At 39.3% G+C, this 72,089-nt stretch overlaps 2 protein-coding genes across 6 annotated transcripts; one reads left to right on the forward strand and one right to left on the reverse strand.

Moving 5' to 3' along the window:
* Window positions 1–2,517: 2,517 nt before the first annotated feature.
* Window positions 2,518–27,010, reverse strand: LOC133621864 (cell adhesion molecule CEACAM5-like). The gene is made up of 9 exons (XM_061984274.1): window positions 26,927–27,010; window positions 21,093–21,431; window positions 12,699–12,908; window positions 12,291–12,617; window positions 9,879–10,103; window positions 6,731–7,015; window positions 4,752–5,075; window positions 4,594–4,684; window positions 2,518–4,373 (listed from the first exon to the last, which is right to left on the reverse strand). The coding sequence occupies exons 1-9, from the start codon at window positions 26,970–26,972 to the stop codon at window positions 4,112–4,114; spliced, it is 2,109 nt and encodes a 702-aa protein (XP_061840258.1). The 5' UTR covers window positions 26,973–27,010; the 3' UTR covers window positions 2,518–4,111.
* Window positions 27,011–50,099: 23,089 nt separating this feature from the next.
* LOC133621862 (B-cell receptor CD22-like) lies at window positions 50,100–66,795 on the forward strand. 5 transcript variants are annotated; one of them, XM_061984266.2, is made up of 11 exons: window positions 50,100–50,134; window positions 55,630–55,968; window positions 58,770–58,988; window positions 59,070–59,396; window positions 61,588–61,812; window positions 64,891–65,175; window positions 65,240–65,500; window positions 65,691–65,837; window positions 65,871–66,008; window positions 66,076–66,166; window positions 66,388–66,795. In XM_061984266.2, exons 1-11 carry the CDS (start codon window positions 50,128–50,130, stop codon window positions 66,722–66,724), a joined length of 2,376 nt encoding a protein of 791 aa, XP_061840250.1. In that variant the 5' UTR covers window positions 50,100–50,127; the 3' UTR covers window positions 66,725–66,795. The 5 variants fall into 5 exon arrangements, with proteins under 5 accessions (XP_061840250.1, XP_061840251.1, XP_061840252.1 ...); XM_061984267.1 differs by having other exon boundaries at window positions 65,691–66,008; window positions 66,388–66,442; window positions 66,508–66,711; XM_061984268.1 differs by having other exon boundaries at window positions 65,691–66,008; window positions 66,388–66,442; window positions 66,511–66,711.
* The last annotated feature ends 5,294 nt before the right edge of the window (window positions 66,796–72,089 follow it).

Here is a 72,089-nt window from a genome sequence, read left to right on the forward strand (position 1 = left end):
AGGGGAACATTATCACCAGACCTATGTAAGCGTCAATATATACCTTGATGTTGCAGAAAAAAGACCATATATTTTTTTTAACCGATTTCCGAACTCTAAATGGGTGAATTTTGGCGAATTAAACGCCTTTCTATTATTCGCCCTCGGAACGATGACGTCACAACGTGACGTCACATCGGGAAGCAATGCGCCATTTTCTCAAACACATTACAAACACCGAGTCAAATCAGCTCTGTTATTTTCCATTTTTTTCGACTGTTTTCCGTACCTTGGAGACATCATGCCTCGTCGGTGTGTTGTCGGAGGGTGTAACAACACGAACAGGGACGGATTCAAGTTGCACCAGTGGCCCAAAGATGCGAAAGTGGCAAGAAATTGGACGTTTGTTCCGCACACTTTACCGACGAAAGCTATGCTACGACAGAGATGGCAAGAATGTGTGGATATCCTGCGACACTCAAAGCAGATGCATTTCCAACGATAAAGTCAAAGAAATCTGCCGCCAGACCCCCATTGAATCTGCCGGAGTGTGTGAGCTATTCAGGGACAAAGGGCCTCGGTAGCACGGCAAGCAATGGCGGCAGTTTGTTCCCGCAGACGAGCGAGCTAAACCCCCTGGATGTCTTGGCTCACACCGTCCCTTATGCCACCGAAGATGATCAAGAGAAGAATATCGACCCTAGCTTCCCTGGCCTGCTGACATCAACTCCAAAACCGGACGGATCAGCTTTCAGGAAAAGAGCACGGATGAGGGTATGTCTACAGAATATATTAATTGATGAAAACTGGGCTGTCTGCACTCTCAAAGTGCATGTTGTTGCCAAATGTATTTCATATGCTGTAAACCTAGTTCATAGTTGTTAGTTTCCTTTAATGCCAAACAAACACATACCAATCGTTGGTTAGAAGGCGATCGCCGAATTCGTCCTCGCTTTCTCCCGTGTCGCTGGCTGTCGTGTCGTTTTCGTCGGTTTCGCTTGCATTCGGTTCAAACCGATATGGCTCAATAGCTCCAGTTTCTTCTTCAATTTCGTTTTCGCTACCTGCCTCCACACTACAACCATCCGTTTCAATACATGCGTAATCTGTTGAATCGCTTAAGCCGCTGAAATCCGAGTCTGAATCCGAGCTAATGTTGCTATAGCTTGCTGTTCTATCCGCCATGTTTGTTTGTGTTGGAATCACTGTGTGACGTCACAGGAAAATGGACGGGTGTTTATAACGATGGTTAAAATCAGGCACTTTGAAGCTTTTTTTTAGGGATATTGCGTGATGGGTAAAATTTTGAAAAACACTTCGAAAAATAAAATAAGCCACTGGGAACTGATTTTGAATGGTTTTAACCATTCTGAAATTGTGATAATGTTCCCCTTTAACTTAACGTAACTGTTGGGAACAAGCAGGCCATCTTTTAAATACCTACAGGAGCTATCTAAGGGCATCTTTCCTTATTGGAATAATCCCCTAACAAATTTTGGGACCTGGGTTAGATGAAATGAGGCCCAATATTTAAAGAAATGTACACACTACAATTTACAGATACTTCATATTCCCCCCTTCGAGGCAGTTTAACGCCTCGATAAAAAGACTGGCCCAATCAAATGTTTCTGCACAGAAATGTAAAAGTCCTGACTCGCTGTCACAACGTTTGCCTTTGTCCAATCCTAAATCAAATTGATTTTGGTCTTCAATTTGGAATTTGCTATTTGTCTAATGCCCTATTTTAGATCCGAGTTCATACTATTTCAGGTTACTTTTAAAGCAGCAAAGTCTAATATGAATAAGTCTAATTCGGCTAACCTAACCGCACCCGTACGTAGGTCTTCTTCTGGCCACACGTCCCTTTAAAGAAGCAATCAATCTTCGTCCATGGACACTATACCCCTGTTTCCCCAAGATAACGCTGAATTTGGGTGTAGCCTTCAGTGGACCGACAGGTCAGCTATGATTTTCTAATCCATCTTTATTGTATTGCCATTTATTTTCTATTTATTGATACATTTTTGTTATTCCTATCTATTTGCTCATTTAAAATGTTTCTGGTGAGGTGTTTATCTCAGTAAATGCAGAGACGGAAAACAGTTAATTTCTCTTTAATGCGAGGTCAGGTATAAAAGGCAGCAAGAACTAAAGGCGATGGTGTCGAAAAGGGTGGCACACCATGAAAACAAAACACAATCTACTAGGCCGGGCTAGGACAAACCGGGCACACCTGACTGCAGAAAAGGTGTTGAAGCAGGCGGAGGGGGGGATTCCTTCTGACCACATGGAGAGCTGGGGATTACAAGGAGAGAACCTGGCGACTGCTAGCAAAATGCACTCGGCTAATATATTATGCAGACTAATCAATGTCAGGTGTGTCCAGTTCTTCTGCCAGCCGCACACCAAACTGTGGAAGATACAGAAATAGAAGAGAAAGGCAGCACAACAGAGTCTGCAGAGACATTATTTTGTCAGTTGGTTTTCATTCCTATTAACTTACAGTGTTGGGACTAATGCTTTACAAAGTAACGGTAACTAGTAGTCTAACGCGTTATCTTTTATATTCAGTAACTCAGTTACCGTTACTACATGATGTGTTACTGCGTTATTTTATGTTATTTTTATATGGTATCGGCTAAAAACTGAGAAGATCTGAGTGTGTTTAATTGGAGAGCTGCGGTGTCGTCCTTCTGAATCTTCCTGTCTCACAAGAGGCGCGCTGTGTGTGCGTGTGTGGGGCGGGGGGCGTGTCTGTGTTTACTAACAAGACATCAATGCTGAGCCGAAGCTGAGTTTCTTTACATGGAGATATTCTCACTATTTTTCTTTTGTCGAGCACAAAAAAAATAACATTTTAGTTAAATGTAAGTTGTGTCTTGGATCAAAGATCCCATCTACTGCCCAAAACTGCAATTCAAATCTGCTGAAACACCTACAAAAGCAACATGCTTCGACAAAGCTAGTAAGGAGAGACACACTTCACCTCCTCCACCACCTCAGCAACAGCGGTTGGATTTTAACAGAGGGACTGCTAGCTAGGACAACATTGATAGAGCCATTGCAGCGTATGTGCTAGAAGACATGCGGGCTATTTCTACAGTGGAGTCACCCGCTTTCAGGCAGCTAATTAGCATGATAGCAGGCGTCAAACGGCAAATGGCACGAAAACATTTTCCAAGTTCCTGGACACAGTGGACAGTGAGTACATCAACATGGAAATCAACCTAAAGAAGACACTCCCAACTCTGCCTCTGCTCATCATTCAGCACTGAAGGTACACACACTCTGTCAATTCTCTTATATACTCTTTTAATTTTAGACTTCTAGAGTGTTTGATTATCACATCACTCTAAATGTATAGACTTTAAAGTTCACAAACATAAAGAGGGATCCTAGTGGGCCAGGCCAATCTTTCCTTTTCTCTAAACTAAAACTGGGGAAATGCGTAGAGTGTTCTGGGCTTCAGTACAGTGTTGATGTCCTGAAGACATGATTTTATTTCACAATTCTTTGAGAGAAAAAAAGCCTGGTTAGGCGTGTGTATAGCAGTATGTGTGCTGTATATAGTCACATGACATATAATCATGTCATGTGTGTCTTCCTTGGGTGAAGCCAGGTTCACAGCAATGTTGTGACATGTTGTTATTATGCGGTTTGTTACTTATGTATGTTATGTTGCAGCTATTTAAAATAGTTTTGTCAATTTGTTCTGGCCCAAAATAAATTGGCCCTTTGAAACATATCTCTGTCTTTGTGTGTTGTATGTAGACCACATTGCTTAGCAGAGTTCAGTGATGCAAATGCATGTCAAGTTGATCAACATATTGTATTATTCTCCAGTGCAATAACAGTACTGAAATGAAGGCTAAAAGGGCATTAATGGGAGCCTTAAAAAAAAGAAGTAACTAAATAGTTACTTTTCACAGTAACGCATTACTTTTTGGTGTAAGTAATTGAGTTAGTAACTGAGTTACTTTTGAAATAAAGTAACTAGTAACTAACTAGATACTGGTTTTCAGTAACTAACCCAACACTGTTAACTTATATTTTGTATATTTATTGATTTGAATTCATTCTTCTTTTAATTAGTCTCTCTGTGTTCCTTTGTCCGTGCATGAGTGATGTATTTCTATTCTTGCCTCTTCCTGTTAGACATTTCAGTGCGGGAAGTGAAAATATGAATATTAAAACAACTTGGTTGTTCATGGTCAAGATGTCCGTCACAGCGCGTCTTCTGCATCAATGTTCTCATAGTCGCCTTGATCCAGCTGCTGACAAGAGGACACACGATGACAGTGAGACTGCATTCATGACACCAGAACCAACAACATGTCACCTCTGCAGGCTCAACGAGCTCATTTGGATCTGCGGTGGACGAGGGAGACGTTGTCCTGCGATTGTAAAAAAAAAAAAAAGATCTACTGAGCTCGTCCAGGAAGTACAAGTAAACACCTTTAACATCATGTTCATTTTAACAAAAACATGATCCGTTTTTACAAAATAACATTTCACACAAACATTGTGGGTTAATTGTGTTACAATGTTTAATCATATTAATGATGATGGATTCATCTGCATTAAAGCATTCATTTTGACAGTCCTACTTTTTACCTGAAGTGCAGAGTCAGGATGATCAGGATGCCCACGAACACAACAGCAGAACAGAACAGCCTGATGATGTTTATCGTTCTAAAGGACTTTCCTACACATGGACATACAGTAGATGTCTTCAGGAGACACAGATGTGTTTTGGACATGAGGAGTCTTACCATTCACGCTCACGTGCACACCAATGATGTGGCGCCCCCTGCTGTTGTTGGCCTCACAGTAGTAATCATGGCCACCCTGCTCTGTGATGTTCCTGATGGCGAGCGTCTGACCTGGACTGATGTCTTTGATGGTCAGCGTCTGACCTGGACTGATGTCTTTGATGGTCAGCGTCTGACCTGATGCCAGAGGAGACGACATGTTCTCCTTGTACCAGGTGTAGCTAGCGGCCGGGTTAGCATCGCTGCTGCAGATCAGATTCACCAGACTGCCAGCCGACAACTTGTTGGACTGAACTACAAACACGTACGGACGCTTTGGAGCATCTGAAGAACAACATACAGGACTGTCTCAGAAAATTGGAATATTGTGATAAAGTCCTTTTTTTTTGTAATGCAACTAAAAACATGGAAATGTCATACATTCTGGATTAATTACACATCAACTGAACTATTGCAAGCCTTTTATTATTTTAATATTGCTGATTATGGCATACACCTTAAGAAAACTCAAAAATCCCATCTCAAAAAATTAGAATATTTCCTCAGACCAAGTAAAAAATAAAGATTTAAAACGGCAAAACAAAATCAAACATTTGAAAAATGTAAAATTAATGCACTCAGTACTTGGTTGGGAATCCTTTTGCACGGATTACTGCATCAATGCGGCGTGGCATGGAGGCAATCAGCCTGTGGCATTGCTGAGGTGTTATGGATGCCCAGGATGCTTCAATAGCAGCCTTTAGCTCATTTGCATTATTGGGTCTGGTGTCTTTCAGCTTCTTCTTCACAATACCCCACAAATTCTCTATGGGGTTCAGGTCAGGGGAGTTGGCAGGCCAATCGAGGACAGTAATGCCATGGTCAGTACACCAGTTACTGGTGGTTTTGGCTCTGCTGGATCAACAGATTTTCAACAGATGGAAGCATGTAGCCGTATTCCCATGGTCAAGCCACTCCTGAACTCAAGACCACGGAAGAAGCATCTGACTTGGGCTATGGAAAAGAAGCACTGGACAGTTGCAGAGTGGTCCAGAGTCCTGTTTTCAGACGAAAGCAAGTTTTGTATTTCATTTGGAAGTCAAGGCGCTAGAGTCTGGAGGAAGGCTGGAGAGGAGCAAAATCCAAGTTGCTTGAAATCCAGTGTGAAGTTCCCACAGTCAGCAATGGTTTTGGGGAGCCATGTCAGCTGCTGGTGTTGGTCCACTGTGTTTCATCAAGTCCAGAGTCAATGCAGCTGTGTACCAAGAGATTTTAGAGCACTACATGCTTCCATCTGTTGAAAAGCTCTATGGAGATGATGATTTTATTTTCCAGCATGATCCAGCAGTGCCAAAACTAGACTGGTGTACTGACCATGGCATTACTGTCCTCGATTGGCCTGCCAACTCCCCTGACCTGAACCCCATAGAGAATTTGTGGGGTATTGTGAAGAAGAAGCTGAAAGACACCAGACCCAATAATGCAAATGAGCTAAAGGCCGCTATTGAAGCATCCTGGGCATCCATAACACCTCAGCAATGCCACAGGCTGATTGTCTCCATGCCACGCCGCATTGATGCAGTAATCCGTGCAAAAGGATTCCCAACCAAGTACTGAGTGCATTAATTGACATTTTCAAATGTTTGATTTTGTTTTGCTGTTATAAATCTTTATTTTTTACTTGGTCTGAGGAAATATTCTAATTTTTTGAGATGGGATTTTTGAGTTTTCTTAAGCTGTATGCCATAATCAGCAATATTAAAATTATAAAAGGCTTGCAATATTTCAGTTGATGTGTAATGAATCCAGAATGTATGATATTTCCATGTTTTTAGTTGCATTACAGAAAATAAAGGACTTTATCACAATATTCTAATTTTCTGAGACAGTCCAGGAACTCTGGATCATTCATGGAAACTGTCATGAAATAAGATGATCCTCTTAACATACATTGTCCTCATCAGTGTCACCACATGTCTTAAGGACATAGATGTACTCACATTGGACATCAATGAAGACGGGTTCTGATGTCTTCTTCCCCAGCTGGTCCTCCACAGTACACCAATACTCTGCTGAGTCTGAAGAGTTGATGGACGGGAGGACCAGTTGTCGATCTTTACTGAGGACTTCATCATCTGAAGACACATTCTTCTTCTTGTACCAGCAGTAATCAACTGTTGCTGAGGAGTAGTCGTAGTTGTCGATGTAGCAGGTCAGTGTCAGTGGACGACCCTCCAATATGTCACCAGTATCACTCAGAGACACTGAGGGTCTTTTCAGAACATCTGGAGGAAGAACCAAGAAGTTTTAAACAAACACGTTCCTCTACTTTTCAGCACAGACAAGAACATGAGTCAGTAAAGCAGCAGCAGACCTCCACCAAGGCCAAACACTCCTCAACGCCTTTTACTGCTCCTGACGTGCACATTACACTTGACAGTGCATCACAGTACACGTGCAGCGCCCTCTGCTGGATTTGGTGGATCACTGCCTCACTTTACTCCAATGCCAGACTACAAGGGGACCCCAAACTCCAAACAAACACGCATGATGTACGTATAATATCTGTGTAATATACATACTGCACACAAAAACTTCTTATTTAATTTGTTGCTATTCAAAACATTTTTTAAAGAATAGGGACAAGCGGGGCCCTGCGATGAGGTGGCGACTTGTCCAGGGTGTACCCCGCCTTCCGCCCGATTGTAGCTGAGATAGGCTCCAGCGCCCCCCGCGACCCCAAAAGGGAATAAGCGGTAGAAAATGGATGGATGGAGGGACAAGCGGTAGAAAAAATTAATGGATTTAAAAAATAATTTAAGTCATAATTTAAGTTCAATATATATATATATATGCAAATGTAATATTAATATTAATGCATGCGAATTAACCATCCATCCATCTTCTTCCATTTATCTAAAGTCAGGTCATGGGGGCAGCAAAGCCCAGACAGCGTTTCCAGGCCAACGTAGTCAAGTGAATCAATTAAAAAAGAAAAATATACATATATGTATAAAAAATAGCTTATTTATTAATAGTATGTACTTTTATTATTCTTGTAGATTACAAAATTTTGTATATACAAAATATAATGTATATATATATATATGTGTGTATTAGAGATGCGCGGTTTGCGGACACAACCGCAGAGTCCGCGGATTACCCGCGGGTCGGGCGGTTGAAATAAAAAAAAATTAGATTTTATCCGCAGGTCGGGTCGGGCGGTTGAAATAAAAAAAAAATTAGATTTTAAATAGATTCAGGCGGGTGGCAGTTAAACCAATTCGGAAATATATATACATAGTTAAATGTTGTTACCCACATACGAAAAACGAGCAGGCACCTGCAGCATATGCCACAACAGAAGAAGAAAAAAAAAAGAGATGGACACTTTTACGGAGCGGAGAAGGGACGCCTCGCCGGGGTCCGGGACCGAGGCCCCTTCCCCCGAGAGGGCCCCACCGGGAGCCGTAGCTGAGGTGATCCGCGAGAAGGGCCCAACGCACGTCCAGGGTCACCACCGCGCCCACCGCACCGACACCCCGCCTCGTCCGCCTTCGCCGCGGCCGGCGTCACGCGCAGCAGGTAAGCAGCTTACCTGCCCGCCACCCCCGTGGTTGGGGGCTCGTAACAGGGGTCACTCCGCGCGCAGTGCGCTCACGAAAGGGGTGGGGCTCACCCTGGTGAGCCGAGTAGGCCACTTTTGGTAAGCAGAACTGGCGCTGCGGGATGAACCGAACGCCGGGTTAAGGCGCCCGATGCCGACGCTCATCAGACCCCAGAAAAGGTGTTGGTTGATACAGACAGCAGGACGGTGGCCATGGAAGTCGGAACCCGCTAAGGAGTGTGTAACAACCCACCTGCCGAATCAACTAGCCCTGAAAATGGATGGCGCTGGAGCGTCGGGCCCATTCCCGGCCGTCGCCGGCAGCGAGAGCCGCGAGGGCTAGGCCGCGGCGAGTAGAATGGCCGCCGCGGTGCGCGCTGAAGCCTCGGGCGCGAGCCCGGGTGGAGCCGCCGCGGGTGCGAGGGACATCGCACCTCCACGCGCTTGGAGGTGCGCTCAGCGCGGCTCCCAGATGATTGCGCACTGGTGTGCGTCTGAGCCGTGATAGCGTGGCACGCATTGAATGTCTCTGCTGCATTGGATCAGCCTCCTTTCTTTAACAGGCAAAAGCTTTATAACCTCACTAATGCCTTGCATCGTCTATATTAGATATATAACAACGGGCGGGTGCGGTTTTGATTAAATGTTAGTTCGGGTGGATGCGGATGGTTGACGACTTTTGTGATGCGGTTGCGGATGAAATAATTGCCTATCGGCGCATCTCTAGTGTGTATATATATGTATGTATATTTATATATATATATATATATATATATATATATATATATATATATATATATATATATATATATATATATATATATGTATATATATATATATATATGTATGTATATATATATATATATATATATATATATATATATATATATATATATATATATATATATATATATATACATGTGTATGTATGTATATAGCAAGCTTATTATTTTAACTAACAAAGCTCTGCTTCTTCCTACTCCTTTTCAGACAAGCTGTAGTGAGAGACCGATCATGTGATGTATTATATTATAATTGTATGCATTTTGGAAAAAACTAACACCAACCAACTTGCTTTCCGAGTTACTTGGGCAAAGATGATGTCATTTATATGGATGAACAATAGATGTAACAAATATACAAAAAATGTTTAATGTATAAATATTTATTTTCAATAAGTATTTAATTGTCAATACAGAGTAGTGATCCAATGAAAGGTTCCTGTCTCATAATCTTTAAAGTGCTGTTTTTCTTCTTGATTTTGCCTCAGTGCCTTCCTGCCGACTCTCCCTGTCCGTCACAGTGCCCTATGAAGTCTACCTAGCAACAAGTGCGACGTAAGTAGTAATAATAACTATTGTGTTGACTGGTCGCTGCTTCTGCTAGCTGGCTAAACATGTTCATCAGCTGGGAGGTAATTTACGTTTGTTTGTGTTGTTTACTACTTTGTAGTTGGAAGAGAAACAAGAAAGATTTGTGTTGTTTTCCTACTGAAGTGCTTTGTAGCGCACCATGTTTTTCCGGAAGAAAGAAGCACTCACACAGAACAGGAGAGGTGGTGACATCATTAACTTGTTGTGTAGCACAGGTGATGTAGTCTCCAGGTGACAAGGTGACTTCTATTATGGTTCCTTGATTAATATACGCTCCATTGTGATGCCACACAAAAGACAAAGGAGCTTCTGGAAGGCAGCTTGTGTGACACAACATTTGTGCAACAAGGTGAGAATCTTCAACTCTGACTGACATCACCTGCACCTGCACAGCTGGAGGCCAGAGGAGCAAACATGAAACATGTCATATTAATATTCATTTTAGATACAAGTCACACAACATACACACATGACTGCTTCATCTGCTGTCCAAAGTCCAGTTTGCAGCCCACAGCTTGCTTTTGATTGGCTGCTGACTTATTTCTAAATAAAATTACACCTGACCCGCATTAAAATACTAGAAAAGATTAGTGATTTGGCAGAAAATTTCAAACATAATGTAATATACAGTATTGTACATAATATAGATATTTTATTGTCTAATCTAATGTATTCATTGTACAAAAGCAGTGAAGTTGTTACGTTGTGTAAATGGTAAATAAAAACAGAATACAATGATTTGCAAATCCCTTTTCAACTTATATTCAATAGAATAGACTGCAAAGACAAGATACTTAACGTTGGAACTGGTAAACTGTTATTTTTTGCAAATAGTAGCTCATTTGAAATTTGATGTCTGCAACATGATTTAAAAAAGCTGGCACAAGTGGCAAAAAAGACTGAGAAAGTTGAGGAATGCTCGTCAAACACTTATTTGGAACATCCCACAGGTGAACGGGCAAATTGGGAACAGGTGGGTGCCATGATTGGGTATAAAAGCAGCTTCCATGAAATGCTCAGTCATTCACAAACAAGGACGGGGCGAGGGTCACCACTTTGTCAACAAATGCCTGAGCAAATTGTTTAAGAACAACATTTCTCAAACAGCTATTGCAAGGAATTTAGGGATTTCACCATCTACGGTCTGTAATATCATCAAAAGGTTCAGAGGATATGGAGAAATCACTGCACGTAAGCCATGATATTACGGACCTTCGATCACTCAGGCGGTACTGCATCAAAAAGCGACATCAGTGTGTAAAGGATATCACCACATGGGCTCAGAATCACACTTCAGAAAACCAGTGTCAGTAACTACAGTTGGTCGCTACATCTGTAAGTGCAAATTAAAACTCTACTGTGCAAAGCGAAAACCATTTATCAACAACACCCAGAGACGCTGCTGGCTTCGCTGGGCCTGAGCTCATCTAGGATGGACTGATGCAAAGTGGAAAAGTATTCTGTGGTCTGACGAGTCCACATTTACATTTTTGGGGGGAAACTGTGGACGTCGTGTCCTCTGGAACAAAGAGGAAAAGAACCATCCGGATTGTTATATGCGCAAAGTGTAAAAGCCAGCATGTGTGATGGTATGGGGTGTATTAGTGCCCAAGACATGGGTAACTTACACATCTGTGAAGGCACCATTAATGCTGAAAGGTACATACAGGTTTTGGAGCAACATATGTTGCCATCCAAGCAACGTTATCATGGACGCCCCTGCTTATTTCAGCAAGACAATGCCAAGCCACGTGTTACATCAACATGGCTTTGTAGTAAAAGAGTGCGGGTACTAGACTGGCCTGCCTGTAGTCCAGACCTGTCTCTCATTGAAAAAGTGTGGTGCATTATGAAGCCTAAAATACCACAACGGAGACTGTTGTTAAAGTTAAAGTAGCAATGATTGTCACACACACACTAAGTGTGGTGAAATTTGTCCTCTGCATTTGACCCATCCCCTGATTCACCCCCTGGGAGGTGAGGGGAGCAGTGGGCGGCAGCGGTGCCGCGCCCGGGAATCATTTTTGGTGATTTAACCCCCAATTCCAACCCTTGATGCTGAGTGCCAAAGCAGGGAGGTAATGGGTCTCATTTTTATAGTCTTTGGTATGACTCGGCCGGGGTTTGAACTCACAACCTACCCATCTCAGGGCGGACACTCTAACCACTAGGCCACTGAGTAGGTCGAACAACTTAAGCTGTACATCAAGCAAGAATGGGAAAGAATTCCGCCTGAAAGGCTTCAAAAATGTGTCTCCTCAGTTCCCAAACGTTTACTGAGTGTTGTTAAAAGGAAAGGCCATGTAACACAGTGGTAAAAAAAAATGCCCCTGTAACAACTTTTTTGCCATTAAATTCTAAGTTCATGATTATTTGCACCAACAAAAAAACATTTTTCTCAGTGTGAACATGAAATATCTTGTCTTTGCAGTCTATTCAATTGAATATAAGTTGAAAAGGGATTTGCAAATCATTGTGTTCTCTTTTTATTTACCATTTACACAACGTGACAACTTCACTGCTTTTGGCTTTTGTAATATAGTTGTGTTATTGGGCATGTTTGGTCAGGTGTGTTCATACCTGTTACTGTCAAGGTGCTTCCAGGTGAAATACTCCTCCATTCAAAACCATCATAAGCGGTGAATTTGAAGCGGTACTCAGCAGAATCACTCTGCCTCACATCTTTTATTCTCAGTCTGCTTTTTCTAGAAGTCTCTAAAGGTAATTCATACCGAGGGTCTTCAGTGATGGAGGGGTTCCCCGGGTGACTAGAATCTGTACGGAACCAGAATTTTGTCTGGGTATCTCCATAGCTCTTGTATTCACAGATAATGTCCACTGATGATCCTTGGATGGCACAGATGTGTCTCTTGTAGTAAACCACCTTGTTACATGGCCTGGACACACCTGAAAGACAGAAGAAGCATTGAGCTGAGTCAGCACAAAGTTACATGTGACGTGCAGCAGAAGACTGAAGAGTCCACTCACACACTGGAGGAGACACATCTTGCTCGTGTCCTCTTACAGCACAGGAGTAACTGTCTGTGGAGTCATACTCTGCATTGTACTCTTGAGACTTTGCATTATGGATTTCCTCTCCATTCTTATACCAGACGTATGAAGAAGGAGACCGAGGACTGCAAGTGCTGTGGACACACTTCAGATTATACCAATAACCGGACACTTGTGCTTTCAGATCTGGAATGAAAGGAAAACTTCAATCATTTCAAAACAAAAGTCCTCATGTCCACTTCCACCAAAGGCAGTACAGTTTGGATCAGTTTTTGTCCTCATAAGTTGTGAAGAGTACCAAAATAACTTATCGCGGTGTCATGTACATTAGTAGGGCAGCCAAAGGGGCGGAGCTAGAGACAGTGCAGTGTGCCGATTGGAGGACAGCGAACGGTCACTTCCGGAATGTGAGGACGCCCCAAAAACCAAGATGTCCTCCATTGATGTCACTGCGGCTGAGCCCCGCCTACTCACAGTCGGCGCCAGCAAGGCTTAAATCACGATCAGAAATTGACAAAAGTTAATTTCCTTTGAATGTACTTTTCCTAAATATACAAAAGTGTTTTTGATTGATTGATTGAGACTTTTATTAGTAGATTGCACAGTACAGTGAATATTCCGTACAATTGACCACTAAATGGTAGCACCCCAATACGTTTTTCAACTGGTTTAAGTCCACGTTAATCAATTCATGGTAAAGACTGGTGTTTAGGGATGTCCGATAATGGCTTTTTGCCGATATCCGATATTCCGATATTGTCCAACTCTTTAATTATCGATACCGATATCAACCGATATATACAGTCGTGGAATTAACACATTATTATGCCTAATTTGGACAACCAGGTATGGTGAAGATAAGGTACTTTAAAAAAAAATAAATAAATAAATAAATAAGATAAATAAATTAAAAACATTTTCTTGAATAAAAAATAAAGTAAAACAATATAAAAACAGTTACAAGAAACTAGTAATGAATGAAAATGAGTAAAATTAAGTGTTAAAGGTTAGTGGAGCAGCAGCACGCACAATCATGTGTGCTTACGGACTGTATCCCTTGCAGACTGTATTGATATATATTGATATATAATGTAGGAACCACAATATTAATAACAGAAAGAAACAACCCTTTTGTGTGAATGAGAGTAAATGGGGGAGGGAGGTTTTTTGGTTTGGTGCACTAGTTGTAAGTGAATCTTGTGTTTTTTTATGTTGATTTAATAAAAAATAAATAAAATAAAAAATAAAAAACGATAATAAAAAAAACGATAACGATAATTTCCGATATAACATTTTAACCAATTTATCGGCCGATAATATCGGCTTGTGTTAGAATAATTGTTTGTAAGTTATCACAAAAACTTTGTGTTACATTGAGTGCCCGGTGAGAAGCAAAAGTTGTCTTAGAACCTACCAAGATTAAGGCTTGTAAAACTCCACTCTGAAGTGCGGGAAGCAACATGAAGGTGTTCTGTTTCCTTTCATGTATGGTCATCAACAGAAAGATATTGTTTCAACCCAAGGACTACAAAGCGGAGAGAAGGCAGGATCTGCCCAATTTCCAGACGACCTCTTTTTGAACCTCCTTTTTCAACTGTTTTACGAACCTCTTTTTGAACTCTTTTACGACCGTTTCTACGAACTGTTTACGGTTAGAGATGCCGATAAATGCGTTAAAATGTAAAAGGCACCATTAATGCTGAAAGGTACATACAGGTTTTGGAGCAACATATGTTGCCATCCAAGCAACGTTGTCATGGACGCCCCTGCTTATTTTAGCAAGACAATGCCAAGCCACGTGTTACAACAGCGTGACTTCGTAGTAAAAGAGTGCGGGTACTAGACTGGCCTGCCTGTAGTCCAGACCTGTCTCCCATTGAAAATGTGTGGCGCATTATGAAGCCTAAAATAGCACAACGGAGACCGTTGAACAACTTAAGCTGTACATCAAGCAAGAATGAGAAAGAATTCCACATGAGAAGCTTCAAAAATGCGTCTCCTCAGTTCCCAAACATTTACTGAGTGTTGTTAAAAGGAAAGGCCATGTAACACAGTGGTAAAAATGCCCTTGTGACAACTTTTTGCAATGTGTTGCTGCCATTCAATTCTAAGTTAATGATAATTTTCACAAAAAAAAAATGAAGTTTCTCAGTGTGAACATGAAATATCTTGTCTTTGCAGTCTATTCAATTGAATATAAGTTGAAAAGGATTTGCAAATCATTGTAATTTGCTTTTATTTACCATTTACACAACGTGACAACTTCACTGCTTTTGGCTTTTTGTATGTTCACGTTTGATATGTTTTAATAATTCATTTAATCTTGACAGTACCACATAGAGATGTGTTTTATTTGATGATGTGGGTTGATTGATTAATGATGGTATTTTGAGAGGTTTTTTTTTTTTTACCTTGAAAATCATTTGTTTACCTTGAAAATCATTTTTAACCTTGAAATTTTTTTTTACTAACCCTAACCCTAACCCTAACCCTAAAAAAAAAGTTAATTGTTAAAATTGTTTTAAAAAAATTAAAACAATTTAAAATTGTTTTAAATTGTTTTAAAAAATAAAAAATAAAAAATAAAAAGTTTTACAAATTTAAAAAAAAAAAAAAAAAAAATTTTTAAAACCTTTTTAAAAAATTAAAAAAATTTGAAAATAATTTTTTACCTTGAAAAAAAAATTTACCTTGAAAATTTTTTTTTACCTTGAAAATCATTTGTTTACCTTGAAAATCATTTTTAACCTTGAAAAAAAAATTACCTTGAAAATTTTTTTTTACCTTGAAAATCATTTGTTTACCTTGAAAATCATTTTTAACCTTGAAAAAAACATTTACTTTGAAAAAAATCTTTTACCTTGAAAATCATTTGTTTACCTTGATAATCATTTTTAACCTTGAAAAAAAAAATTTACCTTGAAAAATTTTTTTTACCTTGAAAATCATTTTACCTTGAAAAAAAATGTTTACCTTGAAAAAAAAATTTTACCTTGAAAATTTTTTTTTACCTTGAAAATCATTTTTTACCTTGAAAATCATGTTTTAACTTAAAACATTTTTTTTAAATTTTTTAATTTTTAATTTTTTTTAAAAATATTTTTAAATATTTTTAAATATTTTTAAATATTTTTAAATATTTTTAAATATTTTTAAATATTTTTAAATATTTTTAGATATTTTCAAATATTTTTGAAATTTTTTTTTTGACTTTTTTAAACTTTTTTTTTTAACTTTTTTTAACTTTTTAAAAAAATGTTTACCTTCACCCTAACCCTAACCCTAATCTTAACCCTAAACCTAACCCTAACCCTAAAAAAAATGTTAATTGTTAAAATTGTTTGAAAAAACTGCGATGAGGTGGCGACTTGTCCAGGGTGTACCCCGCCTTCCGCCCGATTGTAGCTGAGATAGGCTCCAGCACCCCCCGCGACCCCAAAGGGAATAAGCGGTAGAAAATGGATGGATGGATGTTTGAAAAAATTAAAAACATTTAAAATTGTTTTAAATTGTTTTAAAAAAATAAAAAAAAAATAAAAAAAGTTTTTAAAAAAATTACAAATAAATTATTTTTTTTTTAAATTAAAAAATTTAAAAACATTTTTAAAAAATTAAAAAAATTGGAAAATCATTTTTTACCTTGAAAAAAAATGTTTACCTTGAAAATCCTTTGTTTACCTTGAAAATCATTTTTAACCTTGAAAAAAATTTTTTACCTTGAACATTTTTTTTTACCTTGAAAATCATTTGTTTACCTTGAAAATCATTTTTAACCTTGAAAAAATTCATTTACCTTGAAAATATTTTTTTACCTTGAAAATATTTTTTTACCTTGAAAATCATTTGTTTACCTTGAAAATCATTTTTAACCTTGAAAAAAAATTTTTACCTTGAAAAATTTTTTTTACCTTGAAAATCATTTTACCTTGGAAAAAATGTTTTACCTTGAAAAAAAAATTTTACCTTGAAAAATTTTTTTTACCTTGAAAATCATTTTTACCTTGAAAATCATGTTTTAACTTAAAACATTTTTTTTTTTTTTAATTTTTTTTTATTTAATTTTTTTTTTTTTAATTTTTTTAAGTTTTTTAATTTTTTTTAAGTTTTTTTAATTTTTGTAACATTTTTTAAACATTTTAAAATTTTTAAACATTTTTCAAACAATTTAAATTTTTAAAATTTTTTAAATTTTTAAAATTTTTAAAATTTTTAAAATTTTTTAAATTTTTTAAATTTTTTAAATTTTTTAAATTTTTTAAATTTTTTAAATTTTTTAAATTTTTTAAATTTTTTAACATTTTTTAATTTTTTTAATTTTTTTAAAATATTTTTAAATATTTTTAGATATTTTCAAATATTTTTAAATATTTTTAAATATTTTTAAATATTTTTTTAAAAAAATTTAACTTTTTTTAAAAACTTTTTTAAAACTTTTTTAAAACTTTTTTTAAACTTTTTTTTGACTTTTTTTTGACTTTTTTTTTAAACTTTTTTTAACTTTTAAAAAAAAATGTACCTTCACCCTAACCCTAACCCTAATCTTAACCCTAACCCTAACCCTAACCCTAAAAAAAATGTTAATTGTTAAAATTGTTTGAAAAAATTAAAAACATTTAAAATTGTTTTAAATTGTTTTAAAAAAAATTTAAAAAATTAAAAAAAAGTTTTAAAAAAATGTACGAATAAATTATTTTTTTTTAAATAAAAAAATTTAAAAACATTTTTTAAAAATAAAAAAAATTGGAAAATCATTTTTTACCTTGAAAAAAAATGTTTACCTTGAAAATCATTTGTTTACCTTGAAAATCATTTTTAACCTTGAAAATTTTTTTTTACCTTGAACATGTTTTTTTACCTTGAAAATCATTTGTTTACCTTGAAAATCATTTTTAACCTTGAAAAAATTCATTTACCTTGAAAATATTTTTTTACCTTGAAAATATTTTTTTACCTTGAAAATCATTTGTTTACCTTGAAAATCATTTTTAACCTTGAAAAAAAAATTTTACCTTGAAAATTTTTTTTTACCTTGAAAATCATTTTTACCTTGAAAATCATGTTTTAACTTAAAACATTTTTTTTTTAATTTTTTAAATTTTTTAAATTTTTTTTAATTTTTTTTAATTTTTGTAACATTTTTTAAACATTTTAAACATTTTTTAAACAATTTAAATTTTTTAAATTTTTTAAATTCTTTAACATTTTTTAATTTTTTTAATTTTTTTTAATATTTTCAAATATTTTTAAATATTTTTAAATATTTTCAAATATTTTTAAATATTTTAAAAAAATTTTAACTTTTTTAACTTTTATTAACTTTTTTAACTTTTTTTTAACTTTAAAAAAAATTTACCCTAACCCCAACCCTAACCCTAACCCTAATCTTAACCCTAACCCTAACCCTAAAGTTAACCCTAAAAAAAATGTTAATTGTTAAAATTGTTTAAAAAAATTAAAACATTTAAAATTGTTTTAAATAGTTCTAAAAAATGTATTTTATTTTTTTACAAATTAAAAAAAATTAAAAAAAATTAAAACATTTAAAAACATTTTTAAAAATTAAAAAAATTTGAAAATGATTTTTAACCTTGAAAAAAAAATTTTACCTTGAAGAATTTTTTTTACCTTGAAAATCATTTTACCTTGAAAAAAATGTTTTACCTTGAAAAAAAAATTTTACCTTGAAAATTTTTTTTTACCTTGAAAATCATTTTTACCTTGAAAATCATGTTTTAACTTAAAACATTTTTTTTTAATTTTTTTAATTTATTTAATTTTTTAATTTTTTAATTTTTTAATTTTTTAATTTTTTAATTTTTTAATTTTTTAATTTTTTAATTTTTTAATTTTTTTTAATTTTTTTTAATTTTTGTAACATTTTGTAAACGTTTTAAAATTTTTAAACATTTTTTAAACAATTTTTTTAAAATATTTTTAAATATTTCTTAATTTTTTTTAATAATTTCTAATATTTTTAAATATTTTTAAATATTTTTAAATATTTTTAAATATTTTTAAATATTTTTAAATATTTTTAAATATTTTTTAAAAAATTTAACTTTTTTAACTTTTTTTAACTTTTTTAACTTTTTTTTAACTTTTAAAAAAATTTTACCCTAACCCTAACCCCAACCCTAACCGTAACCCTAATCTTAACCCTAACCCTAACCCTAACGCTAACCCTAAAAAAAATGTTAATTGTTAAAATTGTTTAAAAAAATTAAAAAAAATAAAAACATTTTTAAAAATTAAAAAAATTTGAAAATCATTTTTTACCTTGAAAAAAAAATTTTACCTTGAAAATTTTTTTTACCTTGAAAATCATTTTTTACCTTGAAAATCCTTTTTAACCTTGAAAAAAAAAATTGACCTTGAAAATTTTTTTTTACCTTGAAAATCATTTTTTACCTTGAAAAAAAAATTTTACCTTGAAAATTTTTTTTTACCTTGAAAATCATTTGTTTGCCTTGAAAACCATTGTTACCTTGAAAATCATTTGTTTACCTTGAAAATCATTTTTAACTTAAAACATTTTTTTTAAATTTTTTTTAAAATTTTTTTTTTTATTTTTTAAGTTTTTTTAATTTTTTTTTAATTTTTGTAACATTTAAAAAAAAAAAAAAAAATTTAATTTTTTTTTAAAATTTTTAATTTTTTTTTATTTTTTTAATTTTTTTATTTTTTTTAATTTATTTTATTTTATTTTTATTTTTTTAATTTTAAAAAAAAATGTTTTTAATTTTTTTTAAATATTTTTCAATATTTTTAAATATTTTCAATTATTGTTAAATATTTTTAAATATTTTTTAAAAAATTTAACTTTTTTAACTTTTTTTTAAACTTTTTTAAAACTTTTTTTTAACTTTTTTTTAAAACTTTTTTTTAAATTTTTTTTTAACTTTTCTTTAACTTTTTTTTTACTTTTTTTTTTTACTTTTTTTACTTTTTAAAAACATTTTTACCCTAACCCTAACCCCAACCCTAACCCTAACCCTAACCCTAATCTTAACCCTAACCCTAACCCTAACCCTAAAAAAAATGTTAATTGTTAAAATTGTTTTAAAAAAATTAAAAAATTGTTTTAAATTGTTTAAAAAACAAAAAAAAAATTTTTTTTAAGTTTAAAAAAATTTTACAAATTAAAAATAATTTAAAAAATTAAAAAATTTAAAAACATTTTTAAAAAATTTAAAAAATTTGAAAATCATTTTTTACCTTGAAAAAAAATGTTTACCTTGAAAAGAAAAATGTACCTTGAAAATTTTTTTTTACCTTGAAAATCATTTTTAACCTTGAAAAAAAAAATTTACCTTGAAAATTTTTTTTTACCTTGAAAATCATTTGTTTACCTTGAAAATCATTTGTTTACCTTGAAAATCATTTTACCTTGAAAAAAAATTTTTACCTTGAAAAAAAAAATTTACTTTGAAAATTTTTTTTTACCTTGAAAATCATTTTTTACCTTGAAAATCATGTTTTAACTTAAAACATTTGTCTTTAATTTTTAAAAACCGTTTAAGTTTTTTTAAGTTTTTTTAATTTTTGTAACATTTTTTAAATGTTTTAAAATTTTTAAACATTTTTTAAACATTTTTAATTTAAAAAAATTTTTTTTTTAATTAAATATTTTTAAATATTTTTTTAATATTTTTAAACATTTTTAAATATTTTTAAATATTTTTAAAAAAAAATAACTTTTTAAACTTTTTTTAAACTTTTTTTTAACTTTTTTTAAACTTTTTTTTAACTTTTTTTTAACTTTTTTGAACTTTTTTAACCTTGAAAAAAAAAATTACCTTGAAAATTTTTTTTTACCTTGAAAATCATTTGTTTACCTTGAAAATCATTTTTACCTTGAAAATTATTTGTTTACCTTGAAAATCATTTCAACCTTGAAAATCATTTTTAACCTTGAAAAAAAAAATTTACCTTAAAAAATTTTTTTTACCTTGAAAATCATATTTTACCTTGAAAAAAAATTTTTACCTTGAAAAAATTTTTTACCTTGAAAAAAAAATGTTACCTTGAAAAAAATTGTTTACCTTGAAAATCATTTGTTTACCTTGAAAATCATTTTTAACCTTGAAAATCATGTTTTAACTGAAAATTATTTTTTTTAATTTAAAAAAAAAGAAGGTTTTTTTAAGTTTTGTAAAAAAAATTTTTAAATTTTTTAATTTTTTAAATGTTTTTAAAAAAAATTTTTTTAATTTTTTTTAAATTTTTTTTACATTTTTTTAAATTTTTTAAATATTTTTACATTTTTGAAGTCGGACTAAGTAGGACCTCACCCCCGCCTACTCACAGCAGACAATCCTGACCTTCAACTGGACTGAGCTTGGTGGAAATGTGTTTCATGGAAAGCAGTACCAGTGACGGTCACTTTGACACCAGGCGGGACGTTGAACCCTCCTTTGGAATGGTTGGTTGTGAATCTGAACGTGTACTCGTCACTCCATCTCACGTCTGCGATGGTCAGACTGCAGTTGTTGCCATGACACTCAGACTGCACACCACCAAAGTACTGAGGGTCCAATCTCAGATCTTCCTCTGGATATTTGGTGAACCAAAATGTTTCCTTGACCTTGATCACACGCCCGTCTTCTGTGGGCGGGAACTTAAAGGAACACTGAAGCTTCACAGTGGATCCTTTAATTGCACAGATCTCCTTCTCAGTGTAGGCCCCCGCCCACTCATCACCGAGCAGCCCTGAAACACACAACGTCATCAATGACATCATAAAATTATAACTTAAAGATCGGTCGACTCGTCGGATTATGGAGTGTAAACACATGCAGTTGTTCTAATCGACCACAGGCCTTTAAATTCAAATCGTCATATTTTAGGCACGTGCTAACTGACAATAAAGATGACTACTTCATCCAGGAATATTCATCAATACTGTAACCGTGCTGCTTGTCGGGCTGTCACAAAAATAATAACTCTATTAAAAGCAAGAACATGCAAAGTGCTGACAAAAACAAAGTCTCAGATTGTATGTAAACAGAGGACAGGGACAGTTACAACAAAGAAAACCAAAACTACAACCCTTTGGCAAAAATTAAAGTTTAAATACCAATGATTGTCACACACACACTAGGTGTGGTGAAATTTGTCCTCTGCATTTGACCCATCCCCTTGTTCACCCCCTTGGGAGGTGAGGGGAGCAGTGAGTAGCAGCAGCAGCAGTGGCCGCGCTCGAGATGGTGGCGGCGGCGGGGTTGAGGTGGGCGGGGTTGGGGGGGTGGTAGCTGGGGTCCCGGAAGAGTTAGTGCTGCAAGGGGTTTCTGGGTATTTGTTCTGTTGTGTTTATGTTAACTATTACTACCATCTTGTCAATGTCAAAATACAAACGTTTGTGCTGCAAAATGTTTTGTCTTTTATAGTTATTACAAGTTTGTATGTTATGTCCAACAGGCACAAGACAATTGAACAACACTGACAAATTGTTGAATTAGGTCTTGATTAGAGATGTCCGATAATGGCTTTTTTGCCAATATACGATATAACGATATTGTCCAACTCTTAATTACCGATTCCGATATCAACCGATATATACAGTCGTGGAATTAACACATTATTATGCCTAATTTTGTTGTGATGCCCCGCTGGATGCATTAAACAATATAACAAGGTTTTCCAAAATAAATCAACTCAAGTTATGGAAAAAAATGCCAACATGGCACTGCCATATTTATTATTGAAGTCACAAAGTGCATTATTTTTTTTAACATGCCTCAAAACAGCAGCTTGGAATTTGGGACATGCTCCCTGTAGCGGGGGGGTGTATATTGTAGCGTCCCGGAAGAGTTAGTGCTGCAAGGGGTTTCTGGGTATTTGTTCTGTTGTGTTTATGTTGTGTTACGGTGCGGATGTTCTCCCGAAATGCGTTTGCCATTCTTGTTTGGTGTGGGTTCACAGTGTGGCGCATATTTGTAACAGTGTTAAAGTTGTTCATACGGCCACCCTCAGTGTGACATGTATGGCTGTTGACCAAGTATGCCTTGCATTCACTTATTTGTGTATAAAAGCCGCATATATTATGTGACTGGGCCGGCACGCTGTTTGTATGGAGGAAAAGCGGACGTGACGACAGGTTGTAGAGGACGCTAAAGACAGTGCCTTTTAGGCACGCCCCCAATAATGTTGTCCGGGTGGAAATCGGGAGAAATTCGGGAGAATGGTTGCGCCAGGAGATTTTCGGGAGGGGCACTGAAATTCGGGAGCCTCCCGGGAAAAACGGGAGGGTTGGCAAGTATGGGGCGGACACTCAGTGGCTTAGTGGTTAGAGTGGTTAGAACAGGCCTGGGCAATTATTTTGACTCGGGGGCCAAATTTAGAGAAACAAATGTGTCTGGGGGTTGGTATATCTATTTTTAGGTAAACTAATACAAAACCTCACAATAAAGTCTGATTGAATGCTAAAAATATTATGACAGACCGCCTTAAAAACGGAAGGTTTTTTTTTAATTTTTGTATGAACGATAAAACCCTGACTATTGAGAACATATGAACGTCACACCCCCTCTCAATCAACATGTTTTACAATCAAGCCAAATGCAACAAAAATGCATCGAAATATGAACGCAAAGGGTAAAAAAACAAAAACACCTACAATCTGATGTATCTGATACATCACTAAGCTTTCGAACTTTCTTGTAAAAATCATTTCAGGATGGCCTCTCTGGAAACACTCTGTGGAAACGCTCCCCACCCACACTGCTTGGTGCCTCGTCTGACCTGCTGTGACGTAGATTACCATGGTAACTAGTAGGGTTGTACGGTATACCGGTATTAGTATAGTACCGCGATACTAATGAAGCATATTTGATACCATACCGCCTCTGAAAAGTACCGGTCTGCGACAACCTAAGATTTTTTGTTAAAATAAAGCCAATAATGCAATTTTTTCTGGTCCCCTTTATTTAGAAAAGTATCGAAAAGTACCGAAAAGTATCAAAATAATATTGGTATCAGGACAACACTAGCAACAAAAATATCATGCAAAAGCGCAGATTCCAACCATTGAAATACTTTGTAATAGGGATGTCCGATAATGGCTTTTTGCCGATATCCGATATTCCGATATTGTCCAACTCTTTAATTACCGATACCGATATATACAGTCGTGGAATTAACACATTATTACGCCTAATTTGGACAACCAGGTATGGTGAAGATAAGGTCCTTTTAAAAAAATAATAATAAAATAAAATAAGATAAATAAATTAAAAACATTTTCTTGAATAAAAAAGAAAGTAAAACAATATAAAAACAGTTACATAGAAACTAGTAATGAATGAAAATGAGTAAAATTAAGTGTTAAAGGTTAGTACTATTAGTGGAGCAGCAGCACGCACAATCATGTGTGCTTACGGACTGTATCCCTTGCAGACTGTATTGATATATATTGATATATAATGTAGGAACCACAATATTAATAACAGAAAGAAACAACCCTTTTTTGTGAATGAGTGTGAATGAGGGGGGGGAGGTTTTTTGGGTTGGTGCACTAATTGTAAAAACGATACCGATAAAAAAAACCGATACCAATAATTTCCGATATTACATTTTAAAGCATTTATCGGACATCTCTACTTTGTATAGTTGAAGACTTACTGGTCATTAGAAAACATGACTGCACATCATAATGGCAGCTACACTTTCCATCTTAAAGATCTAAAAAAATTTTTGGGGAATGTTCGGCGGGCCAGATTGAAAAGCTTAACAGTCCGCATGTGGCCCCCGGGCCTTAATTTGCCCAGGTCTGGGTTAGAGTGTCCGCCCTGAGATGGGTAGGTTGTGAGTTCAAACCCCGGCCGAGTCATACCAAAGACTATAAAAATGGGAGCCATTACCTCCCTGCTTGGCACTCAGCATCAAGGGTTGGAATTGGGGGTTAAATCACCAAAAATGATTTCCGGGCACGGCCACAGCTGCTGCTCACTGCTCCCCTCACCTCCCAGGGGGTGATCAAGGGGATGGGTCAAATGCAGAGGACAAATTTCACCACACCTAGTGTGTGTGTGTGACAATCATTCTTACTTTAACTTTAACTTTAACTTAACCACTAGGCCACTGAGTAGGTCAAAAAAATTGACGAATCAGCAGACTGGTAGGATGTTCATTCACTTGTTTCATTTTGTAGACAAAAAGCAGATCAGGGACACAAAGTTACGATGGTACTTGGAGACATGTTTTCCTCTTGGGGAAGAAAGTTTGAGAACCACTGATATAGCTGATAGAATTGATACTTTTTTTTTTGCAAACGTGAGGTTAAAGGGGAACATTATCGCCAGACCTATGTAAGCGTCGATATATACCTTGATGTTGCAGAAAAAAGACCATATATTTTTTTAACCGATTTCCGAACTCTAAATGGGTGAATTTTGGCGAATTAAACGCCTTTCTAATATTCGCTCTCGGAGCGATGACGTCACAACGTGACGTCACATCGGGAAGCAATCTGCCATTTTCTCAAACACCGAGTCAAATCAGCTCTGTTATTTTCCGTTTTTTGACTGTTTTCCGTACCTTGGAGACATCATGCCTCGTCGGTGTGTTGTCGGAGGGTGTAACAACACGAACAGGGACGGATTCAAGCTGCACCAGTGGCCCAAAGATGCGAAAGCGGCAAGAAATTGGACGTTTGTTCCGCACACTTTACCGACGAAAGCTATGCTACGACAGAGATGGCAAGAATGTGTGGATATCCTGCGACACTCAAAGCAGATGCATTTCCAACCATAAAGTCAAAGAAATCTGCCGCCAGACCCCCATTGAATCTGCCGGAGTGTGTGAGCAATTCAGGGACAAAGGTCCTCGGTAGCACGGCAAGCAATGGCGGCAGTTTGTTCCCGCAGACGAGCGAGCTAAACCCCCTGGATGTCTTGGCTCACACCGTCCCTTATGCCACCGAAGGTGATCAAGAGAAGAATATCGACCCTAGCTTCCCTGGCCTGCTGACATCAACTCCAAAACTGGACAGATCAGCGGATGAGGGTATGTCTACAGAATATATTAATTGATGAAAATTGGGCTGTCTGCACTCTCAAAGTGCATGTTGTTGCCAAATGTATTTCATATGCTGTAAACCTAGTTCATAGTTGTTATTTTCCTTTAATGCCAAACAAACACATACCAATCGTTGGTTAGAAGGCGATCGCCAAATTCGTCCTCGCTTTCTCCCGTGTCGCTGGCTGTCGTGTCATTTTCGTCGGTTTCGCTTGCATACGGTTCAAAGCGATATGGCTCGATAGCTTCAGTTTCTTCTTCAATTTCGTTTTCGCTACCTGCGTCCACACTACAACCATCCGTTTCAATACATGCGTAATCTGTTGAATCGCTTAAGCCGCTGAAATCCGAGTCTGAATCCGAGCTAATGTCGCTATAGCTTGCTGTTCTATCCGCCATGTTTGTTTGTGTTGGCTTCACTATGTGACGTCACAGGAAAATGGACGGGTGTTTATAACGATGGTTAAAATCAGGCACTTTGAAGCTTTTTTTAGGGATATTGCGTGATGGGTAAAATTTTGAAAAAAACTTCGAAAAATATAATAAGCCACTGGGAACTGATTTTTAATGGTTTTAACCATTCTGAAATTGTGATAATGTTCCCCTTTAAGAATGATAAAATATGAATTCAAACATTGCCTGCACAATTGATGAAGCCTCTAAGGTGGCCACAGCTTGACTCTAGAACAGATTGTTTCAATTTGCAAGATTTCCAATGTTTTGTACAAGAAAGTATTGTGTTCGCCGCAAATGGGGACTTTCTGCCATTTTGGGCACTTCTCACTTTTCTGAAAGACTCTACTTTCCGTCTTCTGGTTCTCGTCTGAGATGAACTGTTTTGGAATGTGTCATTGTGAAGAAAGTGGAGATGTTACTTATTTCCTCCACGCCTGTTGGCTGCTGAACACTTGACTGCAATCACTGAGCAGACGCAACATGAATTAGCTTGAAGGTTTGTCACCAATTACTTCCTGTCCTTCATGGATTGCGTTCATAAAGAATGTTCCACTGCAAATTGCACATTTATCTGACATTACTGATACAAAATCCAAACTCATGCAGAGATGCTGCTGGTGTGGAAAACACAGCTTCTATGTTAAAGTTGCTAGCGTGAGAGTCTATGTAGGAACGCAATATTTTATAAATCGCAGTCAAGACTTTAACCAAATAAAAAAGTAGAGGTGTAGTACCTGGCATGCAGAGAAGGAGGACCACCAACCCGGTCTTCAGACTCATATTGGAGTGAGTGAAGGAGTAGAAATTAAGAGGATGTGGTCATGGCGTTCAAAGAAATAGATATGAAGAAGTGACCTTCTTCTTCTTTCTTTTCTTGACAAACCACTTCATCAAATGCACTTTTTTTGTGTTTTTTTCTTTGCAGGTTCCTGTAATAACACACTTCTGAAAACAAGTCCGAGACTTTAAAGCAAGCAAAAGAGTGCTTTAAAATGACGGCAGTTTCTTTCGGGGGACCTAGGATGGAATTTATCCGGATGGTTCTTTTCTTCTTTGGGCCGTAGGCCACGACGTCCACAGTTTCCAAAAACAATTAGAAATGTGGACTCGTCAGACCACAGAACACTTTTACACTTTGCGTCAGTCCGTCTTCGATGAGCTCGGGCTTATATTTAATATGCCACAAATTAATCCCGCATAACAAACACCTCCCCCCTCCCGTCCATATAACCCGCCAATACAACTCAAACACCTGCACAACACACTCAATCCCACAGCCCAAAGTACCGTTCACCTCCCCAAAGTTCATACAGCACATATATTTCCCCAAAGTCCCCAAAGTTATGTATGTGACATGCACATAGCGGCACGCACATACGGGCAAGTGATCAAATGTTTGGAACCGTACTCACGGTACCGCGTCTGCGTATCCAACTCAAAGTCCTCCTGGTAAGAGTCTCTGTTGTCCCAGTTCTCCACAGGCCAATGGTAAAGATTGACTGTCATCTTTCGGGAATGTAAACAATGAAACACCGGCTTTGTTTGTGTTGCTGAAGTCAGCCGCAATACACCGCTTCCCGCCTACAGCTTTCTTCTTTGCTGTCTCCATTGTTCATTGAACAAATTGCAAAAGATTCACCAACACAGATGTCCAGAATACTGTGGAATTTTGCAATGAAAACAGACGACTTAATAGCTGGCCACCATGCTGTACCAAAATGTCCTCTACAATCCGTGACGTCACGCGCAGGCGTCATCATACCGAGACGTTTTCAGCAGGATATTTCGCGCGAAATTTAAAATTGCACTTTAGTAAGCTAACCCGGCCGTATTGGCATGTGTTGCAATGTTAAGATTTCATCATTGATATATAAACTATCAGACTGCGTGGTCGGTAGTAGTGGCTTTCAGTAGGCCTTTAATCATCAGAGTATGTACTTTGAATTATTTACAATCCGGGGGTGGGATGTGTAGGGGGTTAGGTTGGGTTGGGTTGCTGCGCTCTGTCACCTATCCTGTTTGTGATTTTCATGGACAGCATTTCTAGGCGGAGTCATGGCCATGGCGGAGAGGGTACACATCTCAGGGGGCTAAAGGTTGCATCACTGCTGTTTGCAGATGATGTGGTCCTGATGGCACCTTCGGTTCGTGACCTTCAGCTCTCACTGGATCGGTTCGCAGCCGAGTGTTCAGCGGCTGGAATGAGGATCAGCATCTCCAAATCTGAGGCCATGGTTATCAGCAGGAACCCGATGGATTGTACAGTCCAGGTAGAGGACGAGACTCTGTCCCAGGTGGAGGAGTTTAAGTATCTTGGGGTCTTGTTCACGAGTGAGGGAAAGATGGAGAAGGAAATCAGCCGGAGAATCGGAGCAGCTGGGGCAGTATTGCAGTCTCTCTGCCGCACTGTTGTGACAAAACGAGAGCTGAGCCAGAAGGCAAAGCTCTCGGTCTACCGAGCTATCTACATTCCTACTCTCACTTATGGTCATGAAGTGTCCCACACAGCAGAAGACTCCTATGCGGATCCGCTTTCAAGTCGCCCAACCCGCGTTACTGTCACATTCGTTTTGGCTCCGTCTATTGTACGGTCAGACAGCGGATCCTGAGCGGACCCGTGTCTGATTCGCGTACGTGGACGAGGCAAACTAACCGGCGCGCGCCGCCTAGAGTATAGGCTCCGCCTACACGGATACTGAGCCGACCAATGTCTGCACCCGCGGACGTGGACGCGTCTACTGGTGTGTACGCGCATGAGCCAAGATCGATTATTTGTGGACTTTCTTTGCTGGAACACGAACGTAAGTATAGATTTATTGATTTATTGCTAAAGATTGGCCTTTGTGTTTCCATCATCATTTATGTATGATTTTAATGACGTTTGATATTAGGACTAGCAGTAAAACTTTATATTCTGTAAAAAAAAGGCTATTTTATTTAAAATGGAATAGCAATTTTGGCAGAATATGTTATGGTAGTTAAGTAAAGTGTTCATAACTTTTATGGACAGAATTTCTAGGCGCAGTCAAGGCGTTGAGGGGATCCGGTTTGGTGGCTGCAGGATTAGGTCTCTGCTTTTTGCAGATGATTTGGTCCTGATGGCTTCATCTGGCCAGGATCTTCAGCTCTCACTGGATCGGTTCGCAGCTGAGTGTGAAGCGACTGGGATGAGAATCAGCACCTCCAAGTCCGAGTCCATGGTTCTCGCCCGGAAAAGGGTGGAGTGCCATCTCCGGGTTGGGGAGGAGATCTTGCCCCAAGTGGAGGAGTTCAAGTACCTCGGAGTCTTGTTCACGAGTGAGGGAAGAGTGGATCGTGAGATCGACAGGCGGATCGGTGCGGCGTCTTCAGTAATGCGGACGCTGTATCGATCCGTTGTGGTGAAGAAGGAGCTGAGCCGGAAGGCAAAGCTCTCAATTTACCGGTCGATCTACGTTCCCATCCTCACCTATGGTCATGAGCTTTGGGTTATGACCGAAAGGACAAGATCACGGGTACAAGCGGCCGAAATGAGTTTCCTCCGCCGGGTGGCGGGGCTCTCCCTTAGAGATAGGGTGAGAAGCTCTGTCATCCGGGGGGAGCTCAAAGTAAAGCCGCTGCTCCTCCGCATCGAGAGGAGCCAGATGAGGTGGTTCGGGCATCTGGTCAGGATGCCACCCGAGCGCCTCCCTAAGGAGGTGTTTAGGGCATGTCCGACCGGTAGGAGGCCACGAGGAAGACCCAGGACACGTTGGGAAGACTATGTCTCCCGGCTGGCCTGGGAACGCCTCGGGATCCCCCGGGAGGAGCTGGACAAAGTGGCTGGGGAGAGGGAAGTCTGGGCTTCCCTGCTTAGGCTGCTGCCCCCGCGACCTGACCTCGGATAAGCGGAAGAAGATGGATGGATGGATGGAGTTAAGTAAAGTTTCTTTGCTGTGTATTTTTCTTGATGCGTCGCTTGGAGCTGGTAAGTGACGTTGTTAAATTGTTGTATAAACCGGACTTTTATATGCTAAATGCTGCCGCTAGCATTAAGCTAATCCACATGGCCGGGTTATCTTAATGCAAGCGCAGTTGTTACGGTTGTTTGCTGGTCTGGTGAGTTTGCGCACGGGCCAAAAACTCTGTGTGGACATCTTGTGTGCCGCTGTGACATTAATATGAGTGCATGTGCATTATTTCTTTCTTTATTCTTTAGTGGAGAGAGATCCTGTTTACTGACGACTAGTGTGACGCCCTGTTTTTGTTTCCATTCAAAAAAAAGGTATGTCTGTTATGAGTTTTTTGGCATAGTTAATTGTAGAAAAAAATATAAAATGAGTGGGGAAAATGAGGTATATTGCTGCACATATTAAGAATCCTTTTTCTTAATTTATATTTTTGTTATTTGCTGATGTATATATTTTATATACTCTTTTTTTATTTAATTAATTTATTAGAGACAATTTTATGCTTTATTTACTTTTTTATTATTATTATTATTTTATTTATTATTATTATTTCCACATGTAAGCATAAATAATTGAGTTGAGTGAGCACTGATGACGCTGGGAGCTGTGGAGAGAGAGCTTGTTTTCTGTGGACTGTGTGTGACGCCCTGTTTGTTGTTTTCTGTGGACTGTGTGTGACGCCCTGTTTTTGTTTCCATTCAAAAAAAGAAAAGGTGAATAAATCCTCCACGACTCAACTCCTGTGTGTGCGTCACTATAAAAGACACAACGCAGAACAGTGACTGTTACATTTATAATGTATAATGTAAAGTGTCTATCTGCAATCTTTATAATTAAAATGAATGAATTAGAAATGATTTTAATCACTGTTTACATCAGTTCAGACAACTAATGTATTTTTTTTTTTTTTTTTTTTTTTTTTTTTTTTTTCAAGTTTCAAGTTTATTCACAATACCATATAACAAATACAATAGTAGTAAAATATCATCATTTAAAGATGTTGGTACGTGAAAGGGTCCCCCAAATAAACTAGAAGAAGCTTTTGACAGGGGGTCCAGAGGATAGAATATACATGAAATGATGGAATATACATGGAATGATGGAACATGGTAGCAAGTACAACAACAATAAACAACGCTATATGATTAACACAAGATAATAGTACTAAAGCAAGCATACACATACATACATACATTCATTCAACCATGCAAAACCCAACAGTAGTCTACCCTACATGAGGCATTAAATATAGGTGGTTAATAGATACGTTTTTAGTTTATTTTTGAAGTTGGAGAATGGATACAGCATCTTGAGGTTCTCATTAAGCCGGTTCCAAATCTTTGGTCCCCTGCATACAACACTTCGAGCGGTACAATCCAGTAAACGATGTTTCCCTGATATCAAATCTAAGTTACGAGTGTTGTGGGCATGCTGGGGATGGTAGATAGGAACCAAGCTACAGAGCCTTAAATTCAGCCTGTAAATGACTTGATAGGTTAAACAAGCATTTTGATAAATATTGAACTCTGTCAGTCTTAAGAGATGATAATTATGGAATAGATGTTGAGTGGGGGCATTAAACTTGGACCATGACAGGGCCCGTATAATTTTCTATAAATTTTGCGCCTGTTCATAATTTCTTACGCGACTGTTTGGAACTTGGTCCCATCTTCTATTTTGTGTGTTTTGCAGCATCATCTACTGCCTGGATTTTTGTCTGCAACTGCTCCTGCTGCGTTCGCTTAATCAAGTAAGATACTTTCTGGTTTGTTGAAATGTAATGTTGCTTACACATTTTTCTAGCAGCTCTTGGCCTATTCAGGGGGCCGAATCAAGAAGTGCACCCACAATTTAACGTTGCCCTATATCTTGTCTAGTTTGTAGCAATGAAACAGACAACACCACCATTTAACATTGTATTTATTTAAATATAACATTAGAAACTATGATCAATGATAAACTTTACTGTATTTTCTTGTCTTTTAGCGCAAACATGAATAGAAAGACTGTGCCTGTCTCTTTATCAACCTTAAGACAAAGGACACGTGTAGACGTTCAAAAAAGGCTTCATCATTGTGGTATGCAAATTCATACATTTCTTGTTTAAAAATAACGTCATAGTTGCTTCTCTTTCTGCTTGGAATAACCTATTCTGTCTATGTTCTGACCAGGTCTCTTGTAAGAGAGAGACCTGATACATCATCATCAATAATAATAATTATGCAGCACGGTGGAAGAGAGGGGTTAGTGCATCTGCCTCACAATACGAAGGTCCTGAGTAGTCTTGGGTTCAATCCCGGGCTCGGGATCTTTCTGTGTGGAGTTTGCATGTTCTCCCCGTGACTGCGTGGGTTCCCTCCGGGTACTCCGGCTTCCTCCCACTTCCAAAAACATGCACCTGGGGATAGGTTGATTGGCAACACTAAATTGGCCCTAGTGTGTGAATGTGAGTGTGAATGTTGTCTGTTTATCTGTGTTGGCCCGCCTTCCGCCCGATTGTACCTGAGATAGGCTCCAGCGCCCCCCGCAACCCCAAAAGGGAATAAGCGGTAGAAAATGGATGGATGTTCAGCTCTACAGCTAATTTGAAACTCATGACAAGAACAAGAAAGTTTGATCATATTACGCCTATACTGGCTCACCTTAAGTGCAATGGCTTCCTGTGCACTTAAGATGTGACTTTAAGGTTTTACTACTTACGTATAAAATACTACACGGTCTAGCTCCATCCTATCTTGCCGATTGTATTGTACCATATGTCCCGGCAAGAAATCTGCGTTCAAAGAACTCCGGCTTATTAGTGATTCCCAGAGCCCAAAAAAAGTCTGCGGGCTATAGAGCGTTTTCTATTCGGGCTCCAGTACTCCCGGTAACAGTTAGAGATGCTACCTCAGTAGAAGCATTTAAGTCCCATCTTAAAACTCATTTGTATACTCTAGCCTTTAAATAGACCCCCTGTTAGACCAGTTGATCTGCCGTTTCTATTCCTTTCTCCTCTGCTCCCCCCTATCCCTTGTGGAGGGGGAGACACACAGGTCCGGGGGCCATGGATGAAGTGCTGGCTGTCCAGAGTCGGGACCCGGGGGGTGGACCGCTCGCCTGTGTATCGGTTGGGAACATCTCTGCGCTGCTGACCCGTCTCCGCTCGGGATGGTTTCCTGCTGACCCCACTATGGACTGGACTCTTACTATTATGTTGGATCCACTATGGACTGTACTCTCACAATATTATGTCAGACCCACTCAACATCCATTGCATTCGGTCTCCCCTAGAGGGGGGGGGGGGATATACCCACATATGCGGTCCTCTCCAAGGTTTCTCATAGTCATTCACATCGACGTCCCACTGGGATGAGTTTTTCCTTGCCCTTATGTGGGGTCTGTACCGAGGATGTCGTTGTGGCTTGTGCAGCCCTTTGAGACACTTGTGATTTAGGGCTATATAAATAAATATTGATTGATTGATTGATTGATTGATGTTAATTTTAACATATTCAATTTTATACAACTACAAAGACGCATTAAAAATAATGCAACAATATCGAAACGGCTGCAACACCTCAGACCTGCAATCTGAGGCAGAGAATGAGGTTGAGCTGCCAGAAAAAAGGAACAGGTAGCCAGTGTAAGTGTGTTCTGTCTTGTTTTTGTCATGTTTCTACAGTAATAGGAAAGAGCCTGGATCCAGCCTGGCCTACAGGCCAACATAGCGAGGGGGAAGAATGGCCGACAACATTTCCTGCTCTGGTGAGCAATAACTGACAAATACCGGATGATCATTCTGTGCCACAGATTTTGGGAAAAATTCAAATTCACAACCAATCACATATTTTCTTCAAACTTTGTCAATAACTTTTGTCATTAACTAAGGTCAATAGCTAATGTCAGGATTATGAGTAATGAGGATAAACACTGAAACATGATACATTTTATACTGCTGTTTGTCAACAGAGGCTGAGGTCCAGATCCTTAGCCTGCTGGAAACTATTAAACACACCCAAGACCAGCTGATGGCGAAGGTCAACTTCTTAACCAGCAGGTTGACCATTACCCCGGGGCCAGAAGTTGAAATGCCGGCCAATATCCAGTTTCCACTGGAACAGGTGGAGACAATTTTGAATGAACCATCAAATGGCCCAGCTCGACAAAGAGTGGTGAGGTTTCTTACTTAATATGAATGGTGCCATTAGGTTTATTGATTGTCCGTGATTATGCAAATATTCTATTGAACCAGGCCTGTCCTGAACCGCCTTTTCCCAGTGATAAGATTGTCAGTGAGCCACAATCTGCCTGGTTTGACATCGTGTGTAAAGGTAGCATAGGTCCATGAGCCAAGAGAACAGGTTCTGGTTTTTTTTACATTTCTGGACGCTTTCAACAGGAACAAAAACATTTAAAATGCAACTTAAGCTTAAAAATGTTGTTCTGTTTGTTTAAAGAGATGTCTTTGCCTTTTAGAGTTCTTCTTTGGCCACCATTGGAGGCCAGGATGTGAAGCGGGTGACCTGGAACATCCTGGGCAGGATGTTCACAGATGACGTTTCAGATCAGATCAATTGGAAGGGTGTCAACAACAAAAAGGCCTTTAGCAGAATGGCAACAAAGACCTTGCTTTTCAGTAAGTATATAATTCAATATCGTTCAAAGTCAATAATGGGGGCAGCCTTAAAAATCGTAGCAACCATCATACCTGTAGCTGCTCCCAAACTTATTCTCTTGGTCAGATTAACGTAACGCTTCAACTGATGTTTGTCGACTTCCTTTATTGCGTTTCTTCGCATTCATTATTATTTTTTAAAGAAAGAAACAGTCTACATGGCATCTTTGTGTGATTAGAGTAACCATTGCTACATTTTCTTGTTACATTTCACCTGTTTGCTCTTTAAATACCACTTTTAATGTTATTTATTTTTTTCAATCGTATTTTTAAAATGTGCCATGGGGCCGTTAAAAAAATTACCTGCGGCCCGCAAATTGCCCCCGGGCCGTACTTTGGACACCCCTGGCCTACACGAATACAAACATAGAATGATAGTACAGATATAATAAGAAAACAATGTCAACTTCCCAAAGTTGGGTTATGGATATTTATTTATGCCCCCCCGCCGCCGTCATCCAACAGAATCAAACATCCATCCATCCATCCATTTTCTACCGCTTATTCCCTTTGGGGTCGCGGGGGGCGCTGGAGCCTATCTCAGCTACAATCGGGCGGAAGGCGGGGTACACCCTGGACAAGTCGCCACCTCATCGCAGGGCCAACACAGATAGACAGACAACATTCACACTCACATCCACACACTAGGGCCAATTTAGTGTTGCCAATCAACTTATCCCCAGGTGCATGTCAAACATGACAAAACCACACAGATTTATCCACATACAGTACTCTGATCAAGGAACCAAATAATGATATTGTTTGAACATTTTGGATTGTTTCTTTTTCAAATGTAATCTCCTTAATACCTAGAGCCAGATGAGGTGGTTCGGGCATCTGGTCAGGATGCCACCCGAAAGCCTCCCTAGGGAGGTGTTTCGGGCACGTCCGACCGGTAGGAGGCCACGGGGAAGACCCAGGACACGTTGGGAAGACTATGTCTCCCGGCTGGCCTGGGAACGCCTCGGGATCCCCCAGGAGGAGCTGGACGAAGTGGCTGGGGAGAGGGAAGTCTGGGCTTCCCGGCTTAGGCTGCTGCCCCCGCGACCCGACCTCGGATAAGCGGAAGAAGATGGATGGATGGCATATTTTGTATTGTGTAAGCATACTTGGCTTTGGATGCTACATACCATAAACATATCTGTCTTGTAATCTTGTTTGATTACAGGTGCTGTGAGAAAAAATGTGGTGACAAGGTCAGCCACGGACGCTGAGGTCACCAAACACGCCATCAGGTGGTTCAACCTGGCGGCGGATCGGGCAACCAGGAGACCAGTCCCGCCTCCACCTCCTCAGGAGGAATAGAAATGTATCAATTAAACAATCTTTTATTGAACTTCTTGTCATTCACCAGTTATTCATTTTCTGATATATTCGCTGTGCATGGAGCAGCATTTCATTGAAGTTGTAGCCTAATAGATTAAATATGTATATTTACTATTTATATATTATATATTTACTTTATAGAGTGAATTGACCATTTTCTGTTTCTGCCTATTGACAATGTTGTTAGTTTAAAAATACAAGGCAATGCATATGTAAGCCTATATTGCTGTGGTAGGGCTTAGTGAATGTTTTAGTTTCCTATTTTATCCTACAGCAAGAACAGAAGGGATTTTGAAAATGAGATAAACGGGTCCAAAACGGACCCGGGCCAGATGAGCCAGGGTTTTTATGAGTCCGTTGCTGGTCCGCGGCGATCATGGATGCGGAGCGGATCCAGCTCGGCGCCACGGCGGGTCCGCGCCACGCCTCCGTGGCGGATGTAATCCTGAGAGCAAGTGGACGCCGATACAGGTCCGTTTCGCGGGTCCGTTACGGAAAGCGCGATACCTCTGTCTTTTTGCTGTGTGGGGTGGGTCATGACCGAAAGAATAAGATCGTGGATACAGTGTTTGACTAACATACTTCAAGACGGACTCCTAAAGCAGATTTTAGAAAAAGGCTCTGCTTACCTTGTTTTATGTTTGGCCACTAGTGAGTCTGTCCAGAAGAGTGTAAGAGGTGTCCAATTCTCAGCGTGTCGCACCGGACGAGGCCCCCAAATTGTTGCGTTTTGGACCAGTTGTTCCTCCCAGGGAATTCAAGTCACAAGTCGCTCCCAAGCTCTTTACGACACTTAAAGCTGAGTAGAAAAACCACCAGAGACAGAATAGGTATTTTGTAATATATTTGCAAAGCTTTGCATATATATATATATATACATTGAGACTAGTCCAGCATAGAACATTCTATCGCGCCGCCAAGATGGTCTGCCCCCTGAAAAACCCTCTCCCCTCTTAAGTCCCTGGCAGTCATGTCTCTCTAGCCAAAACAAATGTCCATTATCTCTCTTTCTAACATTCCTCATTCAATGTTAAGCACACAGTTTTGCAGACAACCAAAAGACCACAATTGGAAGAAAAACACTAGCTGTTTTGTAATATGATTATGAAAATAAAAAGAAGTAACACTTAAATTCGGATATATGTAAATATCTGCTTCCGACAACAATACCAGCAACCCTCAGATTGCTGGCACGGCCACTCTACCAACTTCGCCACGCCGTCCCCATGATGGTAATATCAATGTACTTATTAGGTGTATGTGTATGCTAGCAAAATGTGTAGTTATCCAAATCCTTCAAACCCTCCTTTCGCACTATAATAACTACAATTTTAACCAAGAGGAATTGTCAAAAACCACATTTTATGTGCGATCTGTAATGCACAGCATTAAGATGCATACACTGTGTGTGTGCGTGTGTGTGTGTGTGTTTGTGTGTTTTCTTGTATTTCTACCCTTCTTGAGACATCAACAAGGAAAAGTACCTTCCATATGAGGACCGAAGGAAAACCATTGCATCTAATAGAGAATGTCTCATTTGCTCCCTGGTGGTGAAATCTATCAAAATGAGGGTGGTCCCAAAAAGGAGGGAATTTTCAAATTGACTGTGTGTCTGTTTTAAAAGTGCTCCCCCTCTGGTCAACATATGTAATAACAAGTGTGTGTGAAAAATTTAAATGCGCCCCCTTTGGCCAAAATTAATTAAAAAAAATAAAAATAAAAATGTATATAGAGACATACTGTAATAACTTGAAGTAAATAATGATTAAAAACCAATTACAAACAAAAAATACAATTTTTTTTTTACTAAAAGCTTACATTTTTTTGTATTTGCATAATTTGTATATATTATCAATGTTGTAAATACAAATCTTTATATATCTAGAAATGGTGGTCCTAAAGAGGTAGGCATTTTTCTGAGGGCTCAAGAAGGTAAGAAATACAATCAATCAATCAATCAATTAATGTTTATTTATATAGCTCTAAATCACAAGTGTCTCAAAGGGCTGCACAAGCCACAACGACATCCTCGGTACAAAGCCCACATAAGGGCAAGGAAAAACTCACCCCAGTGGGACGTCGATGTGAATGACTATGAGAAACCTTGGAGAGGACCGCATATGTGGGTAAACCCCCCCCCCCTCTAGGGGAGACCGAATGCAATGGATGTCGAGTGGGTCTGACATAATATTGTGAGAGTCCAGTCCATAGTGGATCCAACATAATAGTAAGAGTCCAGTCCACAGTGGGGCCAGCAGGAAACCATCCCGAGCGGAGACGGGTCAGCAGCGCAGAGATGTTCCCAGCCGATGCACAGGCGAGCGGTTCACCCCGGGTCAGCCAGCACTTCATCTAAGGCCACGGGACCTGTGCCCCCCCCCCTCCACAAGGAAGAGGGGAGCAGAGGAGAAAATAAAATAAACGGCAGATCAACTGGTCTAAAAGGGGGGCCTATTTAAAGGCTAGAGTATACAAATGAGTTTTAAGATGGGACTTAAATGCTTCTACTGAGGTAGCATCTCAAATTGTTACCGGGAGGGCATTCCGTAGTACTGGAGCCCCAATAGAAAACGCTCTATAGCCCGCAGACTTTTTTTGGGCTCTGGGAATCACTAATAAGCCGGAGTTCTTTGAACACAGATTTCTTGCCGGGACATATGGTACAATGCAATCAGCAAGATAGGAGGGAGCTAGACCGTGTAGTATTTTATACGTAAGTAGTAAAACCTTAAAGTCACATCTTAAGTGCACAGGAAGCCAGTGCAGGTGAGCCAGTATAGGTATATATATATATATATAGGTATATATGTATATAAAGGTATATACAGTATAGGCGTAATATGATCAAACTTTCTTGTTCTTGTCAAAAGTCTAGCAGCCGCATTTTGTACCAATTGTAATTTTTTAATGCTAGACATAGGGAGACCCGAAAATAATACGTTACAGTAGTCGAGACGAGACGTAACGAACGCATGAATAATGATCTCAGCGTCGCTAGTGGATAAAATAGAACGGATTTTAGCGATATTACGGAGATGAAAGAAGGCCGTTTTAGTAACACTCTTAATGTGTGATTCAAAGGAGAGAGTTGGGTCGAAGATGATACCCAGATTCTTTACTGATTCGCCTTGTGTAATTGTTTGGTTGTCAAATGTTAAAGTGGTATTATTAAATAACTGTCGGTGTTTAGCAGGACCGATAATCAGCATTTCCGTTTTCTTGGCGAGAAAGAAGAAGTTGTGTGTGTGTGTGTGTGTGTGTGTGTGTGTGTGTGTGTGTGTGTGTGTGTGAGAGACAAATAACTTCAGTTCCATACTTGGTATCAGAAGAGTCAGAGTAGGCCTGAGCCCGTCACATCCTAAAATACCTACTAATGTGTGATGTGTAACGTAAAACAAATTGCATAGAATGTGTATCATGACCTTACACCAAGTCTTCTTGGAGTATCATTTAAAAGGAAAGTATTAAATGCTGACATAACTCACAGCAGGATAATTTAATTTAAAACAAGACCTTGTAGACGTGTAGATGTAAATTTGTATGTGCCTGGGTAGCATCCGATTCATATTCACATCCAATGCTATGCTATCTGATCAAAACCTTGACATTTTCATGAATAATTAAGAAAAATGTCAATATGCCACGGGCCAAAAAGTTGAGCTCTGTACTAAAAATGGCCCCTGGGTCTTACTTTGGACACTTAGTTTAGTTTAGTTTCTGTTTTCTACATATGTGTCCAGGTTAGTTTACAACCCAGAACGTAAATGACCGCCATAACCACAACACCAGGAGGGGCTCCACTAACCACGTCAAACCCAGATTTCGATCTAACAAAAGGTCTGAACTCATTCTCCTTCTATGCCACATCAATATGGAATGCACTCCTAACAGGTGTAAAAGAAAGTGCATCTCTATCCTCCTTCAAAACCGCACTTAAAGAACACCTCCAGGCAGCTCCAACCCTAGCCTAACCCCCTCCCCCACCACATCCCACCTCCCCGGATTGTAAATAATCAAAAGTAAATAATCAAATGTATATACTTGTTCTTATGCTTTCTGAGCTCACTATGTTCACTGCTCGCTGTACATATCCCACCAAGTGAGACCTACACAGTTCCAATGTCCATTTCTCAGATGATAAAATTGTTGATGACTGAAATATGATGATAGCAACCCATCCATCCATCCATCTTCAACCACTTATCCAGAATCCGGTCCGGGGACAACAGCTCCAGCAGAGACCTCCAGACTTCCCTCTCCAGAGCAACATTAACGACTTCCTCCTGGGGAATCTTAAAGCGTTCCCAGGCCAGAGAGGAGATGGAATCTCCCCATCTAGTCCTTGGCCTGCCGCGGGAGACGTGCAACGAGGACCTCCCTAGGGAGACGCTCGTGAGGCATCCGCACGAGATGCCCGAACCACCTAAGCTGGTTCCTTTCAAAGCGAAGGAGCAGTGTCTCTACTCCGAGTCTCTCTTGGGTGACTGAACATCTCACCCTATCTCTAAGGGAGATGCCAGCCACCCATCTGAGGAAACTCATTTCGGCCACATGTATCCGCGATCTTATTCTTGACCCACACTTCATGACCATAAGTGAGAGTAGGAATGTAGATAGCTCGGTAGACCGAGAGCTTTGCCTTCTGGCTCAGCTCTCGTTTTGTCACAACAGTGCGGCAGAGAGACTGCAATACTGCCCCAGCTGCTCCGATTCTCCGGCTGATTTCCTTCTCCATCTTTCCCTCACTCGTGAACAAGACCCCAAGATACTTAAACTCCTCCACCTGGGACAGAGTCTCGTCCTCTACCTGGACTGTACAATCCATCGGTTTCCTGCTGAGAACCATGGCCTCAGATTTGGAGATGCTGATCCTCATTCCAGCCGCTGAACACTCGGCTGCGAAACGATCCAGTGAGAGCTGAAGGTCACGAACCGAAGGTGCCATCAGGACCACATCATCTGCAAACAGCAGTGATGCAACCTTTAGCCCCCCGAGACGTGTACCCTCTCCGCCATGGCCACGACTCCGCCTAGAAATCCTGTCCATGAAAATCACTAACAGGATAGGTGACAGAGCGCAGCAACCCAACCTAACCCCCTACACATCCCACCCCCGGATTGTAAATAATTCAAAGTACATACTCTGATGATTAAAGGCCTACTGAAAGCCACTACTACCGACCACGCAGTCTGATAGTTTATATATCAATGATGAAATCTTAACATTGCAACACATGCCAATACGGCCGGGTTAGTTTACTAAAGTGCAATTTTAAATTTTGCGCGAAATATCCTGCTGAAAACGTCTCGGTATGATGACGTCTGCGCGTGACGTCCCGGATTGTACAGGACATTTTGGGACAGCATGGTGGCCAGCTATTAAGTCGTCTGTTTTCATCGCAAAATTCCACAGTAATCTGGACATCTGTGTTGGTGAATCTTTTGCAATTTGTTCAATGAACAATGGAGACAGCAAAGAAAGCTGTAGGTGGGAAGCAGTGTATTGCAGCCGACTTCAGCAACACAAACAGCCGGTGTTTCATTGTTTACATTCCCGAAAGATGACAGTCAATCTTTACCATTGGCCTGTGGAGAACTGGGACAACAGAGACTCTTACCAGGAGGACTTTTTGAGTTGTATACGCAGACACGGTACTGTGAGTACGCTTCCAAACATTTGATCGCTTGCCCGTACGTGCGTGCCACTATGTGCATGTCACGTACGTAACTTTGGGGACTTTGGGGAAATATATGTGCTGTATGAACTTTGGGGAGGTGAACGGTACTTTGGGCTGTGGGATTGAGTGTGTTGTGCAGGTGTTTGAGTTGTATTGGCGGGTTATATGGACGGGAGGGGGGAGGTGTTTGTTATGCGGGATTAATTTGTGGCATATTAAATATAAGCCTGGTTGTGTTGTGGCTAATAGAGTATATATATGTCTTGTGTTTATTTACTGTTTTAGTCATTCCCAGCTGAATATCAGGTCCCACCCGCCTCTCACAGCATCTTCCCTATCTGAATCGCTCCCACTGCCCTCTAGTCCTTCACTCTCACTTTCCTCATCCACGAATCGTTCATCCTCGCTCAAATTAATGGGGAAATAGTCGCTTTCTCGGTCCGAATCGCTCTCGCTGCTGGTGGCCATGATTGTAAACAATGTGCGGATGTGATGAGCTCCACAACCTGTGACGTCACGCTACTCGTCTGCTACTTCCGGTACAGGCAAGGCTTTTTTATCAGCGACCGAAAAATGCGAACTTTATCGTCGATGTTCTCTACTAAATCCTTTCAGCAAAAATATGGCAATATCGCGAAATGATCAAGTATGACACATAGAATGGACCTGCTATCCCCGTTTAAATAAGAAAATCGCATTTCAGTAGGCCTTTAACTTGTGTGATGACTGTATTATGCTGATAGTATATATTCATACCATGAATTGATTACGTGGACCCCCAACTTAAACTAGTTGAAAAACTTATTCGGGTGTTGCCATTTAGTGGTCAATTGTACGGAATATGTACTGTACTGTGCAATCTACTAATAAAATGTTCAATAAGAAAAAAACATATTCATGCTGCTCCCTTTGCCAATTATCGAGCAAAAAACTTCTCCTCCCATTGGAAGAGTCACAAACAATACAAATAACAACCAACAAGACAAGAACGTACAATGGGGTTAAACGTGTTTAAGTGTGCTACCATTGCCACTTTTCTCTCTTCGTGCTGAGCGTGACACGGCGTAAGGTCTTTAAGACACTACGGATTTAATCTCTTTGTGGTTCACTCCCTGGTACAAGAGTCTCATGCAACACTATTATAGATTATTTGATCTCTTTGAGTTGGACTCTTCACTTTTAAAACTGTATGTTGGCAATGTGTTAGAATAATTATGTACAAGTTATCACACAACTCTTATGCTTAAAGGCCGTTGCTATAGTTATTATCTATTGTGCTCAAGTTGTACTTTTCTATCTGTGCAAAGTCACATCTTCCACTGCAAGTTGTCTCGCAGCAGCAGTTTCTGTCTTCCAGCCCGCTACGGACTTCGAGTGCCTCAACGAAGATAAGACGACAGTACGCTGACGTAGCAGAGACAAGGCAAAAATCACAAGGCTCCCAGCACATTCCGTCAGGTATTGTGCGTACTGGAGCTGCGTTGCATGACATGTGTGACCACTCCCTTTAGAGGCAGTCTCAGAGATGTTAACTAGGGAACTCCCGAATAAATAGAGGAGCGCGGGAGCTGTACCTTAGAGCAGTGGTTCTCAACCTTTTTTCAGTGATGTACCCCCTGTAAACATTTTTTTAATTCAAGTACCCCCTAATCAGAGCAAAGCATTTTTGGTTGAAAAAAAAGAGTTAAAGAAGTAAAATACAGCACTATGTCATCAGTCTCTGATTTATTAAATTGTATAACAGTGCAAAATATTGCTCATTTGTAGTGGTCTTTCTTGAACTATTTGGGAAAAAAAGATATAAAAATAACTAAAAACTTGTTGAAAAATAAACAAGTGATTCAATTATAAATAAAGATTGCTACACATAGAAGTAATCATCAACTTAAAGTGCCCTCTTTGGGGATTGTAATAGATATCCCTCTGGATTCATGAACTTAATTCTAAACATTTCTTCACAAAAAAAGAAATCTTTAACAGCAATATTTATGGAACATGTCCACAAAAAATCTAGCTGTCAACACTGAATATTGCATTGTTGCATTTGTTTTAACAATTCTTTTTGACAGACATTTTCAGTGAGAAACCTGATCTTGTGCTTCACTGAGTTTATGAACTTACATTCATATTTTGTTGAAGTATTATTCAATAAACATATTTATAAAGGATTTCTGAATTGTTGCTATTTTTACAATATTTAAAAAAAATCTCACGTACCCCTTGGCATACCTTCAAGTACCCCGAGGGGTACGCGTACCCCCATTTGAGAACCACTGCCTTAGAGCATAGGGTGAGACTGTAACTGAGTGTGCAGCTCCATGCGTGCTCCTCATGAGCTAAAATGAACCCGTTCTCTGCCTGATTCCTTGGGCGACCGGTGCAATGGACGTGTGAGAGTCCAGTCCATAGTGGATCTAACATAATAGCGAGAGTCCAGTTCATAGTGGGGCCAACAGGAGATCATCTTGAGCGGAGACGGGTCAACAGCGCAGAGACGTCCCCAACGTCTCCAGCAGAGCTGATACAACCAGCCATTTCTACATACAGCTACAAAAGCAAATCAACAACAAAAAAAAACAATCATATACCTCGCTTATGTGGTATTCCACGCCATTGTCTGCTGGAGTGAGGGGAGCATAGGCCAGAGATAGGAGCAGACCCAACAAAGCAACCAAGAGAGCATTTTGGATAATATCACATTAATTTTACATTTTAATTTTCTACCACATCAAGGTGGAAACCAGATGTGTATTTAACCATTTGCCAGATAGCAGACACTTGTAGTCACACTTCTCTCGCATTCTGGTGAGCATTGCTGGCAGCGTGACCCCAAGGATGCAGGGAACGGCAGGCGGAATGCAAGTCAAAAACTATTTATTACTCACAACGAAGCAGGGAACAAACAGAAACAGCACACTCAGCGTCCGTCTCAGAGGAACAATGATCCGGCACTGAAGGAGGGACCCAGGTGGAACTAAATAGAACTGATTAAACGAGGAACAGGCGTGCTGACAGGACATGGAACAGAAAGTGAAGGTGCTACAAAACATAGAGACCAAACAGGAAACACTAACCAAACAAGAGCACCAGGAGAGGAAGTGATTCTAAACACAGGAAAAGCCAAACATAACCAAACTGTCAGTAACAATTCTAACAACTTTGTTCCATTGGCAATGGAGGATTACCATCAGATGTTCCTGCCGTCATTTTCTCTTTCCTACACTTGACACTTCTGTAACTTGACTATAAGAAGTCCAGTACACGTTGCTATTTTCTATTTGTATCTTGTTTGCTGCACTCCTGTGTATTTATATGCAGATCTTTTCCTAGTATATAAATACTAGCACCTCTCAATAAACCTGTCATGTCTGTGTGATCATGTTTTGTTTTAGTCATGTTCGGTTTTGTTTTTGGACTTTTTGTGCACTTTTGTTTGTTGTCACCATAGCAACCATTAGTTTCACCTGGTTCACATCGTCATGTCACGCACCTGTTTCACGTTTTGAGTCACGCACCTGTTTTCACTAATCATGTCACTATTATTTAAACCGATTGTTGCCAGGAAGTCTCGCGGGCGACATATCACACCCCTGACACACTTTATCATCACTCTGCTTCATGCCATGTTCACAGTTCCTTGCAAAGTAAGTTTTTGTTTCATGTTCATAGGTTTTTGCCTTTTTGCATGTTTTGTTTCAGTAGTCAAGTTTGTTCTCCGCCTTTGTGCGCGCCTTTTGTTTTTACCATTTTTGAGTTAAAATATTAAACATGTACTCACATTCACGTCTTGCCCGAGCCAACTTTCCGTTGCATTCTGGGAAAACAAACCCCAAGGACCAAGTCTTGACAAAACCAGGATATCCTGAAAAAGTAATTTCAGTTGTTCAACTCCAAAAGTAAACCCTTTCATTTGAGTCGTTACATTCAAAAAGTAAAAAATGTTTTTCTCTACAAATGTGAAATATTTAAAAACTAATTTTGTTTTTCATGATTATAGTTTTTAGCTAACAAACTCCTAACTCAGTGAGCCACAAAAATTATAATACATGATTTTCAAAAAAGTTCAATATTGTAAACTAAGAAACTTTCAAAATAAGACACTTCCTTATCCTTAAATTGGGTTCTTTATCTTAATTGAGCCACTGATATTAAAATGATTCTGCAACTTTTATAATTTATTGAAACATACAAGTATTTGTTTTCACTCTCCCTTATAATAAATGTTTCAAAGCATAGGAGGAGAATGCTTGAAAGTGTGGAGATAATCTAAGTGTCAACTTCTCTTAACATTACACATAGGAGGAGGAGGGGCTGGCCATTTATCTACAAAACCCTAAACCAGTGAAGTTGGTACGTTGTGTAAAATCGCATATAAAACCAGAATACAATTATTTGCAAATCCTTTACAACCTATATTCAATTGAATAGACTGCAAGATACTTAACTTTCCAACTGGTAAACTTCGTAATTTTTGGCAAATATTAGCTCATTTGGAATTTGATGTCTGCAACATGTTTCCAAAAAGCTGGCACGAGTGGCAAAAAAATACTGATAAAGTTGAGGAATGCTCATCATACACTTATTTGGAACATCTCACAGGTGAACAGGCTAATTGGGACCAGGTGGGTGCCATGATTGGGTATAAAAGCAGCTTCCGTAAATGCTCAGTCATTCACAAACAAGGACTGGGCGAGGGTCACCACTTTGTCAACAAATGCGTGAGCAAATTATCCAACAGTTTAAGAACAACATTTCTCAACAAGCTATTGCAAGGAATTTAGGGATTTCACCATCTACGGTCTGTAATATCATCAAAAGTTTCAGAGAATCTGGAGAAATCACTGCACGTAATCGGCAAAGCTGAAGAATTTGATCCCTCAGGCGGTACTGCATCAAAAAGCGACATCAGTGTGTAAAGGACATCACCACATGGGCTCAGGAACACTTAAAAAAACCAGTGTCAGTAACTACAGTTGGTCGCTACATCTGTAAGTGCAAGTTAAAACTCGACTGTGCAAAGCCAAATCCATTTCTAGCTCCTATCCATTATGGACAACACCTCCCACCCACTACACTCGGACCTGGCGGAGAGAATGAGCATGTTCAGTGGAAGGCTCAGACTCCCAAAATGTAACACGGAACGACACAGGAAGTCCTTCATACCGACAGACTGTATAATGCATATGTTCCTTTTTGACTGTACTTGAATGTATAATAGACTGTATTTATGTTATTCCCATGTGAATAATGCTGTATAATAGACTGTATTTATATTATTCACATGTGAATAACGCTGTATAATAAACTGTATTTATATTATTCACATGTGAATAATGCTGTATAATAGACTGTATTTATCTTATTCACATGTGAATAATGCTGTATAATGGACTGTATTTATATTATTCACATGTGAATAATGCTGTATAATAGACTGTATTTATATTATTCACATGTGAATAATGCTGTATAATAGACTGTATTTATATTATTCACATGTGAATAATGCTGTGTAATAGACTGTATTTATATTATTCCCATGTGAATAATGCTGTATAATAGACTGTATTTATATTACTCCCATGTGAATAATGCTGTATAATAGACTGTATTTATATTATTCAAGTATGAATAATGCTGTATAATAGACTGTATTTATATCATTCACATGTGAATAATGCTGTATAATAGACGGTATTTATGTTATTCACATGTGAATAATGCTGTATAATAGACTGTATTTATATTATTCACATGTAAATAATGCTGTATAATAGACTGTATTTATATTATTCACATGTGAATAATGCTGTATAATAGACTGTATTTATATTATTCAAATATGAATAATGCAGTATAATAGACTGTATTTATATTATTCACATGTGAATAATGCTGTATAATAGACTGTATTTATGTTATTCACATGTGAATAATACTGTATAATAGACTGTATTTATGTTATTCACATGTGAATAATGCTGTATAATAGACTGTATTTACATTATTCACATGTGAATAATGCTGTATAATAGACTGTATTTATATTATTCGCATGTGAATAATGCTGTATAATAGACTGTATTTATATTATTCACATGTAAATAATGCTGTATAATAGACTGTATTTATAATATTCACATGTGAATAATGATGTATAATAGACTGTACTTATAATATTCACATGTGAATAATGCTGTAAAATAGACTGTATTTATACTATTCACATGTGAATAATGCTGTATAATAGACTGTATTTATATTATTCACATGTGAATAATGCTGTATAATAGACTGCATTTATATTATTCACATGTGAATAATGCTTAGGTTTGGACTTAGAAAATCTTTATTTTCCCCGAGGAGCAATTTGGTTTGCAGCAGTAGTCATTAAAAACAAGGTACAACAGTAAAAACAAGGTTCAAATACATAAAATACATACAACATACAAACCATCATGAAGACATTGAGCTAAAAACAAAAAACATTTGGAATACAATAAAAACGAATCATCACACGTTGCTTCCCACTAATGTGACTGCATAGCAGCTAAGCTTGTTTAAGAAGCTCATTTATAAAGTCAACAGCTGAGGGAACAAAGGATCCGGCTGTATAATAGACTGTATTTATATTATTCACATGTGAATAATGCTGTATAATAAACTGTATTTATATTATTCACATGTGAATAATGCTGTATAATCAGGGCCGGCCCATGGCATAGGCCGTATAGGCAAATGCTAAGGGCGCCGTCCATCAGGGGGCGCCACGCCAGTGCCACAAATGTTGGAGAGAAAAAAAAAAAGTTGGTACTATTATTTCTAAATCCAAAAAATAATCCCACGTTAATTAAAATGCAAAGTAAAGCCTATTTAATAGAAATATTATTTGTTACAACATTACGCCCCTCCTCCCCCCGCACCGTGCGCCCCCTCCCTTCCCGTATCATGACTCTTTTTGGACGTCACCACATCAAAAAATCAACACAAGATGTCAAAACGGCCAAAACTGTCAGGTGCCCAGGGAAGAAAAAAGAGAAAAGAAGAGAAGGAGAAACGAGAAAAGACAGAGGTAGCAGGTAGGTAACGTTAGCCTACATGAAATTATTTGTCTGTTACAGAATGTGATAGTAACCTGGCTTTTTAGCATTAAGCTAATGTTACATGATTCGGCAATTGCTAATCAATAAATAGCTAGTTCTGTTTTAACGTCGGGTTAATATTGTGGAGGGGGCTAAATTGTTTTGGAAAATAATAATGTAACGTTAGGTAATTACAGTACTCCTACCTTACATTCCTCAGGGACATTTGTATTAGATCTTTTAAGCAGGTGTTTTTTGTTTACATTGTTATTGCCTTCTGGTTAGCTAATGTTTGCCCTGCAGGTAATAGTCACTTTTCCACCCCTTTATATATTAGGTATAGTTGTAAGTAAAAAAAAAAAAAAGGTCAAAGACAAAGCTATTCGGGTTCTTGTGAGTATATCTGTATATACTTCACTGCCGATGTGGGGGGGCGCCACCTAAAATCTTGCCTAGAGCGCCAGATTGGTTAGGGCCCGGCCTGTGTATAATAGACTGTATTTATGTTATTCACATGTGAACAATGCTGTATTATAGACTATTTATATTATTCAAAAATGAAAATGCTGTATAATAGACTGTATTTATGTTATTCAAATATGAATAATGCTGTACAATAGACTGTATTTATATTATTCACATGTGAATATTGCTGCATAATAGACTGTATTTATGTTATTCACATGTGAATAATGCTGTATAATAGACTGTATTTATATTATTCACATGTAAAAAAAAATACCTAAGTGTTTATTGTTTATTGTGAGCGAACTGTGGTGCTGAATTTCCCCCAGGGATCAATAAAGTACTTTCTATTTATCAACAACACCCAGAAACGCAGCTGGTTTCGCTGGGCCCGAGCTCATCGAAGACGGACTGACGCAAAGTGTAAAAGTGTTCTGTGGTCTGACGAGTCCACATTTCAAATTGTTTTTGGAAACTGTGGACGTCGTGTCCTACGGCCCAAAGAAGAAAAGAACCATCCGGATAAATTCCATCCTAGGTCCCCCGAAAGAAACTGCCGTCATTTGAAAGCACTCTTTTGCCTGCTTTAAAGTCTCGGAAGTGTGTTATTACAGGAACCTGCAAAGAAAAAAACACCAAAAAGTGCATTTGATAAAGTGGTTTGTCAAGAAGAGAAAGACGAAGGTCACGTCTTCCTGTCTATTTCTTTGAACGCCATGACCACATCCTCCTCATTTCTACTCCTTCACTCACTACAGTATGAGTCTGAAGACCGGGTTGGTGGTCCTCCTTCTCTGCATGCCAGGTACTAAACCTCTACTTTTTTATTTGGTTAAAGTCTTGACTGCGATTTATAAAATATTGCGTTCCTACATAGACTCTCACGCTAGCAACTTTAACATAGAAGCTGTCTGTGTTTTCCACACCAGCAGCATCTCTGCATGAGTTTGGATTTTGTATCAGTAATGTCAGATAAATGTGCAATTTGCAGTGGAACATTCTTTATGAACACAATCCATGAAGGACAGGAAGTAATAGGTGACAAACCTTCAAGCTAATTCATGTTGCGTCTGCTCAGTGATTGCAGTCAAGTGTTCAGCAGCCAACAGGCGTGGAGGAAATAAGTAACATCTCCACTTTCTTCACAATGACACATTCCAAAACAGTTCATCTTAGACGAGAACCAGAAGACGGAAAGTAGAGTCTTTCAGAAAAGTAAGAAGTGCCCAAAATGGCAGAAAGTCCCCATTTGCGGCGAACACAATACTTTCTTGTACAAAACATTGGAAATGTTGCAAATTGAAACAATCTGTTCTAGAGTCAAGCTGTGGCCACCTTAGAGGCTCCATCAATTGTGCAGGCAATGTTTGAATTCATATTTTATCATTCTTAAAGGGGAACATTATCACAATTTCAGAATGGTTAAAACCATTAAAAATCAGTTCCCAGTGGCTTATTATATTTTTCAAAGTTTTTTTCAAAATTTTACCCATCACGCAATATCCCTAAAAAAAGCTTCAAAGTGCCTGATTTTAACCATCGTTATAAACACCCGTCCATTTTCCTGTGACGTCACATAGTGAAGCCAACACAAACAAACATGGCGGATAGAACAGCAAGCTATAGCAACATTAGCTCGGATTCAGACTCGGATTTCAGCGGCTTAAGCGATTCAACAGATTACGCATGTATTGAAACGTATGGTTGTAGTGTGGAGGCAGGTAGCGAAAACGAAATTGAAGAAGAAACTGAAGCTATTGAGCCATATCGCTTTGAACCGTATGCAAGCGAAAACGACACGACAGCCAGCGACACGGGAGAAAGCGAGGACGAATTCGGCGATCGCCTTCTAACCAACGATTGGTATGTGTTTGTTTGGCATTAAAGGAAACTAACAACTATGAACTAGGTTTACAGCATATGAAATACATTTGGCAACAACATGCCCTTTGAGAGTGCAGACAGCCCAATTTTCATCAATTAATATATTCTGTAGACATACCCTCATCCGCTGATCTGTCCAGTTTTGGAGTTGATATCAGCAGGCCAGGGAAGCTAGGGTCGATATTCTTCTCTTGATCATCTTCGGTGGCATAAGGGACGGTGTGAGCCAAGACATCCAGGGGGTTTAGCTCGCTCGTCTGCGGGAACAAACTGCCGCCATTGCTTGCCGTGCTACCGAGGTCCTTTGTCCCTGAATTGCTCACACACTCCGGCAGATTCAATGGGGGTCTGGCGGCAGATTTCTTTGACTTTATGGTTGGAAATGCATCTGCTTTGAGTGTCGCAGGATATCCACACATTCTTGCCATCTCTGTCGTAGCATAGCTTTCGTCGGTAAAGTGTGCGGAACAAACGTCCAATTTCTTGCCACTTTCGCATCTTTGGGCCACTGGTGCAACTTGAATCCGTCCCTGTTCGTGTTGTTACACCCTCCGACAACACACCGACGAGGCATGATGTCTCCAAAGTACGGAAAACAGTCGAAAAAACGGGAAAATAACAGAGCTGATTTGACTCGGTGTTTGAGAAAATGGCAGATTGCTTCCCGATGTGACGCCACGTTGTGACGTCATCGCTCCGAGAGCGAATATTAGAAAGGCATTTAATTCGCCATAATTCACCCATTTAGAGTTCGGAAATCGGTTAAAAAAATATATGGTCTTTTTTCTGCAACATCAAGGTATATATTGACGCTTACATAGGTCTGGTGATAATGTTCCCCTTTAACCTCACGTTTGCAAAAAAAAAAAGTATCAATTCTATCAGCTATATCAGTGGTTCTCAAACTTTCTTCCCCAAGAGGAAAACATGTCTCCAAGTACCATCGTAACTTTGTGTCCCTGATCTGCGTTTTGTCTACAAAATGAAACAAGTGAATGAACATCCTACCAGTCTGCTGATTCGTCAATTTTTTTGACCTACTCAGTGGCCTAGTGGTTAAGTTAAAGTTAAAGTTAAAGTAACAATGATTGTCACACACACACACTAGGTGTGGTGAAATTTGTCCTCTGCATTTGACCCACCCTCTTGATCACCCCCTGGGAGGTGAGGGGAGCAGTGAGCAGCAGCTTTGGCCGTGCCTGGAAATCATTTTTGGTGATTTAACCCCCAATTCCAACCCTTGATGCTGAGTGCCAAGCAGGGAGGTAATGGCTCCCATTTTTATAGTCTTTGGTATGACTCGGCCGGGGTTTGAACTCACAACCTACCCATCTCAGGGCGGACACTCTAACCCAGACCTGGGCAAATTAAGGCCCGGGGGCCACATGCGGACCGTTAAGCTTTTTAATCTGGCCCGCCGAACATTCCCCCCAAATTTTTTTAGATCTTTAAGATGGAAAGTGTAGCTGCCATTATGATGTGCAGTCATGTTTTCTAATGCCCAGTAAGTCTTCAACTATACAAAGTAGAGATGTCCGATAAATGCTTTAAAATGTAATATCGGAAATTATTGGTATCGTTTTTTTATCGGTATCGTTTTTACAATTCGTGCACCAACCCAACCCCCCCCCCCCCCCACCCCCATTTACTCTCATTCACAAAAAAGGGTTGTTTTTTTCTGCTATTAATATTGTGGTTCCTACATTATATATCAATATATATCAATACAGTCTGCAAGGGATACAGTCCGTAAGCACACATGATTGTGCGTGCTGCTGCTCCACTAATAGTACTAACCTTTAACACTTAATTTTACTCATTTTCATTCATTACTAGTTTCTATGTAACTGTTTTTATATTGTTTTACTTTCTTTTTTATTCAAGAAAATGTTTTTAATTTATTTATCTTACTTTATTGTATTATTATTTTAAAAAAAGGACCTTATCTTCACCATACCTGGTTGTCCAAATTAGGCATAATAATGTGTTAATTCCACGACTGTATATATCGGTATCGGTTGATATCGGTATCGGTAATTAAAGAGTTGGACAATATCGGAAATCGGCAAAAAGCCATTATCGGACATCCCTATTAAAAAGTATTTCAATGGTTGGAATCTGCGCTTTTGCATGATATTTTTGTTGCTAGTGTTGTCCTGATACCAATATTATTTCGATACTTTTCGGTACTTTTCGATACTTTTCTAAATAAAGGGGACCAGAAAAAATGGCATTATTGGCTTTATTTTAACAAAAAATCTTAGGGTGTGGCAGACCGGTACTTTTCAGAGGCGGTATGGTACTGAATAAGCTTCATTAGTATCGCGGTACTATACTAATACCGGTATACCGTACAACCCTACTAGTTACCATGGTAATCTACGTCACAGCAGGTCAGACGAGGCACCAAGCAGTGTGGGTGGGGAGCGTTTCCACACAGTGTTTCCAGAGAGGCCATCCTGAAATGATTTTTACAAGCAAGTTCGAAAGCTTAGTGACGTATCAGATATATCAGATTGTAGGTGTTTTTCTTTTTTTACCCTTTGCGTTCATATTCCGATGCATTTTTGTTGCATTTGGCTTGATTGTAAAACATGTTGATTGAGAGGGGGTGTGACGTTCATATGTTCTCAATAGTCAGGGTTTTATCGTTTATACAAAAATAAAACAATTCCATTCCGTTTTTAAGGCGGTCTGTCATAATATTTTTAGCATTCAATCAGACTTTATTGTGAGGTTTTGTGTTAGTTTACCTAAAAATAGACATTTTTTTCTCTAAATTTGGCCCCCGAGTCAAAATAATTGCCCAGGCCTGTTCTAACCACTCTAACCACTAAGCCACTGAGTGTCCGCCCCATACTTGCCAACCCTCCCGTTTTTCCCGGGAGGCTCCCGAATTTCAGTGCCCCTCCCGAAAATCTCCTGGCGCAACCATTCTCCCAAATTTCTCCCGATTTCCACCCGGACAACATTATTGGGGGCGTGCCTAAAAGGCACTGTCTTTAGCGTCCTCTACAACCTGTCGTCACGTCCGCTTTTCCTCCATACAAACAGCGTGCCGGCCCAGTCACATAATATATGCGGCTTTTATACACAAATAAGTGAATGCAAGGCATACTTGGTCAACAGCCATACGGGTCACACTGAGGGTGGCCGTATAAACAACTTTAACACTGTTACAAATATGCGCCACACTGTGAAACCACACTAAACAAGAATAACAAACGCATTTCGGGAGAACATCCGCACCGTAACACAACATAAACACAACAGAACAAATACCCAGAAACCCCTTGCAGCACCAACTCTTCCGCGACGCTACAATATACACCCCCCGCTACAGGGAGCATGTCCCAAATTCCAAGCTGCTGTTTTGAGGCATGTTAAAAAAAATAATGCACTTTGTGACTTCAATAATAAATATGGCAGTGCCATGTTGGCATTTTTTTCCATAACTTGAGTTGATTTATTTTGGAAAGCCTTGTTACATTGTTTAATGCATCCAGCGGAGCATCACAACAAAATTAGGCATAATAATGTGTTAATTCCACGACTGTATATATCGGTATCGGTTGATATCGGAATCGGTAATTAAGAGTTGGACAATATCGGAATATCGTATATTGGCAAAAAAGCCATTATCGGACATCTCTAATCAAGACCTAATTCAACAATTTGTCAATGTTGTTTAATTGTCTTGTGCCCGTTGGACATAACATAAAAACTTGTAATAACTATAAAAGACAAAACATTTTGCAGCACAAACGTTTGTATTTTGACATTGACAAGATGGTAGTAATAGTTAACATAAACACAACAGAACAAATACCCAGAAACCCCTTGCAGCACTAACTCTTCCGGGACCCCAGCTACCACCCCCCCAACCCCGCCCACCTCAACCCCGCCGCCGCCACCATCTCGAGCGCGGCCACTGCTGCTGCTGCTACTCACTGCTCCCCTCACCTCCCAAGGGGCTGAACAAGGGGATGGGTCAAATGCAGAGGACAAATTTCACCACACCTAGTGTGTGTGTGTGTGACAATCATTGGTATTTAAACTTTAATTTTTGCCAAAGGGTTGTAGTTTTGGTTTTCTTTGTTGTAAACTGTCCCTGTCCTCTGTTTACATACAATCTGAGACTTTGTTTTTGTCAGCACTTTGCATGTTCTTGCTTTTAATAGAGTTATTATTTTTGTGACAGCCCGACAAGCAGCACGGTTACAGTATTGATGAATATTCCTGGATGAAGTAGTCATCTTTATTGTCAGTTAGCACGTGCCTAAAATATGACGATTTGAATTTAAAGGCCTGTGGTCGATTAGAACAACTGCATGTGTTTACACTCCATAATCCGACGAGTCGACCGATCTTTAAGTGATCATTTTATGATGTCATTGATGACGATGTGTGTTTCAGGGCTGCTCGGTGATGAGTGGGGGGGGACCTACACTGAGAAGGAGATCTGTGCAATTAGAGGATCCACTGTGAAGCTTCAGTGCTCCTTTACGTTCCCGCCCACAGAAGACGGGCGTGACATCAAGGTCAAGGAAACATTTTGGTTCACCAAAGATTCAAAGGAAGAACTGAGACTGCGCCCTCTGTACTTTGGTGGTGTGCAGTCTGAGTGTCATGGCAACAACTGCAGTCTGACCATCGCAGACGTGAGATGGAGTGACGAGTACATGTTCAGATTCACAACTAACCATTCCAAAGGAGAGTTCAAAGTCACGCCTGCTGTCAAAGTGACCTTCACTGGTACTGCTTTTCATGAAACACATTTCCACCAAGCTCAGTCCAGTTTGAGGTCAGGATTGTCTGCTGTGAGTAGGCGGGGCATGCATTTCACGTGAGGTCCTACTTAGTCCGACTTCAATAAATACCTCTCAAAATACCATCATTAATCAATCAACCCACATCATCAAATAAAACACATCTCTATGTGGTACTGTCAAGATTAAATGAATTATTAAAACATATCAAACGTGAACATACAAAAAGCCAAAAGCAGTGAAGTTGTCACGTTGTGTAAATGGTAAATAAAAGCAAATTACAATGATTTGCAAATCCTTTTCAATTTATATTCGATTGAATAGACTGCAAAGACAAGATATTTCATGTTCACACTGAGAAACTTCATTTTTTTTTTGCAAATAATCATTAACTTAGAATTTAATAGCAGCAACACATTGCAAAATGTTGTCACAAGGGCATTTTTACCACTGTGTTACATAGCCTTTCCTTTTAACAACACTCAGTTAATGTTTGGGAACTGAGGAGACACATTTTTGAAGCTTCTCAGGTGGAATTCTTTCCCATTCTTGCTTGATGTACAGCTTAAGTTGTTCAACAGTCCGGGGGTCTCCCTTGTGGTATTTTAGGCTTCACAATGCGCCACACATTTTCAATGGGAGGCAGGTCTGGACTACAGGCAGGCCAGTCTAGTACCCACACTCTTTTACTACGAAGTCACGCTGTTGTAGCACGTGGCTTGGCATAAGCAGGGGCGTCCATGACAACGTTGCTTGGATGGCAACATATGTTGCTCCAAAACCGGTATGTACCTTTCAGCATTAATGGTGGCTTTTACATTTTAACCTATTTATCGGCATCTCTAGCCGTAAACAGTTTGCAGAAAAGGTCGTAAAAGAGTTCAAAAAGAGGTTCATAAAACAGTTGAAAAAGGAGGTTCTGTGACGACCGGGGCGCATTGTGATGCGGGGTTTCGTTCTCCCAGGATGCAACGGACTTCGGACACAGCGTGAAGGTAAAATAAATGATTTATTTACCGGACTAAATTATACTGGAACAAAGAAAAGGGTGCTCATAGCACATAAGACAAAAACTAAAAGAGCTAGCATGGGAGCTAGAAGGTAAAAAAAGGAGTTTAGCGTGGAAGCTAACAGGTACAGAGCCAGAACAAAAAGTCGTCAACTGTTGCATGAAAACAAACTACGAAGCCAGAACGAATGACAGGGAGGACAGACTTAAATAATAATGTCAGTGATGACAAACAGGTGCGTGTCGGGAACAAACGCGGCAGGTGAAAATAATAAGCAGCCATGGAAACAAACTCAGGTGTACAAAACAGGTACTCAAGGAGTCCAAAACTAACCAAAAACACAAGTCTCTTGAAAACGTAAACAAAAAATATGATCCGGGCAGCGGATCATAACAGGTTCAAAAAGAGGTCGTCTGGAAATTGGGCAGATCCTGCCTTCTCTCCGCTTTGTAGTCCTTGGGTTGAAACAATATCTTTCTGTTGATGACCATACATGAAAGGAAACAGAACACCTTCATGTTGCTTCCCCCCCTACAGAGTGGAGTTTTACAAGCCTTAATCTTGGTAGGTTCTAAGACAGCTTTTGCTTCTCACCGGGCACTCAATGTAACACAAAGTTTTTGTGATAACTTACAAACAATTATTCTAACACCAGCCGATATTATCGGCCGATAAATTGGTTAAAATGTTATATCGGAAATTATCGGTTTCGTTTTTTTTATTATCGTTTTTTTTATTTATTTTTTTTATTTTTTTTATTAAATCAACATAAAAAACACAAGATACACTTACAACTAGTGCACCAACCCAAAAAACTTCCCTCCCCAACTCATTCACACAAAAGGGTTGTTTTTTTCTGTTATTAATATTGTGGTTCCTACATTATATATCAATATATATCAATACAGTCTGCAAGGGATACAGTCCGTAAGCACACATGATTGTGCGTGCTGCTGCTCCACTAACCTTTAACACTTAATTTTACTCATTTTCATTCATTACTAGTTTCTATGTAACTGTTTTTATATTGTTTTACTTTCTTTTTTATTCAAGAAAATGTTTTTAATTTATTTATCTTTTTTTTTTTTTTTTTAAAGTACCTTATCTTCACCATACCTGGTTGTCCAAATTAGGCATAATAATGTGTTAATTCCACGACTGTATATATCGGTTGATATCGGTATCGGTAATTAAAGAGTTGGACAATATCGGAATATCGGATATCGGCAAAAAGCCATTATCGGACATCCCTAAACACCAGTCTTTACCATGAATTGATTAACGTGGACTTAAACCAGTTGAAAAACTTATTGGGGTGCTACCATTTAGTGGTCAATTGTACGGAATATTCACTGTACTGTGCAATCTACTAATAAAAGTCTCAATCAATCAATCAAAAACACTTTTGTATATTTAGGAAAAGTACATTCAAAGGAAATGAACTTTTGTCAATTTCTGATCGTGATTTAAGCCTTGCTGGCGCCGACTGTGAGTAGGCGGGGCCCAGCCGCAGTGACATCAATGGAGGACATCTTGGTTTTTGGGGCGTCCTCACATTCCGGAAGTGACCGTTCGCTGTCCTCCAATCGGCACACTGCACTGTCTCTAGCCCCGCCCCTTTGGCTGCCCTACTAATGTACTTGGCACCGCGAAAAGTTATTTTGGTACTCTTCACAACTTATGAGGACAAAAAACTGATCCAAACTGTACTGCCTTTGGTGGAAGTGGACATGAAGACTTTTGTTTTGAAATGATTGAAGTTTTCCTTTCATTCCAGATCTGAAAGTACAAGTGCCAGAGTCCTGGTCTAGAAATATGTATGATCTGAAGTGTGTCAGCAGCACTTGCAGTCCTCGGTCTCCTTCATACGTCTGGTATAAGAATGGAGAGGAAATCCCAAATGCAGAGTCCCAAGTGTACAAAGTAGAGTATGACTCCATAAACAGTTACTCCTGTGCTGTAAGAGGACACGAGCAAGTTGTGTCTCCTCCAGAGTGTGAGTGGACTCTTCAGTCTTCTGCTGCACGTCACATGTAACTTTGTGCTGACTCAGCTCAATGCTTCTTCTGTCTTTCAGGTGTGTACAGGTCATGTAACAAGGTGGTTTACTACCAGAGACGCATCTGTGCCATCCAAGGATCATCAGTGGACATTAGCTGTGAATACACGAGCTATGTAAATACCCAGACACAATTCTGGTTCCGTACAGATTCTAGTGACCCGGGGAACCCCTCCATCACTGAAGACCCTCGGTATGAATTACCTTCAGAGACTTCTGGAAAAAGCACACTGAGAATAAAAGATGTGAGGCAGAGTGATTCTGCTGAGTACCGCTTCAAATTCATCACTTATTATGTTTTTGAATGGAGGAGTATTTTACCTGGAAGCACCTTGACAGTAACAGGTATGAACACACCTGACCAAACATGCCCAATAACACAACTATATTACAAAAGCCAAAAGCAGTGAAGTTGTCACGTTGTGTAAATGGTAAATAAAAAGAGAACACAATGATTTGCAAATCCCTTTTCAACTTATATTCAATTGAATAGACTGCAAAGACAAGATATTTCATGTTCACACTGAGAAAAATGTTTTTTTGTTGGTGCAAATAATCATGAACTTAGAATTGAATGGCAAAAAAGTTGTTACAGGGGCATTTTTTTTACCACTGTGTTACATGGCCTTTCCTTTTAACAACACTCAGTAAACGTTTGGGAACTGAGGAGACACATTTTTGAAGCCTTTCAGGCGGAATTCTTTCCAATTCTTGCTTGATGTACAGCTCATGGTGTTCGACCTACTCAGTGGCCTAGTGGTTAGAGTGTCCGCCCTGAGATGGGTAGGTTGTGAGTTCAAACCCCGGCCGAGTCATACCAAAGACTATAAAAATGAGACCCATTACCTCCCTGCTTTGGCACTCAGCATCAAGGGTTGGAATTGGGGGTTAAATCACCAAAAATGATTCCCGGGCGTGGCACCGCTGCCGCCCACTGCTCCCCTCACCTCCCAGGGGGTGAATCAGGGGATGGGTCAAATGCAGAGGACAAATTTCACCACACTTAGTGTGTGTGTGACAATCATTGGTACTTTAACTTTAACAACAGTCTCCGTTGTGGTATTTTAGGCTTCATAATGCACCACACTTTTTCAATGAGAGACAGGTCTGGACTACAGGCAGGCCAGTCTAGTACCCGCACTCTTTTACTACGAAGCCACGTTGATGAAACATGTGGCTTGGCATTGTCTTGCTGAAATAAGCAGGGGCGTCCATGATAACGTTGCTTGGATGGCAACATATGTTGCTCCAAAACCTGTATGTACCTTTTCAGCATTAATGGTGCCTTCACAGAAGTTACCCATGTCTTGGGCACTAATACACCCCCATACCATCACACATGCTGGCTTTTACACTTTGCGCCTAGAACAATCCGGATGGTTCTTTTCCTCTTTGTTCCAGAGGACACGACGTCCACAGTTTCCCCCAAAAAATGTAAATGTGGACTCGTCAGACCACAGAATACTTTTCCACTTTGCATCAGTCCATCCTAGATAAGCTCGGGCCCAGTGAAGCCGGCAGCGTCTCTGGGTGTTGTTGATAAATGGTTTTCGCTTTGCACAGTAGAGTTTTAATTTGCACTTACAGATGTAGCGACCAACTGTAGTTACTGACAGTGGTTTTCTGAAGTGTGATTCTGAGCCCATGTGGTGATATCCTTTACACACTGATGTCGCTTTTTGATGCAGTACCGCCTGAGTGATCGAAGGTCCGTAATATCATGGCTTACGTGCAGCGATTTCTCCAGATCCTCTGAACCTTTTGATGATATTACAGACCGTAGATGGTGAAATCCCTGAATTCCTTGCAATAGCTGTTTGAGAAATGTTGTTCTTAAACAATTTGCTCAGGCATTTGTTGACAAAGTGGTGACCCTCGCCCCGTCCTTGTTTGTGAATGACTGAGCATTTCATGGGAGCTGCTTTTATACCCAATCATGGCACCCACCTGTTCCCAATTTGCCCGTTCACCTGTGGGATGTTCCAAATAAGTGTTTGACGAGCATTCCTCAACTTTCTCAGTCTTTTTTGCCACTTGTGCCAGCTTCTTTGAATCATGTTGCAGACATAAAATTTCAAATGAGCTACTATTTGCAAAAAATAACAAAGTTTACCAGTTCCAACGTTAAGTATCTTGTCTTTGCAGTCTATTCTATTGAATATAAGTTGAAAGGGATTTGCAAATCATTGTATTCTGTTTTTATTTACCATTTACACAACGTAACAACTTCACTGTGTTTGTACAATGAATACATTAGATTAGACAATAAAATATGTATATTATGTACAATACTGTATATTACATTATGTTTGAAATTTTCTGCCAAATCACTAATCTTTTCGAGTATTTTAACGCGGGTCAGGTGTAATTTTATTTAGAAATAAGTCAGCAGCCAATCAAAAGCAAGCTGTGGGCTGCAAACTGGACTTTGGACAGTGGTGTTCCAGATGAAGCAGTCATGTGTGTATGTTGTGTGACTTGTATCTAAAATGAATATTAATATGACATGTTTCATGTTTGCTCCTCTGGCCTCCAGCTGTGCAGGTGCAGGTGATGTCAGTCAGAGTTGAAGATTCTCACCTTGTTGCACAAATGTTGTGTCACACAAGCTGCTTTCCAGAAGGTACTTTGTCTTTTGTGTGGTATCACAGTGGAGGCAAAATAAAGAAAGGAACCATAATAGAAGTCACCTTGTCACCTGGAGACTACATCATCTGTGCTGTACAACAAGTTCATGATGTCACCACCTCTCCTGTTCTGTGTGAGTGCTTCTTTCTTCCGGAAAAACATGGTGCGCTACAAAGCACTTCAGTAGGAAAACAACACAAATCTTTCTTGTTTCTCTTCCAACTACAAAGTAGTAAACAACACAAACAAACGTAAATCACCTCCCAGCTGATGAATATGTTTAGCCAGCTAGCAGAATAGTTATTATTGCTACTTACGTCGCACTTGTTGCTAGGTAGACTTCATAGGGCACTGTGACGGACAGGGAGAGTCGGCAGGAAGGCACTGAGGCAAAATCAAGAAGAAAAACAGCACTTTAAAGATTATGAGACAGGAACCTTTCATTGGATCACTACTCTGTATTGACAATTAAATACTTATTGAAAATAAATATTTATACAATACTAAACATTTTTTGTATATTTGTTACATCTATTGTTCATCCATATAAATGACATCATCTTTGCCCAAGTAACTAGGAAAGCAAGTTGGTTGGTGTTAGTTTTTTCCAAAAATGCATACAATTATAATATAATACATCACATGATCGGTCTCTCACTACAGCTTGTCTGAAAAGGAGTAGGAAGAAGCAGAGCTTAGTTAGTTAAAATAATAAGCTTGCTATATACATACATACATATACATATATATATATATATATATATATATATATATATATATATATATATATATATATATATATATATATATATATATATATATATATGTCTTAATAAGGTTATCCAAAAAATAGTGCTCGATACCGTAGTAGAGCGCAATATATGTATGTGTGGGAAAAAAATCACAAGACTATTTCATCTCTACAGGCCTGTTTCATGAGGGGTTCCCTCAATCATCAGGAGATTTTAATGGGAGCATTCACATACCATGGTTTATATAGGGCACAGAGTGGGTGGGTACAGGCTGGTGTAGGGGCGTGGTGATTGGCTCATGTGTTACCTAGGAGGTGTTTCCGTCTGTGGCGGCATGTACACCATGGCAACAAAAAGAACAATGCAACATTTGACGTCACTATGGGAAGTTTTGACGGAGCAGAAACGTGTGAACTCGTTGGGAGTTTCCTCCTCTCCCAGCTCGCTAGCCTCAACCTGAACCTTGGTATTTACCGTGATGACGGACTGGCAGTGTGTCGCGCCTCGCCAAGGAGCAGCGAGAATACCAAGAAGCGCATATGCCAAATTTTCAAAGAGAACGGCCTACGGATCACGATTGAAGCCAACAAGCAAACCGTCAACTTCCTCGATGTCACTTTCAACCTGAGAAATAACAGCTACCAACCATTCACGAAATCCAACACAACACTCCAATACGTGCACCATGACAGCAACCACCCACCCACCACCATGAAAAGAATACCTACCGGAATTAATAAAAGGCTATCGATGCTGTCATCTAGCAAAGCTGAATTTGACCAAGCAACCCCCCCGTACCAAAAAGCCCTTGATGAAAGCGGATACAATTTCACCCTCACCTATGAACCCACGCCAGGAAACCAACCAAAAAAGAACAGAAAACGAAACAACATCATCTGGTACAACCCCCCATACAGCAAAAACGTCTCAACTAACATTGGCCACAAATTCCTCACTCTGATTGACAAACACTTTCCCAAAGGCAACAGCCTAAGAAAAGTATTCAACAAGAACAACATTAAATTGAGCTACAGCTGTATGAACAATATACGACAAATTATCTCAAACCACAACAAAACAATTGCAAATGAGCCGTCGGCCCCCAGACAGAGCGACCCCAAAACCAACAAAGGCTGCAACTGTCGCAAGAAACCTGATTGCCCTCTCAACGGGGGGTGCTTACAAACATCAGTTGTCTACCAATCTAAGGTAACACGCAAGGACATTAACACATCCGGCACATATGTAGGATTAACCGAGGGAGAGTTTAAAACCAGATGGAACAATCACAAGGCTTCTTTCAGGAACCAAAACCTGCGGAATACCACAGAACTCAGCAAACACATTTGGGACCTCAAAGACAATAATGTTGAATATTCAATAACATGGCAAATTCTTGCATCCAGCACACCTTACAATAGTGGTAATAAAAGATGCAACCTATGCTTGAAAGAGAAACTGTTTATCATATACCGTCCAGACCTGTCATCCCTCAACAAGCGCAGCGAAATTGTATCAGCATGCCGCCACAGACGGAAACACCTCCTAGGTAACACATGAGCCAATCACCACGCCCCTACACCAGCCTGTACCCACCCACTCTGTGCCCTATACAAACCATGGTATGTGAATGCTCCCATTAAAATCTCCTGATGATCGAGGGAACCCCCTCATGAAACAGGCCTGTAGAGATGAAATAGTCTTGTGATTTTTTTCCCACACATACATATATATATATATATATATATATATATATATATATATATATATATATATATATATATATATACATTATATTTTGTATATACAAAATGTTGTAATCTCCAATAATAATAAGAGTACATACTATTAATAAATAAGCTATTTTTTGTACATATATGTATATTTTTCTTTTTTAATTGATTCACTTGACTACGTTGGCCTGGAAACGCTGTCTGGGCTTTGCTGCCCCCATGACCTTACTTTAGATAAATGGAAGAAGATGGATGGATGGTTAATTTGCATGCATTAATATTAATATTACATTTGTATATATATATATATATTGAACTTAAATTATGACTTAAATTATTTTTTAAATCCATTAATTATTTTCTACCGCTTGTCCCTAATCTTTAAAAAATGTTTTGAATAGCAACAAATTAAATGAGAAGTTTTTGTGTGCAGTATGTATATTAAACACATATTATACGTACATCATGCGTGTTTGTTTGGAGTTTGGGGTCCCCTTGTAGTCTGGCATTGGAGTAAAGTGAGGCAGTGATCCACCAGATCCAGCAGAGGGCGCTGCACGTGTATTGCGATGCACTGTCAAGTGTAATGTGCACGTCAGGAGCAGTAAAAGGCGTTGAGGAGTGTTTGGCCTTGGTGGAGGTCTGCTGCTGCTTTACTGACTCATGTTCTTGTCTGTGCTGAAAAGAAGAACATGTTTGTTCAAAACTTCTTGGTTCTTCCTCCAGATGTTCTGAAAAGACCCTCAGTGTCTCTGAGTGATACTGGTGACATATTGGAGGGTGGTCCACTGACACTGACCTGCGACATCGACAACTTCGACTACTCCTCAGCAACAGTTGATTACTGCTGGTACAAGAAGAAGAATGTGTCTTCAGATGATGAAGTCCTCAGTAATGATCGACAACTGGTCCTCCCGTCCATCAAGTCTTCAGACTCAACAGAGTATTGGTGTACTGTGGAGAACCAGCTGGGGAAGAAGACATCAGAACCCGTCTTCATTGATGTCCAATGTGAGTACATCTATGTCCTTAAGACGTGTGGTGACACTGATGAGGACAATGTCCTGTTCCTCAGATCCTCCCAGGTCGTTGTCTTTGTCCGTCAGTCGGTCTCCTGTCATCGTTGAGGGACAGTCGGTGAATCTGACCTGCAGCAGCAATGCTAACCCGACCGCCAGCTACACCTGGTACAAGGACCGCCGAACTCTAACCCAAACACTCCAAGAACATTACAGTTTCACCTCCATCCGTCCTGAAGATGCCGGAACATTCCACTGCATGTCTGAGAATAAACATGGACGTGTAACCTCTTCATCAGTCTTTATAGACGTCCAATGTAAGTACAAAGGTCTGACATAGTAGTACACTCAGTCCAACATGGACGTCTACTTTTGGCACCAAAGTCCAACATATTTTAAGTACCCATTTCCAGTATGGATGTTTAGTATGTTAAGAGGATCATGTTATTTCATGACAGTTTCCATGAATGATCCAGAGTTCCTGCATGAAAGTATGTTGTTCTTCAGATGCTCCAAAGCGTCCGTACGTGTCTGTAGTTCAGTCCAACAAGTTGTCGGCTGGCAGTCTGGTGAATCTGACCTGCAGCAGCGATGCTAACCCGGCCGCTAGCTACACCTGGTACAAGGAGAACATGTCGTCTCCTCTGGCATCAGGTCAGACGCTGACCATCAAAGACATCAATCCAGGTCAGACGCTGACCATCAAAGACATCAGTCCAGATCAGACCCTGACCATCAGGAACATCACAGAGCAGGGTGGCCATGATTATTACTGTGAGGCCAACAACAGCAGGGGGCGCCACATCATTGGTGTGAGCGTGAATGGTAAGACCCCTCATGTCCAAAACACATCTGTGTCTCCTGAAGACATCTACTGCATGTCCATGTGTAGGAATGTCCTGTAGAACGATAAACATCATCAGGCTGTTCTGTTCTGCTGTTGTGTTCGTGGGCATCCTGATCATCCTGACTCTGCACTTCAGGTAAAAAGTAGGACTGTCAAAATGAATGCTTTAATGCAGATGAATCCATCATCATTAATCTGATTAACCATTGTAACACAATTAACCCACATTGTTTGTGTGAAATGTTATTTTGTAAAAACGGATCATGTTTTTGTTAAAATGAACATGATGTTAAAGGTGTTTACTTGTACTTCCTGGACAAGCTCAGCAGATCTTTTTTTTTTTTTTTACAATCGCAGGACAACGTCTCCCTCGTCCACCGCAGATCCAAATGAGCTCGTTGAGCCTGCAGAGGTGACATGTTGTTGGTTCTGGTGTCATGAATGCAGTCTCACTGTCATCGTGTGTCCTCTTGTCAGCAGCTGGATCAAGGCGACTATGAGAACATTGATGCAGAAGACGCGCTGTGACGGACATCTTGACCATGAACAACCAAGTTGTTTTAAAATATTCATATTTTCACTTCCCGCACTGAAATGTCTAACAGGAAGAGGCAAGAATAGAAATACATCACTCATGCACGGACAAAGGAACAGAGAGAGACTAATTAAAAGAAGAATTAATTCAAATCAATGAATATACAAAATATAAGTTAACAGTGTTGGGTTAGTTACTGAAAACCAGTATCTAGTTACAGTTACTAGTTACTTTATTTCAAAAGTAACTCAGTTCCTAACTCAGTTACTTACACCAAAAAGTAATGCGTTACTGTGAAAAGTAACTATTTAGTTACTTCTTTTTTTTAAGGCTCCCATTAATGCCCTTTTAGCCTTCATTTCAGTACTGTCATTGCACTGGAGAATAATACAATATGTTGATCAACTTGACATGCATTTGCATCACTGAACTCTGCTAAAACACATAAAGACAAAGATATGTTTCAAAAGGCCAATTTATTTCGGGCCAGAACAAATTGACGAAACTATTTTAAATAGCTGCAACATAACATACATAAGTAACAAACCGCATAATAACAACATGTCACAACATAGCTGTAAACCTGGCTTCACACAAGGAAGACACACATGACATGATTATACTGTATGTCATGTCACTATATACAGCACACATACTGCTATACACACGCCTAACCAGGCCTTTTTTCTCTCAAGGAATTGTGAAATAAAATCATGTCTTCAGGACATTAACACTGTACTGAAGCCCAGAACACACAACGCATTTCCCCAGTTTTAGTTTAGAGAAAAGGAAAGATTGGCCTGGCCCACTAGGATCCCTCTTTATGTTTGTGAACTTTATAGTCTATACATTTAGAGTGATGTGATAATCAAACACTCTATAAGTCTAAAATTAAAAGAGTATATAAAAGAATTGACAGTGTGTGTATCTTCAGTGCTGAATGATGAGCAGAGGCAGAGTTGGGAGTGTCTTCTTTAGGTTGATTTCCATGTTGATGTACTCACTGTCCACTGTGTCCAGGAACTTGGAAAATGTTTTCGTGCCATTTGCTGTTTGACGCCTGCTATCATGCTAATTAGCTGCCTGAAAGCGGGTGACTCCACTGTAGAAATAGCCTGCATGTCTTCTAGCACATACGCTGCAATGGCTCTATCAATGTTGTCCTGGCTAACAGTCCCTCTGTTAAAATCCAACCGCTGTTGCTGAGGTGGTGGTGGAGGTGAAGTGTGTCTCTCTCTACTAGCTTTGTCAAAGCATGTTGCTTTTGTAGGTGTTTCAGCAGATTTGAATTGCTGTTTTGGGCAGTAGATGGGATCTTTGATCCAAGACACAACTTACATTTAACTCAAATTTTATTTTTTTTGTGCTCGACAAAATAAAAGTAGTGAGAATATCTCCATGTAAAGAAACTCAGCTTCGGCTCAGCATTGATGTCTTGTTAGTAAACACAGACACGCCCCCCGCCCCACACACGCACACACAGCGCGCCTCTTGTGAGACAGGAAGATTCAGAAGGACGACACCGCAGCTCTCCAATTAAACACACTCAGATCTTCTCAGTTTCTAGCTGATACTATATAAAAATAACATAAAATAACGCAGTAACGCATCATGTAGTAACGGTAACTGAGTTACTGAATATAAAAGATAACGCGTTAGACTACAACTTACCGCCGAAAATAAGGGCGTTACAGTAAAGTGTTACTTTGTAACGCGTTAGTCCCAACACTGTAAGTTAATAGGAATGAAAACCAACTGACAAAATAATGTCTCTGCAGAATCTGTTGTGCCGCCTTTCTCGCCTATTTCTGTATCTTCCACAGTTTGGTGTGCGGCTGGCAGAAGAACTGGACACACCTGACATTGATTAGTCTGCATAATATATTAGCCGAGTGCATTTTGCTAGCAGTAGCCAGGTTCTCTCCTTGTAATCCCCAGCTCTCCATGTGGTCAGAAGGAATCCCCCTCCGCCTGCTTCAACACCTTTTCTGCAGTCAGGTGTGCCCGGTTTGTCCTAGCCCGGCCTAGTAGATTGTGTTTTGTTTTCATGGTGTGCCAACCTTTTCGACACCATCGTCTTTAGTTCTTGCTGCCTTTTATACCTGACCTCGCATTAAAGAGAAATTAATTGTTTTCCGTCTCTGCATTTACTGAGATAAACACCTCACCAGAAACGTTTTTAAATGAGCAAATAGATAGGAATAACAAAAATGTATCAATAAATAGAAAATAAATGGCAATACAATAAAGATGGATTAGAAAATCATAGCTGACCTGTCGGTCCACTGAAGGCTACACCCAAATTCAGCGTTATCTTGGGGAAACAGGGGTATAGTGTCCATGGACGAAGATTGATTGCTTCTTTAAAGGGACGTGTGGCCAGAAGAAGATCTACGTACGGGTGCGGTGAGGTTAGCTGAATTAGACTTATTCATATTAGACTTTGCTGCTTTAAAAGTAACCTGAAATAGTATGAACTCGGATCTAAAATAGGGCATTAGACAAATAGCAAATTCCAAATTGAAGACCAAAATCAATTCGATTTAGGATTGGACAAAGGCAAACGTTGTGACAGCGAGTCAGGACATTTACATTTCTGTGCAGAAACATTTGATTGGGCCAGTCTTTTTATCGAGGCGTTAAACTGCCTCGAAGGGGGGAATATGAAGTATCTGTAAATTGTAGTGTGTACATTTCTTTAAATATTGGGCCTTATTTCATCTAACCCAGGTCCCAAAATTTGTTAGGGGATTATTCCAATAAGGAAAGATGCCCTTAGATAACTCCTGTAGGTCTTTAAAATATGGCCTGCTAGTTCCCAACAGTTACGTTAAGTTAAAGGGGAACATTATCACAATTTCAGAAGGGTTAAAACCATTAAAAATCAGTTCCCAGTGGCTTATTTTATTTTTCAAAGTTTTTTTCAAAATTTTACCCATCACGCAATATCCCTAAATTAGCTTCAAAGTGCCTGATTTTAACCATCGTTATATACACCCGTCCATTTTCCTGTGACGTCACACAGTGATGCCAATACAAACAAACATGGCGGATAGAACAGCAAGGAATAGCGACGTTAGCTCGGATTCAGACTCGAATTTCAGCGGCTTAAGCGATTCAACAGATTACGCATGTATTAAAACGGATGGTTGTAGTGTGGAGGTAGGTAGTGTCGGAGGAAGATATTTACATATATCCGTATTTAAGTGTTACTTCTTTATTTTCATAGTCATATTACAAAACAGCTAGTGTTCTTCCAATTGTGGTCTTTTGGTTGTCTGCAAGTACTGTGTGCTAACCTTGACTTTAGGAATGTAAGGAGGACAGATACTCCTTTTTGTTATCTGTTCCTGTGCCCAGCTGAGGAGGACAATGGGCATGTGTTTGGGCTGGAAAAAGAGACAACGAGGGTGGGAGCGAGAAACACTTTATAGAAGAGAAGGTGTGGCTGCTCATGTTGACCTATCTTTGCTACAACTAGCATGGTATAAGATGGACACAATGGCTGTCCCACATTGTTCCTTTGCTCTTTGCCCCGCCTACAAAACCAAAGACTTAGGTCCAATGATAAAACACGGCGTAGCTGCCACTCATTGCACCGACACCCAAATACCACATTTTCTATTGTTTAAGTTTTCTGTTAAGCACACAGCTATGGGCTGCACTTTGGACACCCCGGCTGTAGGCTACGAGGAGCTAGCAGCTACACAACAGCTGAGCTAAAGCGACACATTACATTTAAGCATATCAAACAATTATAGTTGCTTATTACATACACACAGTCGCCATGACAGAAGTCTGATAGAAAGCATCTTCCATAAGGTTAGTATTTTTCTAGTATTTGTGTCAATATAAATATAGGCGTACTTTGAAGCTTTCACCATATTGAATAAGTTACATAAAATAAAGGGTTTAGTTGAGTTTGAGTTATTTCTGATCCCCTACCCTAATACCACCCAGAGACTGAAATGACTTTCATTGACCTCAAACATGACCTGTCCTCCGCCCCTGATCTTGCTGTACTTGACTATTAGCTGACCTTTTTCTTAGATGTTTCTGAAAGTGATAGTATTACTGACACAGTCCCTTTTTCAGAAACAGAAGGGGGAGGGGAGGGTGGATTCAGACTCTTGGATTCGGACTGCTTACAACAAAATAGTTTTAACAGTATTCCTGTGGGTAAGAAGTTATAACTAAATTGTTGTAAGTTTGTAACTTGAAAATAGCCATTTTGCACATCGATAGTAGTTTAGTAGATCAATTTGGAATATGGAGGAGGTGAGGGTGAACCGTGTATAGTTTTTGACTTCATTGATATGATCAATCCGGTGACCCCAAAGGGAATAAGCGGTAGAAAATGGATGGAGGGATGGATGATATGATCAATCCGGTGAAAGGGAAAAGATACTTGCTGACTTGTGTTGACAATCACAGTGGTTGGCCGGAAGCAACCCCAACCTCAAAAGAGGATGCAAAATCAGTAATTAAATGGCTTGTGAATGACCTAATTCCCCGACATGGTTTCCCCAAAAAGATTAGGTCAGACAGAAGCACCCATTTTAAAAATACTCACTTAGCCTTGGTCGAAAATGCTCTTGGACTACAACACAGGTTCGGTTTGGGGTACCATCCTCAGTCCCAAGGTAAGGTTGAAAGGATGAACCAGAACATCAAAAACGAATTGGCTAAAATCTGTGCACAGACCAAATTGAATTGGATTGACATGTTGCAATTAGCGTTAATGATCATTCGAATGTCCGTGAATAAAACTGTTTTACCGCCCTTTGAGTTTTTCACCCTATGAACTGCATACAGGTCAGCCCCTTCCCAGGATCAACACCCCCCTGGAAGAAGGAATCAGCGTAAAACCAAAATGGTATTTTACACAAAATGCAGAATTTGTGTGCCAGTTCTTCTGTACAGATTCGAGGATGACAGCCCGCCACTCCAGATTCCCTTCCGTCCACTGAGAGGGTCAAGATCAAGGTCATCAAACGCAAGTGTACGGAGCCCAGGTGGAATGGTCCCTTCAGGGTCGTGGTACGGACGTCCCACGCCCTTCGACTAGCTGGTACAGGGGACACCTGGTACCACCTCTACCTCCGCACTCCCGCGAAGGAGCCTGCCACGGAAGGGGCCCAGAAGACGACGCTGAGAGACACCTCCCTCCGTTGAGCTGCCGTCTACCGTCGTGTAGATCTTCCAGATTTTCTACCTACATTACTCTGATCAACTTCTATATTGTATACCATTGCTTGAGACCAGTCCATAGGCTAAATGTTTCTTAGTCTTTCCTTGCTTGTTTTCAGCATAACTATTTGTGACATTACATTAAGTGAAAAGTTTGATGTTTATCCCCGGTTCGTTACCTGAATTACTCAGATTTTGATTTCTGGAAGGCAGGATGTTATACCCAGTAGGATTCCCTGACGGACTGGGGTTTGGGATTGTTCTACTGACCTTGTGTCTCAGTTCTTCCTTCCCGACGACAGTGACTGACAAGTGTCTTAGAACGTACGGCGGA

Source organism: Nerophis lumbriciformis, linkage group LG25, assembly GCF_033978685.3.
Source record: "Nerophis lumbriciformis linkage group LG25, RoL_Nlum_v2.1, whole genome shotgun sequence".
Taxonomy (NCBI): Eukaryota; Metazoa; Chordata; class Actinopteri; order Syngnathiformes; family Syngnathidae; genus Nerophis; species Nerophis lumbriciformis.

Excerpts from the sequence above, each read along its gene's own strand:
- LOC133621864 (XM_061984274.1), bottom strand. The coding sequence starts at position 26,972 with ATGAGTCTGAAGACCGGGTTGGTGGTCCTCCTTCTCTGCATGCCAG. Across the intron at positions 12,618-12,698 it reads AGATGTGTCTCCTCCAGTGT|GTGTGTCCAGGCCATGTAAC; the intron begins GTGAGTGGACTC and ends TCTGTCTTTCAG. Across the intron at positions 7,016-9,878 it reads CACCACCTCTCCTGTTCTGT|ATGTTCTGAAAAGACCCTCA; the intron begins GTGAGTGCTTCT and ends TTCTTCCTCCAG.
- LOC133621862 (XM_061984265.2), top strand. Across the intron at positions 58,989-59,069 it reads AGTTGTGTCTCCTCCAGAGT|GTGTGTACAGGTCATGTAAC; the intron begins GTGAGTGGACTC and ends TCTGTCTTTCAG. Across the intron at positions 66,167-66,387 it reads ATCCTGACTCTGCACTTCAG|GACAACGTCTCCCTCGTCCA; the intron begins GTAAAAAGTAGG and ends TTACAATCGCAG.